The sequence below is a fragment of the Erinaceus europaeus genome, chromosome 13, assembly GCF_950295315.1.
Source record: "Erinaceus europaeus chromosome 13, mEriEur2.1, whole genome shotgun sequence".
In the NCBI taxonomy this organism is placed as follows: domain Eukaryota; kingdom Metazoa; phylum Chordata; class Mammalia; order Eulipotyphla; family Erinaceidae; genus Erinaceus; species Erinaceus europaeus.
Window position 1 is genome coordinate 58,695,760 of NC_080174.1, and position 67,506 is coordinate 58,763,265.

At 40.9% G+C, this 67,506-nt stretch overlaps 1 protein-coding gene across 1 annotated transcript; it reads right to left on the reverse strand.

Moving 5' to 3' along the window:
• Positions 1 to 19,847: 19,847 nt before the first annotated feature.
• CMPK1 (cytidine/uridine monophosphate kinase 1) lies at positions 19,848 to 53,561 on the reverse strand. The gene is made up of 6 exons (XM_007521339.3): positions 53,172 to 53,561; positions 29,902 to 30,048; positions 27,756 to 27,908; positions 23,545 to 23,621; positions 23,196 to 23,292; positions 19,848 to 20,945 (listed from the first exon to the last, which is right to left on the reverse strand). Exons 1-6 carry the CDS (start codon positions 53,340 to 53,342, stop codon positions 20,904 to 20,906), a joined length of 687 nt encoding a protein of 228 aa, XP_007521401.1. The 5' UTR covers positions 53,343 to 53,561; the 3' UTR covers positions 19,848 to 20,903.
• Between the last annotated feature and the right edge of the window lie 13,945 nt (positions 53,562 to 67,506).

Consider the following 67,506-nt stretch of genomic DNA (forward strand, 5'->3'; position numbering starts at 1 on the left):
TGACCTAGCACGTCATGATTGGGCCCTCCTCAATCGCTAGAACAGGCCATGGCCAGTGTGCCCGCTATATTCCATCGCTGGGGAGCCAGAGATGACCCGAACTGCCCCTGCGGCTACAGACAGACTATGACCCACATAGTCAACGACTGCCACCTCTCCAGATTCAAAGGAGGTCTCGAAACTTTACATCAGGCTCAACCTGACGCTGTTGACTGGCTACGGAAGAAGGGCAAACGCTAGAAGAAGAAGAAGTGGCTCTCTGATCAATAAAGTATTGCATTGTCTCCCCACATGCTTGGTTCATGAGTCATCTCTCTCCCTCGAATTGCTGAATGAGTAGCAGCCTAGGCTGTCTCCAGTTGAGTTGAGTTCTCTCCAACCCAGAGAGTACACACCCAGGAAGAGGCACCCCCACGCTAGCCGGCATATTTCTTTATTTTATTTTTTCCCTTTTGTTGTCCTTGTTTATCGTCATCGTTGTTATTATTGGTGTTGTTACTGCTGTCGTTATTGGATAGGACAGAGAGAAATCGAGAGAGGAGGGGAGACAGAGAGGGGAAGAGAAAAATAAACAACTGCAGACCTGCTTTACCCGTAACCTGTGAAGCAGTCCTTCTGCAGGTGGGGAGCCAGGATCTCAAACCAGGATCCTGATGCCGGACCAGTCTGCACATTCCACCACATGCACTTAACCCACTGCGCTACCGCCCTGCTCGAGATGTTTTCTAAAAGCATGCACACACACATACACACGGCCAGTGCTTCCAGGTGAACCATCTCTCTAGCTGACACTGATAGTCAGGTGTTAATCCAGGCATTTATTCATTCATTTAATTATTTTCACAAGTATTGTTAGCTAGGCAGCCCTGTACCAGGAGATGCTAACTTAGACTTTTTTTTATTGTTTAAGAAAGGAGACATTAACAAAACCGTAGGATAGGAGGGATACAACTCCCCACAATTCCCACCACCTGGTTCCCCTCCCCTGATAGCTTTCCCATTCTCTATCCCTCTGGGAGTATGGACCCAGGGTCATTGTGGGCTCTAACATAGACTTTTAAAAATAAGTGGAGTTGGGGCCAGGCAGTGGTGCACCTAGTTGTGCACATATGCTACCAGCTCATATCTTGGTCCTACCTGCAGGGGGGAAGCGTCACAAGCAGTGATGAAGTACTGCAAGTGTCTCCGTGTCTCCCCTCCCCTGTCAATTTCCTTCTGTCCTATCAAATAAAAAATAAATAAATAATATTTTTTAAAAAATAAGTGAAACCATTGCACCAAAGCAAAGGGCTCTAGGGAATTCTGGAGGGCTAGGGGTCCTGATGCATGAAGGTGGAGGGGAACCTAATCTGGGGGCAAGATTGTTTTGCAGACACCTATAATGAGGAGTGGAGAAATTGTACCCATGTGTCAACAGCTGTACTGTAAACTATTACCACCCCCAATAAAATGTAAAAAATGAACTCCATGGGCAGATGGCCTCACCCATGTGTCCTGGAACCTCACCTCTCCAGAGTCCTACCCCACTAGGGAAAGACAAAAACAGGCTGGGGGTATGGCATAGATAGATCTTCCAACATCCATGTTCAATGAAGAAGCAATTATAGAAACCAGACCTCCAACCTTCTGCACCCGAAAAGAATTTTGGTCCATACTCCTAAAGGGGAAAAAATGTTAAGAGAAGATGACCAGAGTGCTCTGAACTCCAATTCTATCAAGACTCAGAGAGAAGAGGGAGAAAGGGAGACATTTGAAAGTAGTAATAGGTGTAGGTATGACTTAAAAAAAAAGAAGACAAAGAAGAAGAAGAGAAGGCAGAACCATAGTAAAAGTGGGAAAAAAAATGTGTAGATATTCTCAACTCTGGCACCATCCTCCCAGACAATGATTTTAGCCCACATGTATGTAAGCTGTCAGGCTCAGGCAAAAATTAGTAAAGTCAAAGGTCTCTTGAAATATACCTCAAATAGACTTCCTAGATCCTTCCAACATGAAAACCCCAATTCTCATTTGCTATAGTCTTTTTTTTTTTCTATTTCTTTATTGGGGAATTAATGTTTTACATTCAACAGTAAATACAATAGTTTGTACATGCATAACATTCCCCAGTTTCCCATATAACAATACAACCCCCACTAGGTCCTCTGAATCCTTCTTGGACCTGTATTCTCCCCACCCACCTACCCCAGAGTCTTTTACTTTGGTGCAATACGTCAATTCCAGTTCAGATTCTACTTGTGTTTGCTCTTCTGATTTTGTTTTTCAGCTTCTGCCTGAGAGTGAGATCATCCCATATTCATCCTTCTGTTTCTGACTTATTTCACTTAACATGAACTTTTCAAGGTCCATCCAAGATCGGTTGAAAACGGTGAAGTCACCATTTTTTATAGCTGAGTAGTATTCCATTGTGTATATATACCACAATTTGCTCAGCCACTCATCTGTTTTTGAACATCTGGGTTGCTTCCAGGTTTTGGCTATTAGAATATATGTGTGCACAGATCATTTTGGATGGGTGTGTTGGGTTCTTTAAGATATGTCCCCAGGAGAGGAATTGCAGGATCATAGGGTAGGTCCATTTCTAGCCTTCTGAGAGTTCTCCAGACTGTTCTCCACAGAGGTTGGATCAATTTACATTCCCACCAGCAGTGCAGGAGGGTTCCTTTGACCCCACAACCTCTCCAGCATTTTCTGCTGTTACCTTTTCTGATGTATGACATTCTCATAGGAGGGAAGTGGTATCTCATTGTTGTCTTTATTTACATTTCTCTGACAATCAGAGACTTGGAGCATTTTTTCATGTGTTTCTCGGCCTTTTGGATCTCTTCTGTGGTGAATATTTGGTCCATGTCCTCCCCCCATTTTTGGATGGTGTTATTTGTTTTCTTGTTGAGTTTGGCAAGCTCTTTATATATTCTGGTTATTAGCCTCTAGTCTGATGTATGGCATGTAAAGATCTTCTCCCATTCTGTGAGGGGTCTCTTGGTTTGGGTAGTGGTTTATTTTGCTGTGCATAAGCCTTTTAATTTGATGTATTCCTCATCTGCTATAGTCTTACTTTTTGGTTCCTAATTACTAAACAATTTGTTCTGCTTTATAGCTTAATGCTTTTCAGCCACCAAGTTGCAAATGCTACCATGACACCAACCTGAATTCCCTGGGCTAATGACCTCACCAATGTGTCCTGGAACCCCACCTCCCCAGAGCTCTATCCCACTGGAAAAGATAGAAACAGGCTGGGAGTAAGATCGACTAGTCAACACCCATGTCCAATGGAGAAGCAATTACAGAAGCCTACCTTCTGTAGCCTATAGAGATCTTTGGTCCACACTCCCAGAGGGATAAAGAATAGGGAAACTTCCAATGAAGGGGATGGGACATAGAACTCTGATGGTGGGAATTGTATGGAATTGTACCCATTTTATCCCACAATCTTGTCAATCATTATTAAATCACTAATAAAAAACGTGTATTGTTATGTGAAAAACTAAGAAATGTTTTGCATGTACAAACTATTGTATTTACCGGCAACTATAAAACATTAATCTCCCCCCACCTTCTCTGACCCATCTTGGACAGAGCTAGAAGGAATTATGTTAAGTGAGCTAAGTCAGAAAGATAAAGATGAGTATGGGATGGTCCCACTCATCAACAGAAGTTGAGTAAGAAGATCTGAAAGGGAAACTAAAAGCAGGACCTGACCAAATTACAGCAGGAACCTCACATCTCTACTATAGAGCCTCTACTTCCCCCAGTCCTGGAACCATTGGATAGGGCCCACTTTCCCATATGCCTCTCCCAATCCATATCAAATAATATTGCATCTGCTGATCACAACCTAACCAACACAACGATTGTCACCTCAACATGCTTCACTTCAGACTGTGTCCAGAGACTTCACATGTGGAATGACAACCCTTCAGCTTCATTACTCGGGTAAGACCTTTCCTTTCATAGTATACTCTAATTCCATCTCAGGTGGTTCACTTTCTAACAAAGTCCCAAAACCTAGATATACACCAGTTTCTGTGAGAGAGAGCATATGTTCACACGTATCCGTAAACTACTGCAAAATATATACCTGAAAGCAAAAGTACACTAGAGTTTGCAGTGAGTAACCCCCTAACACTTCCTCTCCAATATTCCAAGCTTTGGGTCCATGATTGCTCAACAATTTGTTTGGCTTCGTATGTTAACTCTCTTTTCAGTCACCAGATTCCAGATGTCATCAGGATGCCAGCCAGGCTTCCCTAGACTGAAGACCCCACCAATGTGTCCTGGAGCTCCGCTTCCCCAGAGACCCACCCTACTAGGGAAAGAGAGAGGCAGACTGGGAGTATGGACCAACCAGTCAACGCCTATGTTCAGCGGGGAAGCAATTATAGAAGCCAGACCTTCTACCTTCTGCAACCCACAATGACCCTGGGTCCATGCTCCCAGAGGGATAGAGAATGGGAAAGCTATCAGGGGAGGGGGTGGGATATGGAGATTGGGTGGTGGGAATTGTGTGGAATTGTACCCCTCCTACCCTATGGTTTTGTTAATTAATCCTTTCTTAAATAAAAAAAAACATTAATCTTCCAATAAAGGGGAAAAATGCTCAGAAAAAAAGGAAAAGAAAGAAGTTAAGTGACTAGAGGGAGTCGGGCGGTAGCGCAGTGGGTTAAGCGCAGGTGGCACAAAGCACAAGGACCGGCATAAGGTTCCCGGTTCGAACCCCCAGCTCCCCACCTGCAGGGGAGTCACTTCACAGGCGGTGAAGCAGGTCTGCAGATGTCTATCTTTCTCTCCTCTGCTCTGTCTTCCCCTCCTCTCTCCATTTCTCTCTGTCCTAACAACAATGACATTGATAATAACTACAACAATAAAACAAGAAGGGCAACAAAAGGGAATAAATAAAATATTAAATAAATAAATAAAATATATTTTTTAAAGTGACTAGAGAGTTAAGCCAGAATATACAATTCAGGTAGGTACAACATATACATAATAAGTGACCCAAAGGAAGTTATTATAAAAAATAGTAGTACTTTAATAATGAAATTCCCTAGAAATAATGGCAAACCATGATGTCCCTAACAATGAATAAACTACTGCAAAATGAAAAAATATATATGTGTAGATAGGTAGTTATAGAGATAATAGTCAACCCTTATCTGTGACCTTTGGAGAACCATTGCAGTTTCCAATGAAGGGAAAGGGAACACAGAGCTCTTGTGATGGGAACGGTTTGGAATTGTATCCCTATTATTTTGTAAATCACTTAATAAAAAATAGGGGGAAAGGTGAGATTGGGGGGCAGGTGGTATCACACATAGTACGTATGAAGCACAAGGATCCCAGTTGGAGCCCCCAGCTTCCCACCTACAGGAGGATCGCTTCACAAGAAGTGAAACAGGTCTGCAAGTGTCTATCTTTCTTGCCTCTTCTCCAGCTTCTCTTCCTCTCTCAATTTCTCTGTCCTATCCAGTAACAATGACATCAATAACAACAATAATAATAACCACAACAACAATAAACAAGGGCAACAAAAGGAAAAAAATAGACTCCAGGAGCAGTGGATTTGTAATGCCGACACTGAGCCCCAGCAATAACCCTGGAGGCAAAAAAAAAAGGGGGATTTTTGACAGCTGTTCTTAGGGAAGAAGCTTTCCGTAGAGGCCACATTATGATCAGGACCTGACAGATCAAGTTCCCTAAGGAGCACGGGAGCACTCTCAGCACTGAGTGGTGGGCTCTGAAGTGTGTTAGGAGGGAAGAAGGGTGGGGAATTGTGGTTGTTCCAGTGTTTTGGAAGAAAGAAAAGTGAGAATGAGTACAACAGATCCAAGAAGTTTGGGGTTGGGTGCAAAAAGCTTCCCAGCTCTGTGCAAGGACCCAGAACAAGTGCAGGTTTGTGGTTACAGAAACAACTGAAAGCTGACACAACCCATGAAAGGCGACTGTAGAGTGGATCCTGGACGCCTCTTAGTGGCCATTTCGAATAACTACACTGATGGCACTCAGATGCAGTCAAGTGTCCAGCTGATTGTTATTTTATCTAAAGACTGGGAGAATCCATTCATCAGCTCAGGAAGACCACTCATTGCAATAAAAAAAATAATTTGTGCAAATAAATCTGTGTCTGGGTGTGAATGTGTTTCTCAGTTGAATAGGTGTAAACATACATGCCTGTGAGCATAAGCATGTGCATTCATGTATGAGTATTGATGCACGTGTGTGTGTGTGTGTGTGTGTGTGTGTGTGTGTGTGTGTGTGTGTGTGTAAATGCACTGGGCGTTAGTCTTCAGGCACACATAGTGTGCCCTGGTGCCAGAATGCAGGTCTGTATGTTTGTATGTATATGTATCTGTCTGTGATTGCTTGTGTCTGAGTGCACCAGTGTTAATGAAACGTTCGGGATCTTGGCATTCTTTTCTGTTACACATTGAAATAGTTAAGCTCCATAATCATATTGTTTGTTTAAAGTTTGCTCTTGGATGCAGGCCTGTTCCAGAATAACTAGCAGATGCGAAAAACATCCATTATGTATTTTTGCAATTAGCTGAAAACCCAGAAACTTTTCTTAAATAACAAACACAATTCTGTGGGTTGCTTATTGTTGGGAGCCACCCCCTCTCCCCAGCTTGCTTGAGCCAGCCCTGGGTCCAGCCCCAACCCAGACCAAGTCAGGGAAGTTTGCGAACTGTCCCTGGTGAGATGGAAAAACCATTAAGGGTTCAGCATAGAACTCAAGGGACAGTTCATCATGAGGGGAAAGAAAGAAGACAGTTAAGGGGGCTGGGGATGGAAGAGGAGAGCTAGTTCCAAAATCTTGAATGTCATTGTCATACTGGTTCATCCAGTTTAGCAGTTACCTAACATCCTGGTCTGGATGCACATTACTTCACTTGTCTTTAAATGTTTGACTGTTATATATTTTTCTTTACAAGACCCTATTTCCCACTGTCTGGTACATAGACCCCCCCCCATCCACTCTAGTGAGATGCATCTCCCCCATCTCCACTCATCTTCACTGCCATTCTTTTGTTACTGCTGTTCCTTTCCTCCATCACTAGCCCAGAGTCTCCTGGCCAGCTGCAGCATTACCCACCAGCACTTTGTTCAGTAGTTTTCCCGGGACTGGGGAGGGCATCCAGGAGGCAGAGACAGACACTTTGGAAAAGGTCTATATTTGGGTTCTTAGAGCAAAGCACAGACTCTCCAGATGTTGCTTAACTTTCCCTTCTGATTCTATGGACAAGACAGGGAATTTCTTGGACAGGAGAGACCAGGTGAACTTCAGACTTAAATCGCTACAACTTGAACAGAATAGTCCTCACTCCACAAAATATGGGTCTAGAAAACTTATTTTCTTTTTCTTTTCTTTTCTTTTTTTTTTTTAAATCACCAGGGTTATCACTGAGGCTTGGTGCATGCACAAAGAATCCACTGCTCCTGGTGACTTTTTCTCCCCCTTTCTCTCCCTTGCTTTCTTTTAATTTCGTTTCTTTTTAAATTTTTTTTATTATTTTTATTTATTTATTGCATAGAGACAAATTTAGAGGTAAGTGGGAGATAGGAAGAGAGTGGAGCGGGCAGTGACACACTGGGTTAAGTGCACATAGTATGAAGAGCAAGGGCCATGCAAGGATCCTTGTTCAAGCCCCCAGCTTCTGACCTGCAGAGGGGTTGCTTCACAAGTGGTGAAGCAGGTATCTCTTTCTCTCTCTCCCCCCTCTCTCTCAATTTCTTTCTGTCATATCCAACAACAAAAAATGGGAAAAGATGGCTGCCAGGAGCAGTGGATTCGTAGTGCAGGCACCAAGCCCCAGCAATAACCCTGGAGGCAAAATAAAATAAAAAATAAACTAAGGGTGGGGGTAGATAATGGTTATGCAAAGAGACTCTCATGCCTAAAGCTCCAAAATCTCAGGTTCAATCCCCTGCACCACCATAAACCAGAGCTGAGCAGTGTTCTGGTAAAATAATAATAATAAAATAAAACATCCTGCTGGACAAATATCCAGAATCTGCTTTCACACCTCTAGTGAATCAAGACTAGTTCACTGTTGTGTCTGACTTTAAAAGGTTTTCCTTGGGAGTTGGGCGGTAGCGCATTGGGTTAAGCTCACGTGGCACAAAGTACAAGAGCCGGCATAAGGATCCCGGTTTGAGCCCCCGGCTCCCCACCTGCAGGGGAGTCGCTTCACAGGCAATGAAGCAGGTCTGCAGGTGTCTGTCTTTCTCTCCCCCTCTCTCTTCCTCTCCTCTATTTCTCTGTCCTATCCAACAACAATGACAGCAATAATAACTACAACAATAAAACAACAAGGGCAACAAAAGGGAATAAATAAATAAGTAAATATTTTTTTAAAAGACTTCTCAAAAAAAAAAAAGGTTTTCCTTGTGTTGTTTCTTCTTCCCAATCCTGCCCTCAAACCCCCACATTTACTCCACTTCCCATCAGGCAACTAGAGACTGTGGAAGTAACCCCATGGGCTCTTCTCACCTTTTAAGTCAGTGGCAGCTGCTGTGTGAGATGAGAGTAGCTGTTCTATGTCCAGTTGGTATTCATTTGACAATCTCTCTAGTGGGAGAACTCTTGTGACCTTGCAGTTCTTTCAATCCATGAACTTCTGAGATGGCCAACTCTGCAAGTATTTGACTTGAGTTTTCACAAAGCTTGTCATGAATTTGTTAATTAATCAAGCACTAAGTACCTGCTCTTTGCTATGCAATTTGTATGAAAGACCAAGCCTGGGCCTCTTTCCCATGGAGATACAATACTGGGAATTTCCAGTGCCTGCTCTGGTCACTTGTTTAGTACAGTGCTTGTTAGAGTATCTATTAGCACCACCTAAACATTTCATGAGAAATGAAAAATAAAAAAACTAATGCAAAAGTTGGCCTGGGCATGGTGGAATCACTGGTGAGCAAGAGCCCTGTACTGCAAAAATAAAAACCAGAAAAAGAGATGGCTCAGTGGAAAAAGCACTAAACTCTCAAGCATGAGGTCCTGAGTTCAAGCCTCAGCAGCACATGTACCAAGGTGATATCTGGTTCTTTCCCGCTCCTCCTATCTTTCTCATTAATAAACAAAATCTTTTTTAAAAAATAAAATAATAATAAGAAGAAGAAGAGAGAGAAAAAAACAGAAGTGTATAAAGAAAGAAGAGGCAGAGCCTAAGCTGAGTTTTGTTTCTAACTTTCTGGAGGGCATTTAGGAGAAAGTAAGCTTAACTTCCTTCAACATATATTAATGATGTGCTAATAAAAAAATGTGAAGAATCAGTGGAGGGTAGATAGCATAATGGTTATGTAAAACAGACTCTCATGCATGAGGCTCCAAAATCCCAGGTTCAATCCCCTGCACCACCATAAGCCAGAGCTGAACAGTGCTCTGGTTAAAAAATTTTAAAAAAAAATAAAATAAAACATGAAGAATCTACTCTGTGCCAGATTAGTAGTAGAACAGAAATAAAACTGGAAGTAAAACAAATACAACTGGAATTACCTTATGATCCAGCAATATACCACTCAGGAATTTATCCAAAGGACATGAAAAAACTAATTAAAAGGTACATATGCATTCCTATGTTTGTAGATATATTATTCACAATAGCTAAAGAGTGAAGCATCCTAGATGTCCATCAACAGATGTCTGGCTAAAGAAATCGTGAGATATGTACTCCATGAAATACTACTCTGTAATCAAAAAAGATGGTATTATGTCCTTTGAGACAAAAATGGATGAAACTGAAGGTGATTATTCTTAGTGAAATCATTAAAGAGGTAAAAGATGGTTTCACTCATATGTGGAATCTAGAGAACTGATACACATGAACTTGTAAAACAAAAATAAACTATTTCTAAAACTTTTTTAGAACTATGGTGGTTATCTTTGGGAGGTGGGAGGGTAGGAACACAAAACTTCATTGGTGGGTATAATGTGGTACTATACCTTGTAATCTTACACACTTGTAACCCACTATTAATCACAAATAAAAATTTAAAAATGCAAAAATCTCTAAACTCTCTTTCCTACTAAGATACTCCACTGATCAAAATCTATAATGCATAAGCACCATAGTGAAAGCACCTTACTCCACTTTTTCCACAGTTTCAATAACTCTAGTCATCAAAAGCACTGAGGAGGTCCAGTACTTTTTTCAGACTTCAAGTATTAACTTATACCAGTGCATTCAGATTTGTAACATGAATCAAAATTATCAAAGTCATCATAAAGCAGAGATTTTCACATCAGAAGTAACATAATAACAGTAGGTTAACTATTTCTATGAGTTAAGTTTCTTTCTTTCTTTTTTTTTTTTTGGATAGGACAGAGAGAAATTGAGAGAGGAGGGGAAGACTGAGAGGGGGAGACAAAGACACCTGCAGACCTGATTCACCAACTTGCAAAGTGACCTCCTTACTGTTGACTGTAAAACATTAATTCCCCAATTAAAAAAAAAGTATTAAAAAAAGAGTGGCAAAGCAAAAAAAAAAAAGTGACCTCCCTGCAGGAGGGGAGCAGGGGGCTTCATACTTTGTGCACTTAACCCCGTGCACTACCACCTGGCCCCCCATGAGTTAAAAGTTGAGGGAAAATCAAGAGTTTTCAAAATTCATCTTCTATTTCATCCCAATACTTTATGAATATCAGTTTCTGATAGTCAGAGAGGGAATGAAAATGGAATTCAGACAAAAAAAAAATAGAAGAGACAGCATTTATCTAGACCTAAGTAAATACCCTAAACAGAGGAACAGTCTGCTCAGTCATGTTTAGTACTGTATAAAACACATTCTGACACAGCTCTTTTGACACCAGGGGAATTTTGATGCAGCTGTTCTAACTTGCTAATTTAGTATGAGAATACTGTTGTTGAAGAGCCAGGACCCCCCCCACGTGTGATTTCACTGCTCCTAGGCTTCCCCCCCTCCACATTTTGCCTTTTATTAGATTCACAGGTATGAAACTCAGCACCATGCTTTGAAAGGCTTTATTATTTACTATATTTTTGTTAGTGCTTTAATAGTGACTTATAAAATTATAAGATAATTGGGGTATAATTCCACACCACTCTCACCACCAAAGTTCTGTATCCCCCCCCACAATAGTAACTACCATAGTTCTTCCAAGGTCAGAGATATGGATTGGTTATATGTATATATTTTTTCAAGTCCATGTGTTTTAACTATCTATATTTCACAGGTGAAATCATTCTGTAGTCGTCCTTCACTTCCTTACTTCACTAAGCATAATCACTGCCAGTTCCATCCATTTTGTGCCGAAGAATCCAATATAATCTAATCATTTTTAACTGCTGAGTAGTACTCCATTGAGTATATGTCTGAGCTGCTTTTTCACTAAGACACTGAGAAGGAGAGACACCACAGCACCTACCAACTGTTGCCAGTATCATGGCATTCCCATGTCGTGCCAGGACACAACCCTGGGCCACATTCCAGGCAAGGTAGTGCTTACCCAGTGAGTTATTACTTTGGCCCAAGGAGGGGATATATTGATCCAATCTAAAAAAAAAAAGTCAGCATCCCCACCCAAATAATGTGTCTATCTTGACCACTAATGAAATAACAGGGGTGGGGTAGATAGCATAATGATTATGCAAAGAGACTCTCATGCCTGAGGCTCTAAAGTTCCAGGTTCAATCCCCTGCACCACCATAAGCTAGAGCTGAGCAGTGTTCTGGTTAAAAAAAAAAATAGTAGTGCCACATTACACATTACCTGGTAACAAAAAGAACAGTTTTACACTTTGACTAAAGACCATTTTGATGGAGCTCTGTCATGATTATAGATGCTCTGGCCAAGTTCTGGCAGCTTCTTTGCAGCCACTTGTGAAAATGCTAAATATAAAACTATAAACAACCAACAGTGAGCTAAGAACAATAGCTTTGTGCTTTTCAAGTACTGGCTGTGATGACCCAAAATTCAATGTCTTTCCCTTTCTGACCCTGGAAGTATTTTGTGCCACTGTCTTTGAGAGAGTAAGTTCCACCCAAGTCCATCCTTACTGAGCCCCTTTTTCCATTTTCCCCCTTAATTTCACTGAACAAGCATTTTACACTAAAGGAATTGGAAGAACATTCTCAAAGTTCACATACATAACATTATTATAATTGTTATTGTTAATTATTATGTGGGATCTTACGTATATACAATTTCACCATGCCAGCCTTTTTTTTATTGTACATAACTTCTTTATTTTTGTACATAATTTTTTAGTAGTGGGTTACTCCTATTGCACAAGCAAGAATTCATAGAAAAGAACAGAAACATAAATCCCTGTGTCAATTAATTATTTAGAAAGCCAGGATTCACCTTCACCTTGAATTAATCAGTCAGGTTACTTTAGAATATGATGTATAGTATTAATTTTACTATATTATGACAAGTATGCAGAAACCAGCTGATTTGAAAATGGAAACTATTCAAATGTAAAGAAAATGCTAATTTAGAGTAATTTACAGATATTGATGGTAATCAAATAGGCTGTTTTTAAAAATTTCAATACCATTTTATTGAGGAAGCATTGATTTACAAAATTTTGGTTGTCATAAGGATACATTTCCACATTCCCCCAACATTTCCCCCTCAGCCAAACCATTATCTTATTACATCATAGGGCCTTAGGTCTCTAACCTCTCACAAGTAGCCCTCCCTTCCCTCTCCTGAGTCCTCCAATCTGCTACAACAGACTACAGTCATAAAGACACTAGAAACTTAGCTTATCCCATGTGGTGGGCTCAGGGCTCAAACCTGGACCTTGTGCAAGGTTAGCCTCCCTCCCAGGTGAATCCACTTACTAGTTCCTCTGATTTATTGATTTTACTTTTTTGGGAAAAAAAAAATTCAGGGGAATGACTCAACTTAAAGAGCTATAGACTTTTACGCCTGGCATTCCTGGTCAGATCCCAGACACTGCATGTAACAGGTGGTGGATTGTCTCTCTTTCTCTCTGTTTCATGTAGCTCTCTCATATGTAATATATAAACAAAAAAAAAAAACTTTATGTCCCCACCTCCCCCGCCCTACCCCCCAAAAAATCCATGGGAATATCATGCAAGATGAAAGCTTGAGAGCAGTGGTGCACTATGATGTTGTCTCTTCTCTCTCCTGCTCTCTTCCCCTCTATCAAAACCAGTGAAAACCCTGGCAGGGGGAAAAAAATAGACTTGTAAGTTTGAGGATTCGTTTTCATGTAAAGGGAAAAAAAGTAAAGAAAGAAAATTACCAGTCTACAGCATGTAAGCTGTGTGCCCTTTCCTCACCTCTCTCTTTTTAAAAAAATTTATTTATTTTATTATTGGATAGAGAAATTGAGAGAGAAGAGAACAGGGGAAAGACATAGGAGGGAAGAGACAGAGAGACACCTGCAGCACTACTTCACCACTCATGAAGGTTTTCCCCCGCAGGTGGGTACCATGGGCATGAACTCAGTTCCTTGCGCACTGTAATGTGTACACTTAACCAGGTGTGCTACCACCTGGCCCCAGCCTCACCTTTGTCTATACATCTCTTCCATTTGGCTGTTCCTGAATATCCTCTGTAATAAATCAGTGAGCAAACAGGGGGAATAAGTTTAAAAGACTCTATATATTTTAGGGGTACAATTTCACCTAAATTTTTGTTCTGCCACACCACTCCCACCACCAAAGAGCCAATACCCCTCCACCCCACTCTACTGGACTCATCTTTTCAAGTCCTACCCCCTCAGTTAACCTCAATTCTGTGGTCAGAGCCCGAGAGTTTTTTCTCAGAAAAATGCAGGTCCTTTTCTAAAGCAGTGCCAGTAAACTCAGGTGCTCTACCATTTAGCCACTTCCCTGGATAATTTTTTTCTCCTCCTTTTTCTATTTTAAATTTATTAATGAGAAACAGAAGGGGAAAGAGAACCAGAGCATAATTCTAACATATGTGATGCTGGTGATTGAACTAAGGCCTTTTGCTTGAGAGTCCAAAACTTTATCAACTACACCAACTCCTGGACCACAACTTTCTATTTTCAATGTAATCATTTAACCAAAGTGAGAGTGCATCTGCTAAAAAACACAGTATGGGGGGGGGGGGTCAGGAGGTAGCACAGAGGGTTAAGCGCACATTTCGCAAAGTGCAAGGACCAGCATAGGATCCTGGTTCCAGCCCCTGGCTCCCCACCTGCAGGGAAGGTCACTTCACGGGCAGTGAAGCAGGTCTGCAGGTGTCTATCTTTCTCTCTCCCTGTCTCCTCTCCTTTCTCCATTTCTCTCTGTCCTAGCCAACAACAGCAGCAGCAATGACAATAATACTAATGACAACAAGGGCAACAAAATGGGAAAAATGGCCTCCAGGAGCCGTGGATTCGTCGTGCAGGCAACAAGCCCCAGCAATAACCCCGGAGGCAAAAAAAAAAAAGTTGAGTTGTGGGGGCTGGGTGGTAGTGCAGCAGGTTAAGCATACATGGTGCAAAGCACAGGGACCGATGTAGGGTTTGAGTCCCCACTCCCCACCTGCAGGGGGTCACTTCACAATCGGTGAAGCAGGTCTGCAAGTGTCTTTCTCTCTGCCCCATGTCGTCTCCTCTCTCAACTTCTCTCTGTTCTATCTAATAACAACAATAAAAATATTAATAACAATAAGGACAACAAAAATAGGAAAAATGGCCTCCAGGAGCAGTGGATTCATAGTGCAGGCACTGAGCCCCAGTGATAACCCTGGAGGCAAAAAAAAAAAAAAGTTTAGTTGTATTATCTCCCATTATGTTTGAAACCTTGTAACCCTGTCTCTGAAGATGTGTATGTATGCATATACATTTATATTTTTCTAAGAGACAAAAGTTGAGAGGGAAGGAGACAGAGAGGGAGAGACACCTCCAACACTGTTTCACCAGTTGTGTAAGTACCCCGCGCTAACCAATTGCACCACTGGAGCTCTGTTTTCATCAATTGTGACGCTTCCCCCCAGCAGCTGAGGACTGAGGGCTTAATTAAATCCTTGTCCTTAAGCACTGTAATGTGTGCACCCAAACAGATGACCACCACCCAGCTCCCATGCAGATGCTTTTTTCTCTGGTTGGTTAGTTTCCAAGGCCAGTATTCCTAAATTCCATAGTCCCTTCAAAATTCAGCATAAATTAAACAAAAATAATTTTCTGTGGGTGAAAAAGCCTTGTCTAGAAAAAAATGCAAGCCTATTGTCTTGGTCTTCCTTAATAAGACAAAAAGAACAAAATCCTCTCTTTATGTCTGAATTTTAGAAGAACAAAGACATAAATGAAAAACCCTTTTGAAGAGGAAATCAAGAAAAGTAGGCTTTGCTCTAGCAAGCTGGGAAAGAAGGGACTCCACATAAATCTGAACCCTAATGATAGCCTGAGCTGATATGGCACAGGGACTAGGATGATAGTCACAAGATCAACTTAATCCACCAGGGCTGAGGAAACAGCATAGCGGTTATACAAAAGACTTTAGGAGCCAAAGGTGGTGCACCCAATAGAGCACACATTTTACAATGAGCAAGGACAAGTTCAAGCCCCAAGTTGAAATGTACTGGGCAGAAGCTTTGAGTGGTGAAGCAGTGCTGTAGATGTCTATCTCTCTCCTTTATCTCCCCACTCTCTCTGAATTTGTTTCTATCCAATAAATAAATTACTTGTTTAAAACTTTCGTGCCAGTGGCACCAAAAGTCCTAAATTCAATTCCCAGGTCTACCATAAGCCAGAGTTAAGCAGTGCTATGGTGAAAATAAATAAATAACATCTGCTCTCCCCAGGAAAGAGAGTGACCTACAGAACTTAAGAGATTCAGTTAATCACAACCACATACCTAGGTCCATGGGAGTTCTTCAACTAGAGCCACAGATGAGAAAACAAAGGGCTAGGTGAACCAAATTTACCTTCTCGTTCCTACACTTTCATTAAAAAAAAATGGGAGTCGGGCTGTAGCTCAGCGGGTTAAGCGCAGGTGGCGCAAAGCACAAGGTCGGCATAAGGATCCCGGCTCGAGGCCCCGGCTCCCCACCTGCAGGGGAGTCACTTCACAAGCGGTGAAGCAGGTCTGCAGGTGTCTATCTTTCTCTGACCCTCTCTGTCTTCCCCTCCTCTCTCCATTTCTCTCTGTCCTATCTAACAACGACAACATCAATAACAATAATAACTACAACAACAATGAAAAACAAGGACAACAAAAGAGAAAATAAATAAATAAAATATATAGGGAGTCGGGCTGTAGTGCAGCGGGCTAAGCGCAGGTGGCGCAAAGCACAAGGACCGGCATAAGGATCCCGGTTCGAACCCCGGCTCCCCACCTGCAGGGGAGTCGCTTCACAGGCGGTGAAGCAGGTCTGCAGGTGTCTTATCTTTCTCTCCTCCTCTCTGTCTTCCCCTCCCTCTCTCCATTTCTCTCTGTCCTATCCAACAACGACAACAACAATAATAACTACAACAATAAAACAAGGGCAAGAAAAGGAAATAAATAAATAAAATAAATATATAAAAAATAAATAAATAAAATATATATTAAAAAAGTTGGGGGTCTGGCGGTAGCAGAGCGGGTTGAGTGCACATGGTGCAAAGCTCAAGGACCAGGGTAATGATCCCGGTTCGAGCCCCTGGCTCCCCACCTACCTGCAGGGGAGTCTCTTCACAGGCAGTGAAACAGGTCTGCGGGTGTCTGTCTTTCTCTCCTCCTCTCTGTCTTCCCTCTTCTCTTCATTTCTCTCTGTCCTATTCAACAACGAATGAGATCAACAACAACAATAATAACCACAACAGGGCTGCAACAAGGGCAACAAAAGGGAAGAAGAAAAAAAAAAAAGCCTCCAGGAGCGGTGGATTCATGGTGCAGGCACCGAGCCCCAGCAATAACCCTGGGCAAAAAACAAAAGTTTAAATTAAGAAGTAATTAATTTAGCTAAATGACACTCAATTGTCCTGAGGTGGGCTAAGGGTAATTGAAGTAGGTTATATAAGTATGGAGTTAATACACACAGAATATTACCCAACTGTTGCTACAACTTGGATGAAACTTAAAGAACAAGAAAATGGAGGTCAGGTGGTGGCGCACCTGGTTGATTGAGCGCACATGTTGCAATGTACAAGGACCCAGGTTCAAGCCCCCGGTTCCCATCTGCAGGGGAAAGCTTTGCAAGTGAAGCAAGGTTGCAGATGTCCTTCTGTCTCTTTCCCTCTCTGTCTCACCCTTCCTCTCAATTTCTTTTTTTTTAAATATTTTATTTATTCCCTTTTGTTGCCCTTGTTGTTTTTATTGTTTTAGTTATTAATGTCGTCATTGTTGGATAGGACAGAGAGAAATGGAGAGAGGAGGGGAAGACAGAGAGGGGGAGAGAAAGACGGACACCTGCAGACCTGTATCACCGCCTGTGAAGCGACTCCCCTGCAGGTGGGGAGCCGGGGGCTCGAACTGGGATCCTTAGACCAGTCCTTGTGCTTTGCGCCACATGCGCTTAACCCGCTGCGCTACCGCCCGACTCCCTCCTCTCAATTTCTGACTATCTCTATCCAATAAATAAATAAAGGTAATTAAGAAAAAACAGGGAGCCAAGTGGCAGCGTACCTGGCTGAGCGCACGTTTTACAATGCACAAGGACCCAGGTTCGAGCCCCCGGCTCCCACCTGCAGGGGGAAAACTTTACAAGTGGTGAAGTAGGGCTGCAGGTGTCTCTCTGTCTCTCTCCCTATCACCCCCTTCCCTCTTAATTTCTGGCTGTCTCTATCCAATAAATAAAGATAATAAAAAAAAATTAAGAGAGAAAAAAAGAAAAAAGAAAATGAAAAACATGGGGCTTTTGGTCTCAGTCTGGGTGTTGTGTAGGGGAGTGCTCTAGGGGAGACAGAAAGGGAGAAGATGAACAGGGTGTTGGGGACCCAGCACATGACAATGGAGGTCTTAAACTGTGGGTTGAGTGTTTTGCAAACACCTATCACAGGAAGACGAGAAATTGTACCCCATGTGTCAGCAACTGTCCTGTAAATCATATTTCCCCCAATAAAATCATTTAAAAATAATAAGAATAATTGAATTTATCCAAGAGGAGACATCAGAGTGCCTTTCAGTATCAATGTTGGTTTTAGAAAACTCTTCTAAGGCAGATTGTGTTCACAGCAGTATGGCTTATACAACTGGGCTATATCTGTAGAACCAATTCTCCAGGAAAAAACCCTAGTATACTCTGTCTCATACTTACAGCCATTATTATCTACAGGGGCCACTGGTGTGTCAGATGACTACTTAAACTAACTACATGGACAAAGTCACAGGCCCAGAGAAACACTGCATCCTGATTTGCACAGATGGCTGCCATTTTTCCCCCTCAACTAACAAGCGATTGATACTGCAGGTAGGTAAACAGGCTGATTCTGCCTCAGTTCAGATTATTTCTTAAAGGAATTGGATACACTCATGCTTTCTGCTTAATTCAGAATGCGCAAACATAACATGCAAAGCAGAAAATTCTCCTGGATTCTGAACTCTGCTTTTGCTGTATGAGGACCATATGTTAAATATGATGCTTCTTGATCTTGAATTTGCTTGAGAGAATAGAAGTCTGAAGCAGCAAAGGCTATAGTACAAAATTTATTTACTAAACAATGTATATATATCCAACATCACTGAATGGAAATAACATTAGTTATTATTTTTTTTAAATAGTGAGGTTTCCATTGGGATCATTCAAGAACATCAACATCTTCTTAATGACTTTTTTTTGTTTATTTATTTTCCCTTTTGTTGCCCTTGTTTTTCTATGTTGTAGTTTTGTTGATATTGACGTCGTTGTTGGAAATGAAGAGAGGAGGGGAAGACAGAGAGGATCCTTATGCCGGTCCTTGCACTTTGCACCACCTGTGCTTAACCCGCTGTGATACCGCCCGACCCCTAATGACTATCTTTAATGGAATACTCAAACTAGTGAAGACAGATTTAGTTCAATCACCTCCTAAAGCCAATATTACCAACATGTTTTTCTATTTAAAAAGCAAGGATTTATAACTTAGTAATTACTTGGTTTTTTTTCCCCTTTCTTCTATTTATTTATTTATTTATTTATTTATTTTTAACCAGAGCACTGCTTCAACTCTGGCTTATGGTGGTGCAGGGAATTGAACCTGGGACTTTGGAGCCTCAGGCATGAGAGTCTGTTTGCATAACCATTATGCTATTTACCCTCCGCCCCTTTTTTTCTGTTCTTAAGTAACACAAAGGTATTTAATGAAAGGAAGCAAAGCACCTAAACTGAGCAGCTTTAAAAAGCTCAAGGTTGCCTTCACAATATTAATATGAATACTTATAGATAGATCCTCATATAATGAATTGTTCATGTGATAAGAACCATATTCTTTACTCATGCTTCAAATGACTGCTGTTTTATTGAACTGTCAACAAAGTCCTTTTGTATTCATTGGTATGAACCACTAGGTAAAAATGCATTACAACAAAAATTTTTCATGAAACCAAAATAATCTCAAACACAAATCCTGGTAGCTAATATTTACAGTATTTATGGACACTTTGTTTTCTAATTGTGAGCATGTTGAAAATCATTACTGAGTGCATTTTATAACACACCTAGAAGCAAATGGATTTATTACAATATAGCAATACCCATAAATTATACTCATTATTACCAATGAGTCTCAATATAAAATGTTATACAAAGCTTTCTTGCCTGATTTAACCCTGTATACCAAACAGCCTAAGTGCTGCAAATGAGAAGCATTTTAATAAATCGCCCATTAAGAACCTTAAAATCTCCTTTACATTAGTGATGGCAGGAAAAGGAAAAAGAAAAAAAAAATTCAACATGTAACCCCCAAAGAATCTACTAAATCGAAGTAGTCAAGAAGGGAATCAAGCATTTATAAGATATATTTATTTTTTGACCAAAGTGCAATGAGTTTTAAATCTTCTTAAATAACTATGAAAAAGTATTCAAGAAAATAAAATACAAATGGAAAATTTAACTATTAGAAATTTAACCTTTTTTTTTTTTTTTACTAGTTCTTTCTAATAAGAGATATCTAGTATCTTCCTATCTGGTCTAAAAATAAAAAAAAAACCCTTTGTTTTTAAACAAAAACCCTTCGAAATGTCACTAAAGCACTAACTGATTCATTTTTAGCATAAATCTAGCCACATGCACTTCAAGGTTCCACTGATGGGAACTTTCTTAAGATCAGTATAATCACCAATACACTCTACAATTGATCATAAAGAACACATGTTATTAGATGTGATCCTTACCCCCTATGTCAGAATAAAGCTGACAACATGGCCAGGCTTTGAACCCCTAATCCCTGGAAACAAAAAGCATGTTCTGTCATAAAACTTAGTACAAGCTGTGGTTAAAACAAACCTGTATTCTTGGCTTTCTATAGGAAATGGTCAGTTATTTTATAAATACTTCTAAGAATTCATTTTATGGGTCTATTTAACACATTGTGACTACACAGAAAGTTCCTTGGAATTTGGTCCACAAATTCACTTAACAGGTTGGAAATTTAAAACCTGCAAGAATTATAGGAAAGGGAAATTCCTAAGCGTGTTGTGATTACTAATGAGATGTACATACATATTAAAAAGTTTTGCTCACATAAAGCACAAACTATAAAAAAGGGATCTTCTTTTTTGAATAAAAACAAAGAGCTAGCTGATAGCCTTGATTTGTGAGCACCATAGCTAAGATGAAGTTAGAACCAAACTCACCACTGTCTACTTATGGGACCCCCCCCCCAAAAAAAAAAAAAAGGTCTGAAGATAAAAAAAATAATTTTTATTACTATGTACTTTCCCACCATTAATTGAGATGTAATTATGAAAGATTAAAATTGCCTTAAAAAGGGGTTGTAATAGCAGCTATCAAAGCAATATTCAAGCATGATTTCTAGGATATTCTTAGGTTTAGAGTTAGCCTTCTTTGTCAAAAATCTTCACAACTTCATCAAAAACCTGTAAAGGAAAAGATAATAATAATAATAATTTAATGCAGGAAATGTTAAAATACCCCACAGCCAAATTCCTTTATACCAGATGGGGAGGGTATGATAGGGAGGAGGAAGGCAAACTGGTGAGTGATTACATGTTGACAGAAAGCAGACTTTTGGTGGTAAGCATGCTATAGTATACAAGGACATCAAATTATAATGCTGTACAGCTGAAACTCACTTACTGCTATTAGCCAATGTTACCTCAATAAAAAGGGAACACTAAGTTTTCTGATGTGTTACTTCACCTCTATTAAGAAATGGCAAGGGAGTTGGGCGGTAGCGCAGTTGGTTAAATGCAGGTGTCACAAAGTGCAAGAACCATCTTAATAATCCCAGTTCGAGCCCCCGGCTCCCCACCTACAGGGGAGTCGCTTCACAGGAGGGTGAAGCAGGTCTGCAGGTGTCTCTTTCTCTCCTCTCTGTCTTCCCTTCTTCTCTCCATTTTTCTCTGTCCTATCCAACAACTATATCAACAATAATAATAACCACAACAGCAAAAACAAGGGCAACAAAAGGAAATTAAATTAGTATCAAAAATAAATAAACTTTAAAAAAAAAAGAAATCGTTTTTAAAAAATTAAACATAGTCCAAACACAGTTTTGAACATAGTTTTTAAAATGTCAGTTTTACAGTACTTAAGAAAAGAGATTTACAAATTAATAAATCACTCATTATTAGGAAAAACGATTGTGAAATCATAAAATCAATTTTAAAATCTTGGGGCCAGGAGTCGGACAGCAGTGCAGTAGGTTAAGCGCACGTGGCACAAAGCACAAGGACCAGTGTAAGGATCCCGGTTCCAGCCCCCAGCTCCCCACCAGCAGGGGAATCGCTTCACAAGCGGTGAAGCAGATCTGCAGGTGTCTATCTTTCTCTCCCCCTCTCTGTCTTCCCCTCCTCTCTCCATTTCTCTCTGTCCTATCCAATAATAATGACATCAATAACTACAACAATAAAACAACAAGGGCAACAAAAGGGGGTAATTTTTTTTTTTTTTTTTTTACATCCTTTGGCCAGGCAGTGGTGCACCTGGTTGAACACTCACATTACAGTAAGTATGCAAGGACCAAGGGTTCAAGTCCCTGGTCCCCACCTGCAAGGGGAAAGTTTCACAGGTGGTGAAGCAGGGCTACATGTGTCTGTCTGTCTCTCTCTCTCCCCCTCTCTCTCTCCCTCTTTATCCCCTGCTCCCCTCTTTATTTCTGTCTCCAACAAGTAATAATTAAAAAAAAAAATGTTTGGCTTTATATGTTAACTCTTCTTTCAACCACCAAGTTCCAGATGCTACTGTGATGCCAAATGGACTTCCTTGGGCAGATGACCCCACCAATGTGTCCTGGAGCCCTGCTTCCCCAGAGTCTTGCCCCACCAGGGAAAGAGAGAGACAAGGCTAGGAGCATGTATCGACCTGCCAATGCCCATGTTCAGCAGAGAAACAAGACCTTCCACTTTCTGCATCCCACAATGATCTTGGGTCCATACTCCCAGAGGGTTAAAGAATAGGAAAGCCATCAGGGGAGGGGATGGGATACGGAGTTCTGGTGGTGGGAATTGTGTGGAGTTGTACCCCTCTTATACTATAGTTTTGTCAGTGTTCCCTTCTTATAATATATATATGGGGTTGGGCAGTAGCGCAGCAGGTTAAGCGCACGTGGCACAAAGCACAAGGACGGGCTTAAGGATCCCAGTTCGAGCCCCCTGTTTGAGCCCCTGGCTCCCCACCTGCAGGGGAGTCGCTTCACAGGCGGTGAAGCAGGTCTGCAGGTGTCTCTCTTTCTCTCCCCGTCTTCCCCTCCTCTCTCCATTTCTCTCTGTCCATCCTATCCAACAACAAACGATGTCAACACTAACAATAATAACTACAACAAGGCTACAACAACAAGGGCAACAAAAGGGGGAAAAAATGGCCTCCAGGAGCAATGGATTCATGGTGCTGGCACTGAGCCCCAGCAATAACCCTGGAGGCAAAAAATAAAATAAAATATATAAATAAAAAATAAATAAAATATATATAGACTATATATATATAGTCTTTAGAAGAGGGAAGAAGGTCTAATCTTTCATTTGGGCTCCAATGTTTTGAAAAACAAGCGAACTAACTTGCCATGTTTGTGGTTTTTTGCCATACCATTCTTTCTTTCCAACCCATTCCCTATAAAAAGTCACATTTTTCTTTGCTTTTTTTTTTTAAGGCAAACAAGGGATACTTACTTCATCAACAGATTTAGAAGCATCTATTTTCTTGACTTTCCCCATTTCTTCATATAAATCAATAATTGGCTTTGTTGACTGAAGATAGGTCTCAATTCTGCAAAAGAAGCAAGTATTGACTACAAAGTTCCAAGTATTTACTCATTCTCCTTCATGTTACAAGGTAGTTCAGGGAATAACACTAGATTTTACCAAACTAACTGAATGACTCCTAATATTGTGCCAGACAAGCCAAGTTACATATTTAAGCATGACATTTTCTTTATCTGTACCAAAATGAGGCAGGAATTTAATGTTACTCAAGTTCCAAACTAAGACTGAAGTAGATATATATAAAACTGCAAAGTACCTCTTTTCCAAGCTTTCTCTGTTGTCATCACTCCTACCACTACTTTTCCCTCTCTCAAGACACCGTTCAATACAGATCTAAAAAAGAGAAATAAAAGGTTATTATGAATACAAAGTTGTGAACTTAACATTCTTTTCAGCTGAAACAGATTACAAAAAAAAAAAAAATCCCTGTATTAGACGCAATGTGTCTAATTTATTAATCAAAATGCAAAGTCTTTTTCAATTTAAACATGTGGTTCAGTTTATATAAACTAGGTTAAATAAATACAGAGCATAATAAGAATTCATTCATGACTCAGTTTTTCCTGTGTGTGTGTGTATGTTTCAAACCGCAATAAAAAGAAGATCTGTATATGTATGGTTCCATCTAGTATACATATCATTAACTTATTAGGTATGAATTACATGCCTCAAACATTGTTCCATTTTTGCTTCCTCTTCAATTAATTCTATAAATATCCAAATATTTGGGTCAACCCATTTGCATTTGTATAAAGTATTCCTTTTTTATCGTGAATAAACATTCTTTAGCTATAAAGTTGTGGTAACTATTCTAAAGTTAACTCTGAAAAAATAAGTGAAAACATGTTTGGGGGGGGGATTGGAAGAAGGGAGTTACATTTTGAAATAACTCAAAGGCAGCAAGTCTCTCAATCAGAGGCACATTTCTTTCCAGGAAATTTGCTTCAGGATGTTGGCGTTCATTGAATGAAGTCTATATTACCACAGTCAAACAAAGTGAGGTCTTCTAATTAAATGATTCCAAAAATGCATTTAGTTATTCAAAGGTATGTTTGGGGTGTTGTTAGAAGTACCAGAAAGAAAAAGTTTTCCTGCTTTTCTCAAGACTTTTTCACACTTAGAATTCATATATATTTATTTAAAGCAGAGAGTATTCCTAATTTCCCAGAAACATGTTCCTTTTTAGTCTAAAGTGAGATACTTTCTGATAACAATGCGTACCTAATACTATTATAAAAGTCAATTCTTATCTTAAAGGAAAGCTACCTAATTACTTTGAAAAATAAAGCATATTTTAGGTCCACAGGTTGTTGATGCCATCAGCAAAATAGTGCTGTTCTGTCTACTCACTCAACCAACAAATTAATATATATATATATATATATATATATATATATATATATATATATATATTGCTGTCAATATTAAATGTAAACATGAGTTTTTTTTAAAGTGGTCAGGAAAACAACACAACTCTAATGTAGAAAAATTATTAATTTTCATTTTATTTACCTTATTTTATTATTTTTTACACACACACCCCCGCACAAACACACACACACAGCTCAGCTCTTGATTTATGGCGGTGCAGGAGACTGAACCTGGAATCTGAAAGCCTTAGGCATGAGTCTGTCTGCATAACCATTGTGCTCTTTTCTCCACCCTTCATTTCTTTTCTTTACCAGAACATTCCTAGATTCTGGTTTGGGGCAGGGAAGAGGGACCTCAGAGTTTCAGGGATGAAAGCCTTTTCACACAACTATTATGCTACCTCCCCTACCCCAGGAATGGATTATTCAAAATATAGTGTGTGTGTGTGTGTGTGTGTGTGTGTTTCATTAAAAATATAAGTGGCTGGGAAAACAGCTCAACTGGCAGAGCATCAGACTTGCATGTCTGCGGCTCCTATTTCAATCCCTATTATCACATACACCAGAGTACTGCACTGGATTCCTTCTTTATCTCTTTATCTCATATAAAATTCCCTCTCATGCATAATAAATAAAATCTTAAAAAAAAAAAAAAGGCAGAGGGTAGATAACATAATAGTTACACAAAGAGACTCGTACCTGAGGCTCCAAAGTCCCAGGTTCAATCCCCCGCACCACCATAAGCCAGAGCTGAGCAGTGCTCTGGTAAAAAATAATGGGGGGGGTGAGGGGGGGCAATAGCGCACCAGGTTAAATGCACATGGTGTGAAGCGCAAGGATCAGCGTAAGGATCCCGGTTCAAGCCCCAGGCTCCCCACTTGCAGGGGAGTCCACTTCACAAGCAGTAAAGCCAGTTTGTTGGTATCTTATCTTTCTGTTATCCCTTTCTCTCTTTATTTCTCTCTGTTCTACTGGACAATAATAACAACAATGATAAACAACCAGGGGGAAAAAAGTGGCCAGGAGCAGTGGATTCATAGTGCAGCAATAACCCTGGAGGTTAAAAAAAAAAAGGTAGGTGTTGGTCTGCTTCTAAATTCTAAGACCCCTTCTGTTTCATTGGTTTAATCCCCTCTTCTTAACAGTGTATTCTATTTACATAACCACTGTTAACTAAGCACCACCCTGCCTCCAGGGCATTGGTTTAATCCTCACTTTTTTGCATGCTTTTTCCTTCTCCCCACCCCCTATCCTACGTACATCCTCTTCTTCGTACATCCTCTTCTTCGGACCTGACACTTCCGCCTCAGGATACATAAGGACAGTATTATGATTAGAGATAGCTTATATTGCGCTGCGTTCCACATGAATAAAGACTGAACTGCTTCCCAGCTCAGCCATGAGTTCCTGGTCGTCTCTCTACCGTCCATGAAGCCAGCCAGGCAAATGGTGCTCTGAATAGGGACTGACAGGTAGGAGTTGGGCGGTAGCACAGTAGGTTAAGCGCACTTGGCGCAAAGCACAAGGACAGGCACAAGGATCCCGGTTCAAGCCCCCGGCTCCCCACCTGCAGGGGAGTCGCTTCACAAGTGGTGAAGCAAGTCTGCAGGTATCTATCTTTCTCTCCCCCTCTCTGCCTTCCCCTACTCTCTCCATTTCTCTCTGTTCTATCCAACAATGACGACATCAATAACTACAACAATAAAAACAAGGGCAACAAAAAGGGAAAATGAATAAATAAATATTAAAAAAAGAAAAGCAAGGGGCTAGTGGTAATACACTCAGTTGAGGGCACGTGTTACCACCATGCACAAGGACCTAGGTTTAAGCCCCAAGTCGCCACCTACAGAAGGAAGGTCTCATGAGCAGTGAAGTGGTGCTCCAGGTGTCTCTTTTCCTCCCTTTCTATCCTCTACTTCTCAGCTTCTGTCTCTATTCAATAAATGAATAAATAAAATATATTCAAAAACAAAACACTTTGTTTTCTCTACAGTCGTCCCTTGCCACTTCACGCTTTGACTTTGTGGCTTCACTCTATCGTGGTTTTTTTCAAATACATTCATTAAAAAGTTGATGGAGACAGTGAAAATGATACAGCAGGCACTCGGTTGTCTGAGTCAACTACAGACCCCTGTATTATGATTACAATTACTGTATGTATGAACTGCAGGCTTTTGTAATGAGCATCCCCACAAATAATCCTTCACCACTCCTTGTGTGTGTTAGAAATCAGGTGTGGTGAAACCAAGCCATTCAGAGCGTATTTCTCTCATAGGTACTTCTATATCCCTTCACCTTGGAAGCATCTTTGCTCTTGTGTTTGCAATTTCTGAGGGGAAAAAAAAATATATATATATATATTACTAGGCACCTGCAGCCCTGCAGGTGGGGGCCAGGGACTTGAACCTGGGACCTTGCACACTGTAATGTGTACACTCAACTAAGTGCACCACTGTCTGGCCCCAATTTCTGAGAACCTTTATCTATGCCCCACAAAGGCTCCTAAACATGCTGCTTCTTTAAGCCTTCTGACGATGAAACTAAGTACCAGAAAAAGATGCTTACCATCCAGGAGAAGGTGAAACTCTTGGATATGATCAAAGATGGCAAGAAAATCGTGGAGGGTGCCCACCATTATGACTTCAATAAGTCTACCGTTCACTCCATCCATAAAGATGAAAAGAACATCTTTGCAACGGCTACTGTATTTTTCAATAAGGAAGCAAAGCTAAAGGAGTGTTATTTCGTATCTAGATGCTCTAAAATGTTAAAAACCGTATTTAGAAGATCATGCTCTAACTACGAAAATATCTGATTTATAAATAAATAATCCTACTTCTCGGAAATTCACCTCTTGTGGTAGGTCTAGAAGTGATTAACCAAGATAAATGAGGTAGGACTGTATTACCTATCATTTCCTTCAAAACAATTAGGCAGGTGAAGAACTTTATTACCAGGCAGGGTAGATACCATAATGATTGCAAACAGACTCTCATGCTTGAGGCTCCAACATCCTAGGTTCAATCCCCACACCACCATAAACCAGAGCTGAGGAGTGCTCTGGTGGTAAAAAAAAAAAAAAAAAGAATTTTATTACCTCATTATTACAGTCAAAAAACAGAACGAAAGATACATCCGCCTTCCCATCCATGGTCTTGTTCCAACCTTGAAGGTTGTCTTCATTTCTTGGAAATCCATCAATTAAGAATTTATTCTTCTGAGCATTGGCAGCCATTGTCTGATCCATTTCCTGAACACAAAGTAAAATATAACTTTAGTACATTAAAAAAATATAATTTTTAAGTAGTGGTAGACATATGGGTGTTTTACCATTATTCTTAATAAAGGGAGAGACAAAAGAAATGACTCAACATAGTAACACAGTAACTGGTAGAATTAAGGGTATGATCCCTGAAATTCCTGAACTTTCAACAGTAAGTATATATTACTTTCATGTATAAATTTATTATGTGCATGTTCACATTCTTATCAGCACTAAGAAAAAGAAATTAGTATTGACTCTGTTCCAGTCACAAGAGACTCTTTGACTTTGATCCCTTCAAAAGTCACATTGCTTCAAAAGAAATTTTACTGCCAAAAAAAAAAAAAAATTATACTCCCTTCTTTTTTAAAATCTTTTAATTTTCCCCCCATTTTTGTTGCCCTTGTTATTATTGTTATTGTTGTTATTTATACTCTCTTCTTACAGGAACTCAGATCCTCTGCTATAAAACATGTCCCACAGAGAAACAAAAGCAAAACCAAAAACAAAACAAAAAGGCTTCGAATAAAGAGAAGTTAATAGCATTATTATTATGTTTGTTTATGTGTTTGTTTTGAGTAGAGACAGAAAAGGCAGAAAGGTAAAGAACAAGAGTGAAAACAAACATAGCACCAGAACTTCTTCTGTGCAGTTGGGGCCAGGCTCAAACCTGGATCAAGCATATGACAAAGGATCACACTGTTCAAGTCAAGTGAGCTATTTCACTGGCCCTAGTATTAATTATTAGTGAGGGAGCCAATACTTTTTTTTTTTTTAAAGAACTAAGATTGGATCCAGAGATTACCCACAAGGTACGGTAATAGGCTTTGCCAAGCTCAAGGCAAGGTTCCAGCTGGAGTGTGACTGCCCAGGGTGCAGTGTCCATCTCTCTCTTCTTTTCTCTATATATCTGAATGAAAAGATAAGTCTGGGGGTAGGGGAGGAGCCAGGAGATAGTATAGTAATGCAAAATACTTACATGCCTAAAGTTCCAGGGCTCCAGGTTCAACCTCTGGCAGCACCATAAACTAGAGCTGAGCAATGCTCCAGTAAAATGAAAATAAATAAATAAATAATAAAAATAAAAAAAGGATGGAGAGGGAGGGAGGAGAAGGAAGGCGAGAAAAGAAAAAGTCTGGAGGAGCCAGACAGTGACACACCTGGTTAAGAACACATACTACAGTGTGCAAGGACCCAGGTTCAAGCCCCTGGTGCCCACCTGCAGGGGGAAAACTTTGTAAGTGGTGAAGCAGGGGTGTAAGTGTCTTTCTGTCTCTTTCCTTCTCTATCTCCCCTTCCCTCTCAATTTCTCTTTCTGTCTCTATCCAATAATAAATAAAATTTTTTAAAAATTAAAAAAAAAAAAAAAGAAAGGTAAGTCTGGGAGTGATGAAATCACCCAGGCACAAGGTAGTGACTCCAACAGACACACAGACAGCTATAGATACATATACACACATCCATATACAGACAGAGAGAAAAAGAGAATAGTAGAGAAGCAGAAAAGGGAAAATGCCAGTACATTGCCAGAGGCCAAGTCCATACATGTAGGTGTTAGCTGAACCATATGTGATCTTACACCAAAGTCAAAAATTTTGATGGTGGTGGTGGTCGGTCACTCAGGGCTTCACCACTCTGGAACAACTTTTTCAGAGAGAAAGAGAGAGAAACACTATAGCACCGGAGTTTTTCTCCTAGTGCCTCAGAGGCCAGGGCTTGAACCAGAGTGTCATGCTTAGCAAAGCAAGCTTCCTATCTACATAAGCTATTTCACTGGCCCCCAAACAGAGAACTCTTATTGTTGCTCAATTTCATCCCAGATGGAAGTGCAACTTCTGTCAATGTCATTCTTAAATAACCTGACCACTTCTACCAGTAAGAAATTCAAACTTTTCAATTTTTTTTAACTACTCAAAAGAAAAGTGGACTTAATTTCCTGTTTCCTTGCTGGTTGAAATTGGTTGGCATTCACACTCCTTACCCTCTTTAACAAACTGATGGTGATCTCAACTGGCACAATTTTTCCATCTTTAATGTATTTTTCAATCAGTTCACCATATTGTGAATCTGGGTTCTTCCTTTCATCACGAAGAAGTTCTCCTGCAGAGAGGTGTACATAACCATATTTCTGAAAGAAAATGTACAAAGGAGGAAAAGTCATAATATATTCACCCTATAACTAAGACCACAGTCTTTCCCTTCATATTAACTTCTTTTTTTAATCATTGTTGTCATTATTATTATTGTTGTTGTTGTTGGATAGGACAAAGAGAGAAGTGGAGAGAGGAGAGAAGACAGAGAGGGAGAGAAAGATAAGACACCTTCAGACCTGCTTCACCGCTAGTGAAGTGACCCCCCTGCAGGTGGGGTGCCAGGTGCTGGATCTAGGATACTTATGCCAGTCCTTGCACTTCACGCCATGTGCGCTCAACCTGCTGTGCTACCACCCGACCCCCCCTTCATATTAACTTCTATATTCTAATTTTTCTAAAAGCAGACACTACTCTTGATGTTAAATAAGGATGAAAGAAAATATTTGAGAGATTTTTATAGAAAGCCAGTTTGTTTAATAAATTTATTTATAGGACATGGTAGTTATAACATTCACAGATCATGAAATCAACCCCATCACATTAGAATCCTTCACAAGGGGAGTCGGGCAGCGGGTTAAGCACAGGTGGCACAAAGCACAAGGACCGGCGTAAGGATCCCAATTTGAGCCTGATGATAACAATAACAATAACTATAATGATAACAATAACTATCCATTGTCTTCTTGAACCCTAAGACAGCAGGAATCTCACATTTCCACTATAGAGCCTATATTTCCCCCAGTCCTGGAACTCTAGGGTGGGGCCCACTTTCCTGCATGCTTCTCTCAATTCATATCAAATAATATTGCAACCGACAATCACAACCTAATCAACACAATGAGTGCCACCCCAGCATGCTTCAATTCAGACTGTGTCCAGAGACTTCAGGTGTGGAATGACAACCCTTCAGTTTCATTACTCGGGTGACACCGTTCCTTTCACAGTATTCTCTAATTCCATTCCAGGTGGTGCACTTCCTAACAAAGTCCCAAAACCTAGATATAGGCCAGGTCCCCTGAGATAGAGCATATGTTCACATGTATCCATAAACTAGGGCAAAATATATACCTGAAAGCAAAAGTACACAATAGTCTGCAGTGAGTACCCCCCAACACTTCATCTGCACTATTCCAGTCTTTAGGTCCATAATTGTTCAACAATTTGTTTGGCTTCGTATGTTAATTCTCTTTTCAGCCACCAGGTTCCAGATGCCAGCATGATTCTGACCAGACTTCCCTGGACAGAGGACCCCACCAATATGTCCTGGAGCCCCGATTCCCCAGAACCCTGCACCACTAGGGAAAGAAAGAGGCAGGCTGGGAGTATGGATCAACCAGTCAACGCCAATGTTCAGCGGGGAAGCAATTACAGAAGCCAGACTTTCCACCTTCTGCAACCTGCAATGACCTTGGGTCCATACTCCCAGAGGGATAAAGAATAGGAAAGTTATCAGGGGAGCAGATGGGATATAGAGATCTGGTGGTGGGAATTGTGTGGAGTTGTACCCCTCCTATCCTATGGTTCTGTTAATGTCTCCTTTTTAAAATAAAATAAAAAATTAATGTTTTTTATTATTTATTTATAGAAAGGAAACACTGACAAAACCATAGGATAAGAGGGATACAACTCCACAAAATTCTCAACACCAGAACTCTGGATCCCATTCCCTCTCTTGATAGTTGTCCTAGTCTTTAACCCTCTGGGAGTATGGACCCAAGGTCATCGTGGGATGCAGAAGGTGGAAGGTCTGGCTTCTGTAATTGCTTCCCCGCTCAACATGGGTGTTGACAGGTCGATCCATACTCCCAGCCTTCCTCTCTCTTTTCCTAGTGTGGTGGGGTTCTGGGGAATGGGAGCTCCAGGTCACATTGGTGGGGTTGTCTGTCCAAGGAAGTCTGGTTGGCGTCATGCTAGCATCTGGAAACTGGTGGCTGAAAAGAGAGTTAACATATAAAGCCAAACAAATTGTTGACTAATCATGAACCTAAAGGCTGGAGTAGTACAGATGAAGAATTGGTGGTGTGGGGGGTGGGGGGTCTCTGTTCTGTAGATAGCTAGTAGGCATATTTTAGTTATATTCCAAAGGGCCTGTGGCTATACTATTTTTTTTTTTTACCCTAAGCCTGAAATCTGATATGCAAGTGGATCCTAATTATTGTCTGGGGAGATGATGTCATGGCTGGAAAAAGGACCAGCAAGCTGGATCTCGGAAAAGAGTAGCTACCAAATATGGGAAAGGTGTATAAATATTGTTGACTATAAACTCCATCGATTTGATCTGAGCTGGGGCCCATATTCAGCTTAGGAGCCCATATGACCTCTGCATCCCTATAGATCTGATCTCACAGTCTGTGGTCATAAGTAGGAACATTCCAAGTTGCCCCAATATCAGGACCCATCTTCCTCAGGTGCAGCTTAGAGTATGTTGTCCAGCCTCCCTTCAGAGGATGGAACATTCTCTACCATTGTTGATCCATGTTGAGGGAATAAAAATGTTTTATAGGGAGTTGGGCAATAGTGCAGTGGGTTAAGCGCATGTGGTGCAAAGCGCAAGGACTGGCGTGAGGATCCCGATTCAAGCCCCCCGGCTCCCCACCTGTAGGGGAGTCGCTTCACAAGCGGTGAAGCAGGTCTGCAGGTGTCTGTCTTTCTCTCCCCTCTCTGTCTCCCTCTCCTCTCTCCATTTCTCTCTGTTCTATCCAACAACGATGACATAAATAACAAAATAATAACTACAACAAAAGGGCAGCAAAGGGGAATAAATAAATATTTTTTAAAAAGAAAAAGTATGTTTATGAAGTCTGGGAGGTGAACTCTTAAGCCTGGGATCCCAAGTTTAAGTTCCACCATTACATATGCTAGAATAATGCTCTGGTTCTGTCTCACTCTCATAAATAATTAAATAATTTTAACTTATCAATAAATAAATAATTTTATTTATTATTTTTTAATTGCCACCAGGGTTAGGTGGGATTCAGTGTGGCATGACATTTTAACATTCAGAACCACAGCAGGTTATACATACTATAAAATGCCAGCACAAACTACTATTTAACTGAAAATAGTAATCTTCTAGTGACAAAAGTGTAAACTAAATGCATTGGAGCTAATTGTCTAAGTTTTTCTACTTTCATTTTCATTTTATCTTTTCAATGGCTTCTGGTTATTCTCAGAATTTTATATATTTTATTTATTTAGTATAGAAACAGAAAGATTGAGGGGGAAGGGGGAATGGAGCACTGTTTCACCATTTTTGAAGTTTCCCCCCTGCAGGTGGGGACCAGGGACTTGAACCCAGGTCTTTGTACACTATAATATGTGTGCTTTACCAAGTATGCAACCACCCAGTCCCTTCTTTTCTTTTTCTCCTTTAAGAAACTGAAAGACAGGGGGACCAGGTGGTGGTGCACTTGGTTAAACTCTCACATTACAATGTGCAAGGACCCAGATTCAACCCCCTGGTGCCCACCAGTAGGGGGAAAGGTTCATGACCAGTGAAGCAGGGCTGCAGGTGTCTGTCTCTTTCCCTCTCTAACTCCCCCTCCCCTTCTCAATTTCTCTCTGTCTCTATCCCATAATAAATAAATTAATTAAAAGAAGAAGAAGAAATTGAAAGACAGGTACTGGGTGAGTTGAGCACACATATTACCAAAACTCAGGTTTGTGCCCTCACCCACCTCTGCAGTAGGTATCTATCTCTCTCCCTCTCTATCTCTTCCTCCCTTCTCAATTTCTTTTTGTCCTATCAAATAAAATAAGAAGGGAGGGAGGGTGCGGAGGATACTTGTATGTTACCAACTCTCAAACCAGCTTGATCAGTCTCTCTCACCTCTTCGTCTTTCCTCCAAATTTATGCAATGCATTTCTATATGAACAAAATTCAAAGCAAGACAACAAAGATATAAGATGCTAAGATAGCAGCTAGGGAGAGGGTGGAGCTGATAGGGCAGCCAGTTTTCATGCCTGAGGTTTGCCAGTTCAATCTCTCATCCTCTCTTCTCATGTGAAATCCTCTCATATGCAATAAATAAATAAATCTTTTTAAAAAGATGCATGAAATACAAATAATGCATAGATAGCAAGTCACTGTAAACAGGAAGAAAACCAGATGCCAGGCACCTACCTCCTCCCGTTAGTGTGACAATGAGAAAGTGCCATTGACCTGACCCTTGAATTACAGGGGTGGAAAATAGCAGAGATATTAGATACAAATATATACTTAAAGCTACTGTGAAAGTTAGAACTACTGGGATCCTTTAAATAGCCAACACATCTATGAAGCATTTAAGACTAAATTTGCTTTACATTTCCCGTTTAATTAGTAAACCTTACAATCTAAATCCTACTGATATATTGTTAGCAATGCACATTCAGCACAACACCCAGCAGTATTACAGAGACCATGCAAAATCATACAGATTCACCACTCATTGCAAATAGCTTTAGAGTCTAAGTAACCCTGCAACAGTTTGTGTAAAGCTATCATGTATTTCAACAAAGGCATTTCCAAAAGTACTTTCTAATTGCTAAATGAAATGGCTAGCAAAGATTTCCCAGGAACAGTGCTTATTTGTCTGTCTCAGGAAACATACTTTTTGATTACAAGTGGTCACACAGTGCCCAGACACTAAAACCTAATCAATTTTTAGGGTCCATTCCAGTTTCACTTACAGAGTAGAAAAGGGACTTTCCCTATAATCACCAAAAAGCTAGGTTATCTTTAAAAATGAAAAACAGCAGTGGCCTGTGAGATGGCCCAGTAAATTAAGCATTGGACTTTCAAGCATGACATCCTAAGTTCAATCTCCAGCATCATATGTACCAGAGTGATGCTCTGGTTCTCTCTTTATATTCCATAAATAAATAACTAAATAAATAACTAAATAAAATATTTATTTGATCAGAGATATATAGGAGGAGCAGGGCAGAGAACAGAACACTAGTTTCTGGTGGTTCTGGGGACTAAACCTGGTACCTCAGACACTCAGGCATGAAAGTCTTCTTCATAACCATTATGTTATCTCCCCAGCCCAATAAATAAAATCTTAAAAAAAAAAAAAAATCAGGTTAAGAGCTGTGTGCAATAATTAACTTTCTAGTTTGTTTGGAGCAGGGAAAATAGCATGGCAGTTAATGCAAGAGTTTGCTCTTTTTTAATTTTTTTTTTTATATTATCTTTATCTATTGGATAGAGACAGCCAGAAATTGAGAGGGTAGGGAGAGAGAGAAAGAAACAAACCTGCAGCCCTGCTTCACCACTTGTGAAGCTTTCCCCCCTACAGGTGGGGACCAGGGACTCAAACCTGGGTCCTTGAGCATTGAAACATGTGTGCTCAACCAGGTGTGCCACAACCCAGACTTTGCTGTTTCGGAGAGCTCTGAGGCTCCAAAGTACCAGGTTCCCTCAGAGAGAGAGAGAGAGAGAGAGAGAGAGAGAAAGAGAGAGAGAGGGAGAGAGAGAGAGAATGTGTGTAAGTATGTGTGTGTGTGTGTGTGTGTGTGTAAAATAAAGTATTTTTGTAAAAACATTTCTAGTGCATTTTCAATCTCAGCTTTAGTCTGACTTCATTGTATTTCCAAATGTGTGCACTGTTTGGCCAATCCTATTTAATCACAGATCAACAAACTATACACTGTGAAAGTTATATACCAAGTAAAAGCTTTAGCAGACAGACTCTAATCTTTTTTTTTTTTTGCTGGTGCTTGGTGCCTGTACTACGATGCTCCTGGTGGCCATTTTTTCTATTGTACTGCCTATAACAGAGAGAAGTTGAGAGAGGAGGGGAAGTCAGAGAGAGAGAGAGACACCTGCAGATCTGCTTCACCGCTTGTGAAGTGACGCCTCTGCAGGTGGAAATCTGGGAGCTCAAACCAGGGATCTTTGTGCTTGGCACTATGTGCACTTAGCCCGGTTTACCACCCAGCTCCCTAATTAGTGATCTCTTTAAAAGCTTAAATAAAGCAAAGGAGAAAAATGAAAGAATATAATCCATTCAGTTGCAAATGATGACTGCACTACTTCATTTTTCATCAACATTTTGCTGTTCATGTAAAGAACCTTCAGGCAATACACATGACTTATTATAAATCCATGTAGGCTTACTGAATACCTACAAAGTGCCAGGGGAAGTACAGATTCATGGGCATTAAACAGGTTATATTCACAAAGGCTGCAAATATAAAATGATCTGAGTCTTATTAATTAGTGGGGGCAACTTTTCATATTTGTATAACTTTTCCTAAAGAATTCAATTTTTACCATCACTAGTTTGTTTGGAGTGGAAATAAGACAGCATAAATAAAACAGAAAAGGGAAGTTAGAAGTCACCAAATATACACTTGTTTGTGTATACCTGGGTATCTCTAATATTTTGCTAATCTAATATTCAGATAATTTAGCATTCTGGTATCTGATTTACAGACCATACAACTGTGAACTGGAATTTTCATACTCTAATATCATTACAGTTGGTCATTTTCAATATGTCTTACTTTTAATTCCTCTCAGTTGTTCTGAGTCATTCTGCCGTCCCTGTTTTAGTAAGGATGGGAAATGGTCAAAAATGAAGAACAGGTCCAGAACATACCAATTCAGAGGCAATTAATTTGAAATTCCCCAGCATTAATGGACTGGCACAGTGGCAACTCTAATCTTAGAAAAACACTTACTTGGTTTTACTAATTAAGTGACTAATTAATCTTAAAGTCACTGTAAGGACTACAGGCTACATATTCACATCATTACACTCAATATATTGTTGCAGGTGGTTTAACTTCTGGTGAGAGAACTTGGGAAACATAAATCAAACCACTTAAATGAAACCCTAGTCTCTATTTCACCTAATGAAAGAAGTTTCCTAAACACTAAGCAGGCCCAGTTATATTTGTCTCTTATTTTCAACAGGTAATAGCAATAAAATCAGAATATAATTTCCAGGGAATACCAAAAGTTAATTAGAAAAATCTCCATAAGAAAACACCTGCGGGAGTCGGGCTGTAGTGCAGCGGGTTAAGCGCAGGTGGCGCAAAGCACAAGGACCGGCATAAGGATCCCGGTTGGAACCCCGGCTCCCCACCTGCAGGGGAGTCGCTTCACAGGCGGTGAAGCAGGTCTGCAGGTGTCTATCTTTCTCTCCCCCTCTCTGTCTTCCCCTCCTCTCTCCATTTCTCTCTGTCCTTCCCAACAACAACAACAATAATAACTACAACAATAAGACAACAAGGGCAACAAAGGGGAATAAATAAAATATTTTTTAAAAAATTAAAAGGAAAAAAAATTAAAAAAAAAAAACACCTGCATGCAATTTGAGGGCTTGGGACGTGGTGCACCTGGCTAAGTGCTCGCATTACAGTGCATAAGGACCCAGGTTCAAGCCCCTGGTCTCCCACCTGCAGGGGGGAAGCTTCACGGGCAGTGAAGTAGAGATGAAATTATGATAATGCAAATTAAATTAAAAGAATGTAGTTCAATTATCTGTCTATCAATTATGCCTATCTATCCAAATGATGCCCCAAGAGGCTAGATCGTAGTGCACCAATTTGGGGCACATGTTACCATGGGCACAAGGACCCAGGTTCAAACCCCCCCCCCCCACCTGCCGGGGGGAAGTTTCACAAGTGATGAAGCAGGTCGGCAGGTGTCTTTATTCCTCTCTATCTCCCTATTCTCTTTCAGTTTCTCTGTCATATCATATCGGAAGGGAGGAAGGAAGGGAGGGAGAAAAGGAGGGGGGGGAAGTGGTGTCCAGGAGCAACCTGGGCGGTGGCTCAGTGGCTAAGGCACTGGACTAGAGATGAGGTCCCATGTTTAACTGTCAGCAACACATGTGCCCGAGTGATGTTTTGGTTTTCTGTCTCACTAATAAATCATTTTTTAATTCCCATATAAAATGTCGTATGATTTCAAGAAATAGGAAACAGTACCTTGTACAATCAAAAGTTTATTTTAAATTTAAAACTGAACCATTGTGAGTGGAGGTAGAGAGCTCTTCATCTAAAGCCTACGCGGGGGTGCGACGCTGGTCTAGGCTACAGTGTGGGAGAAGGAGGCGGGGGCTTCAGTGGGCGGGTCCTTGGAGCTCGGCACCCACATCTAGCCCCAGGCCGGCTGCAGGCTGGGCAGCGGTGGGTGGTGTAGCCCCAGGCCGGCTGCAGGCTGGGCAGCGGTGGGTGGTGTCGCGGTCAGTTTGAATGGGGGACGTGGACGTAGACACCTTCGGATAGGAGCAGTTAGTTCTGGTGGAACTGTCTGGAATCATTGATTCATACTTCCTCTCAAAATGTGAAAAGAAATGAAAGATTTCGGGGATTATACTTAAAGGCCCATCCTGCAATTGAACAGCTATGTCTTTGCTGGGGAATATGAAGATGCTGTTGGAACCTGTGTTATCTTTGAAGAAGATGTTGACCATGATGAGAGAGAGGGAGATATAATACATCCTTACTCCAGCATCCAAGGAACTCCCCCTGATGCCGTGGTGCTCCCAAGTGATGCCACGATTCCAAATCAGAGCTTCATGCATATGGATCTGGACGGCAATAATAAAACAATGCTGAAATATAAATGTCATACAGTAAAGCAGCTCAGCATGACAAAGACTCTTTTTTTTTTTGACAAGGACTCTTCTGATGGAAATGAAGGAAGGGAAAGACAACATAGGCAATGTGGAATGGCTGCAAATCAAGGACAATGATTTCTCCTGCAGACCCAATATGATCTGTAGCTTTGTGTATGAAAATGAAAACGAAGATGAAGAAGTTGTACCTCCAACCTCGGAGAAACGTTTGGAGTTGGAAGAGCCAGAGAGTTAAGGCAAAGAGAATTCCAGCCTGATTTATGAGCAGGAGGAAGGACCTGACTTGGAAATGGAGGATTCCGAGCCTGTCATTGTTCTCCCTTCTTCTGAGACAGATACTTCTTTTTTATGGAAGCTCAAGACTCTGACTTAGAAATCACTCCTAGATGAAAGATTTCTCACAGTGATTTGGTCGTGAACTTTTAGGGGTTTTATGTAGAAGAATTGAATGTGTAGCTCCTAATTTCCTATTTTTTTCCCTTTATTGGGGGATTAATGTTTTGCATTTGACAGTGAACACAACAGTTTGTACATGCAAAAAAAAAAAAAAACTAAACCACTGTAATGAATAGCAGCAAAAATCAATTCAAATGTTTAGATAAAATTTTCTTTTAAAAAAATTTTTTTTTATTTATTAATGAGAAAGATAGGAGGAAAGAGAGAAAGAACCAGACATCACTCTGGTACACGTGCTACCGGGGATTGAACTCAGGACTTCATGCTTGAGAGTCCGATGCTTTATCCATTGCACCACCTCCCAGACCACTAGATAAAATTTTCTATAGAAAGTGATCCATTATTTAAACAAAGGAAAAGCAAAATATAATATAGCAACACAGAAACACACTTCACAGGCATGAAGTCAAAAGAGTTATAGGAGAAAGAAAACAGTTTTCTTTTATAGTCTAGAAACAGATGAAAATTTAGAAATACTCAGTTCAGAGGATCTAAAAGGCACAGCAGCAAAAATTTAAGAGAAAACATATTTGGGGGGAATCAGCGGGTTAAGCGCAAGTAGAGCAAAGCACAAGAACCTGCGTAAGGATCCTGGTTGGAGGCTCCCGGCTCCTCACCTGCAGGGGAGTCGCTTCACAGGTGGTGAAGCAGTTCTGCAGGTATCTATCCTTATCGCCCCCTCTGTCTTCCCCTCCTCTCTCCATTTCTCTCTGTCCTATCCAACAACAACGACATCAATAATAACTACAATAAAACAACCAGGACAACAAAAGGGAATAAGGAAATATAAAAAAAAATTAAATTAAATTAAAAATAAATAAATAAAAGAGAACATATTTTTATGATCCCTACTCTAGACACTAGAGTTCAAAATTAAAAGCAAAATATCCTGGAAATGGTACTTTCATGACAAAGACAATATGCTCACAATACTTCTCTTCAGAATAAGCCCTTGGAGCACTTGCAGAACTTTACTGTGCCAAGAAAGCAATCTCAGATGCTTTTTTTTTTTCAGAGAAAATTTATCTTACTTAGACAATAGAGAATTACCTTCATTTCTGCTTCAAGAAGAAAAAAATGTGAGTAAAATTATCTTTTGGCTTTATAAGTAGCACATGTTTTTAATGTTTTGGTATAAAATTTATGATAATGATTACACTTCATTCTACCTAGAAATAAAAGGCATCAGCTTGAAAATAACATAGCAATAGAGTGAGAGACTTGCAGGCATGATGTCCTAAGCTTCACTTATAGCACCAAACATGACAGAGATGTACTTTGGCTTTCTTCCTCACTCTCATAAATAAATAAATAAATAAATAAATAAATAAATAAATAAATCTTTTAAATTAATGTCAGGTGAAGAAAATATACAGTCTGGGATTTAACAATGACCATGACCATATCCAGTACCTATTAAGTGCAGAGCAAAACATATCATAATGGTTATATAAAGAGACTCTCATAACTGAGGCTCCAAGGTCTCAGGTTCAATCCCTCACACCACCATAAACTAGAGTTGAGCAGTGCTCTGGTAAAATAATAATAATAATAAATAGATATCTTAATTAAAGAAAGTTTAACTTCTTCATGTAACAAAATGTCCTAAGAAATGGTAAGATTGGGCCATAAAAATATCTTGGATAGTGTGCTGCTTTGCCATGTGCACGGCCCAGATCCAAGCCCAGCCCCGACCACATCGACGGAAAGTCAGTGCAGTGATCTCCTTCCCTCTCCCTCTCCATTTCTTCCCTCCCTTTCTGCTTGTCTCTATCTTCATCTGAAAAAGTCATCCCAAAGCAGATGAAGCTCATGATTACAAAAAATAAATAAATAAAATAAGATTATGAGAAAATTGTCTTTCCTGCTATGACTACACAACTGGAGCAAAGTTGAAAACCAGGGGGCCAGGTGGTGATGCACTTTGTTGAGTACAAGAACCCAAGTTTAAGCCCCCGTCCCCACCTGCAGGGAGAAAGCTTCACTAGTGGTGAAGCAGGTCTGCAGGTGTCTTATCTTTCTCTCTCCCTATTTCTCTCTGTCTCTATCCAAAATAAATAAATATTTTTTAATTAAAAATGAAAATAGGGGAGTCGGGCGGTAGTGCAGCGGGTTAAATGCAGGTGGCGCAAAGCGCAAGGACCAACATATGGATCCCAGTTCGAGCCCCCCGGCTCCCCACCTGCAGGGGAGTCGCTTCACAGGCAGTGAAGCAGGTCTGCAGGTGCCTATCTCTCCCCCTCTGTCTTCCCCTCCTCTCTCCATTTCTCTCTGTCCTATCCAACAACAATGACATTAATAACAACAAGGGCAACAAAAAGGAATAAATAAATAAATAAATATTAACAAAAAAAAAAAGAAAATAGTTGGAAACTCACTGCACAATGGGCAACTTGTCCTACCCCACCTATCTGACTTAATTAACTTGGACTCAGTTATGTCCTAGAATAAGCCAAGGAAGTAGTAAAAAGAATCAGTTACTCCCACATTTCCTTCCCATCTGCTACTCTTTTCTCTGCCAACCTCAAACCTCAGGCTCAGACACGACACAAGTATAAAAACTTGTTTTGTAGTATTTTTTGATTCACTTATTCTTTTCTTTGTATCACAATCAAAAACATACTTTATGTTTTAATGTATGAGATGTTATAACCTCAAAAAAACCTCTGTACTTCACAGAAATTATGAAGAAAATGAAAGATAACCCACAGAGTAGAAGGAAATACTTGCAAATTATCTATTTGGATTAAGGTACTTGTATCTAGAGTATATAAACAATTTTACAACTCAATTTCAAAAAAGGCAAATGGTGCAGTTAAAATATGAGCACTTTTTTTTTTAAATAATCTAGAGGATAAAGGATAAACGCTTCTTCAGATAAGATATACATGTGACCGGTAAACATGGGAAAGCTGCTCAACATCATTAGTCATCAGGGAAATGCATATCAAAGTCAAGGTGAAATACACACTCACTACAATGCTATTTAAAAAAAAAAACATACTGTTGAATGTAAAACATTAATTCCCCAATAAAGAAATTTTAAAAAAAGCAGACAGGAAGTACTGGTTAGCACCTAGAATACTGGACCACTCATTTCCTGCAGATGGGAACTTGAAATGGTACAGCTGCTGTGGGAAAATGGTTTGGCAGTTCCTCAACAAGTTAAATGCAATTACTATATGATCCACCAATTCCAATCCTAGCTGTATACTTAAAGTAACTAAAAATAGGGACTCAAACAGATGTTTCTATTCATTACAGTATTATTCACAATAGCTAAAAGGTGGAAACTGCACAAGTACCAACAAATGATGAATGGATAAATCAAGTGGCATATACATATAATGAAACATCATTGGGTCATGAAAAGGGAATAAGGCTCTGATCCATGCTAACACAGAGGAACTTTAAAAAAAACATGCTGGACCGGCATAAGGATCCCAGTTCAAACCCCGGCTCCCCACCTGCAAGGGAGTCACTTCACAGGCGGTGAAGCAGGTCTGCAGGTATCTATCTTTATCTCCTCCTCTCTGTCTTCCCCTCCCTCTCTCCATTTCTCTCTGTCCTATCCAACAACAACAATAACAATAATAACTACAACAATAAAACAACAAGGGCAACAAAAGGGAAAAAAATAAATAAAATAAATATAAAAAAATAAAAATAAAAAAAACATGCTGGTGGTCTGAGAGATGGCGCAGTGGATAAAGTATTGGACTATCAAGTGCGAAGTCCCAAGTTCAAACCCCAGCAGCACATGTACCAGAGTGATGTCTGATTCCTTCTCTCTCCTCCTATCTTTCTCATTAATAAATAAATCTTAAAAATATATATTATGTTGGGGCTGGGTGGTGACGCACCTGAGTTTGAGCCCCTGGGGGTTCCCACCTGCAGGGGGAAAGCTTTACAAGTGGTGAAGTAGTGCTGCAGGTGTCTCTCAGTCTCTCTCCCTCTCACCTCTAGATTTCTGGCTATCTCTATCCAATACATAAATAATAACAATAAAAAAACAGTATGCTAAGGCCAGCAAGATGGCTCAGCTGGATACTGCACCTGCTCTGTCAGGCATGCAACCCAGGCTATAGCCTGGTACCCACCACACTGGATGAAGCTTCAGTGCTGTGATATCTTCCCCTCTCTCCTTCTGTCTCTCAGTCTCTGGCCCTATCTATCTGAAAAAGTCAACCTAAAAGAGTAAAAACACTAGCAATGGCAAAAAAAAAGTATGTATATGTACATATATGTGTGTGCATATATTATATACATGCTAAGTAAACTGGCAAATACAAAAGGACAAATACTATACAATTCCACTTATAGAAAGTATCTAAAATAGGCATATTGAAAACGGCAGAAAGTAGATGGGAGACAACTATGCACTTGAGGAAAGGAAGAATAATGAAGTACTGCTAATGGCAAAGTTTCCATTTGCACCATTAGTTGCTGTTCCGGTGATGAAGTTTTAGAAAATGGATAGTGACTAAAATATATCTCAGTAGTAGACCACAAGACTTGAATGCATCAAGTCCCAGGTTTGATCACTGGTACCACAGAGCTAAAGCTAAGCAGTGCTCTGGTCACTCTCTCTCTTCCTAATGGTAGCCCATCCAGTAGAATGCACACTTTACCCTGATTCAAGTACCTGGTCCCAACCTGCAGGGAAGAAGCTTCATGAACAGTGAAGCAATGTACAGGAATTACTACTCTCTCCCTATCTCTCTCTGTCTCTCACCTTCAGAAAGTAAAAAGGGAGGAATGAAAAAGGAAGGGAGGGAGGGAGGGAATAAGGAAGGGAGGGTAGGAAGAGAGAGAGGGAAAGGAAGAGAGAAATGGAAAAAATGGCCACCTGTAGAGTCCTGCAGGCTCCCAACCCCCAAGATAACATGGGTGGTAAAAGATAAAAAGTAAAAATACTAGGTTTATGATTAGTCAACAATTTGTTTGGTTTTATATGTTAACTCTCTTTTCAGCCACCAACTTCCAGATGCTAGCATGATGCCAACCAGACTTCCCTGGACAGACAACCCCACCAATATGTCCTGGAGCTTCCATTCCCCAGAACCCCACCCCACTAGAGAAAGTGAAAGACAGGCTGGGAGTATGGATCAACCTGTCAACGCCCATGTTCAGCGGGAAAGTTACAGAAGCCAGACCTTCCACCTTCTGCATCCCACAATGACCCTGGGTCCATACTCCTAGAGGGTTAAAGACTAGGACAACTATCAAGGGAGGGAATGGGATACAGAGTTCTGGTGGTTGGAATTGTGTGGCGTTGTACCCCTCTTATCCTATGGTTTTGTCAGTGTTTCCTTTTTATAAATAAAATTTAAAAAAAAAGTAAAAGCACACAGAACATGAACTTGTAGAAAATCAAAACAATTCCAAAATAAGAAATTAAATAGTGTATCCAGTCTAATGAACATGATATAGGTACACAGATTAATGGTAAAAATACCTATATTAGCATGTTAATAAATATCTGCTATTTTATTGGGCTGTTGGAAAAGTCATGACATAATTTTTCTATGTTTTTGTATGCAAAAATGTATCATGACTTTTCCAACAACCCAATAAGTGAAAATTAAGATTTACTGATAGTACATGCCTACTCTTAAAAACACCTGGAAGAATGTGTCCAAAAATACTGATTAATGATTTTTTAGGGATGATTAAGATTAATGGTAATTTCTAATCTTTTGTTTTATTGATCTATATTTTCTACAAATGTATGTGTACTACTTAGACATTAAAATTTAACCAAGTAAATAGGCACATCTTAAAAACAGAACAGTTACAATCCATATGCAGCAGCGGTTTATGATACTTATCCAATCATGAAGTCATGAGCTCCATCTGGCATCTGGTGACCTATACTGAAAATAAACAGCACTTATGCTATAAATTTCTCCTTAAATTCACTTAGCCGTCTAAAATTTCTAAACCTATGCTAATACCACTTTCTCTAAATAGAAAACCCTTTCATATTCAATAGACTCTAAAACATCATACCAAATTCTGAAAAATCTATAAACTGACTAGCACAGGTAATCATTTCCTTATGCTACAGTAAGCAATGGGAATACAATGAACTCAAAACTACTTCTATCCACGGTTGGGAAGACAACATAATGGTTATGTAAAAAGCTTTCATGTCTGAAGCACCAAGGGTCCCAGGTTCAATTCCCAGTACCACTCACTATAATATACCAGGGTTGAGCAGTGCTCTGGTAAAAATTACTAATTAATTAATTAATAGCCCTACTTCTACCCAAATTACTCTTTTAGGTTGTATTGTTATATGGGAAACTGGGGAATGTTATGTATGTACAAACTATTGTATTTACTGTTGAATGTAAAACATTAATTCCCCAATAAAGAAATAAAAAAAAAAAAGAAAAAAAATTCAAAAATGAGCAGCTGGGGAGGTGGATCATTGAGTAGAAGACAGGATTTCATGTGTAAGGTCCTGTTTTCAATCCTGGGTGTAACATATGCAGGAATGGTGCTTTGATCTCTTTCATAAAATAAATAAATCTTTATTTAATGACTGAGTATCCTTATGATAATCTTTTGGTAAAAAGCAATTTATTCTACAGTAATTCTTGAGTACTTTAATAAAAATGAATACACTGATTTAAAGAATAATCAATTTTCAGAAGACAGATTTAGAATAATTAAGAAGCAAAAAAAAAAAAAAAACTTAATGAGTACAAATAACAAAGTCAATCTCCAAATCTCCCACAAACCCTTTATTTCCAGTCCAGAACACTTTCAAAAGATACTCTAAGAGATTTACCTTTTCTTCATTAAGGTCTGAATGTTTCAGAGAACAAGCATCAAAGGTACAATTACAGCCAGAGCTGAGCAGTAATCTGGTTTTTAAAAAAGTACAATGGGGGAGTGGAGGAAGAGAAGGAAAGATGGAAAGGGGGAAGGGAAAGAAAGAGAGAGAGGTCCACTTTTCCAAGCTTTGGGTCCAGGATTGCTCAACAATTTGTTTGGCTTTGTATGTTAACTCTCTTTTCAGTCACCAGGTTCCAGATGCCATCAGGATGCCGGCCAGACTTCCCTGGATTGAAGACCCCACCAATATGTCCTGGAGCTCAACTTCCCCAGAGCCCCACCCTACTAGGGAAAGAGAGAGGCAGACTGGGAGTATGGACCGACCAGTCAACGCCCATGTTCAGCGGGGAAGCAATTACAGAAGCCAGACCTTCCACCTTCTGCAACCCTCAATGACCCTGGGTCCATGCTCCCAGAGGGATAGAGAATAGGAAAGCTATCAGGGGAGGGGGTGGGATATGGAGATTGGGCGGTGGGAATTGTGTGGAGTTGTACCCCTCCTACCCTATGGTTTTGTTAATTAATCCTTTCTTAAATAAAAAAATAAAAAAATATAAAAATAATAATAAAATTAAATTAAAAAAAGAAACCTTTTGGGCATAAGCCTAAATGACATAACAAAATAGGAAGGGACACGAAGGGGAGAAGTAAAAGTCAGTGTGGAAAAAAAAAAAATTTACTTATTTAAAAAAAAAAAAAAAGAAAGAAAGAGAGAGAGGAAAAAAAGAAAACTATGTACAAGCTTCCCTCCTATCACACCCTCCTGACCAATTAACTATGTGGTCGATCTTAGATGGCCAAATGCCCTCATTCAATAGCCGGTAGCCCAATGATACACCTCTGGCAGTCAAAGTCAGAAGTCAATTTCCCCATAGAAACAATTCTATTTCAGCTATGCTCAGGTACACTGTGAGTTAGTGCTGGCATGATAGTTGATGAATTTCACCTTGATCATTTAACTTTTTCCCTGCAGGAAGAAAAGTAAATAAATAGTTCTAAGAATTACAATCTTCTGACATTCGGTTTATGTTTTCAGTTTTATGTTTTCGGTTTATGTTTTCTTCTGACATTCGGTTTATGGGCTATATAATATTGTACTGAACTAAAAGATATTAAAAAAAAAAAGTGGTCTGGGAGGTGGTGCAGTGGTAAAGCTTTGGACTCTCAAGTATGAGGTCCCGAGTTCAATCCGCGGCCGCACATGTGCCAGAGTGATGTCTGGCTCTTTCTCTCTCCTCCTATCTTTCTCATAAATAAATAAAATCTTTTTTAAAAAAAAGTTGGGGGCGGGGCGGGACGGAGGGGCGGGCAAAAAAAAAAAAAAAAAAAAAAGTTGGGGCCGGATGGTGGTGCATCTGGTTGAGTGCACATATTACAGTGCACAAGGACCCAGGTTCAAGCCCCTGGTGACCACCTGCAGGTGAAAAGCTTCACGAGTGGTGAAGCAGGGCTGCAAGTGTTCCTGTCTCTCTCCTCTATCTTTCCCTTCCCTCTCAATTTCTGACTGTCTCTATGCAATAAATAAATGAAGATTAAAAAAATCAAAAACAAAACTTAACTGATGGAGGCCAGGCCGTAACACAGCGAGTTAAGCACACATGGCGCTAAGCGAAAGGATCCCGGTTTGAGCCCCCGGCTCCCTACCTGCAGGGGGGTCGCTTCACAAGCGGTGAAGCAGGTCTGCAGGTATATTTCTCTCCCCCTCTCAGCATCCCCTCCTCTCTCGACTTCTCTCTGTCCTATCCAATAACAACAACAGCAATAACAATAATAATAACAGCAATAAGCAACAAAGGCAACAAAAGGAAAAAAAATAGCCTCCAGGAGCAGTGCATTTGTAGTGCAGGCACCAAGTCCCAGCAATAACCCTGGAGACAAAAAAAAAAAAAAAAAGAAAGAAAAAAAAACTTAACTGACCATAGATACTTCATACCTTAGTCATCTAGGTGCTAACAACTGCTTAATTATAAACAATTGCATTGGAGAAAAAGTCATGATGCATTTTTGCATAGAAAAATACACCATAACTTTTCTGACATCCAATATTTGGAATTTATAAATATATCGTTACCTGGAGGAAGTATTTCTCTTTTTTTAACTTTATTTGTTGGATAGAGACAGTCAGAAGTCGAGAGGGGAGGGGGAGAGAGACCCCTGCAGCACTGCCTCACCACTCACAAGGTTTTCCCCCTGCAGGTGGGGACCAGGAGCTCAAATTTGGTTTCTTGTGCACTTTAACATGTATACTCAACCAGGTGCACCACCACCTGGCCCCACCCTGAAGTAAATGTTTCCATGAAAGAAAATGTTAGTTTAAACTCATATAATTGCTGAATCCTAAATTATAAAATATAATCTGTCAATAATGAACAGAGCAAATAAATGATAATTGTAAAATACAGGTTTTTTAAAAAAATATGTACTTATTCCCTTTTGTTGCCCTTGTCGTCGTTGTTGGATAGGACAGAATGGAGAGAGGAGGGGAAGACAGAGAGGGGAGGAAAGATAAACACCTGCAGACCTGCTTCACCGCCTGTGAATTGACTCCCCTGTAGGTGGGGAGCCCGGGGCTTGAACCGAGATCCTTACACAGGTCCTTGCGCTTTTTGCCAAGTGCACTTGACCCGCTGTGCTACTTACTGACTCACCCCAGAGGGGTTTTTTTTTTTTGTATTTTTTTTTTAATGCAGTGGAGTAATGTGTGAGGTGAACTTGATAACCACTACACTACAGAGACTGGCAGTAGTAGAGTAATGTAGGTATTATTACTAGCTTGGGTACAGACATTGAAAGTTACATTATATCTCACCAAAGTAAAAGACTCTGGGGTGGGTGGGTGGGGAGAATACAGGTCCATGAAGGATGATAGAAGACCTAGTGGGGGTTGTATTGTTATATGGGAAACTGGGGAATGTTATGCATGTACAAACTATTGTATTTACTGTTGAATGTAAAACATTAATTCCCAAATAAAGAAATAAAAAAAGAAACTAAAACCTCAAATAAATAAATACTTTTAAAAAATTAAAAAAGAAAGCAATTAAAAAGAAAGAAAGAAAATTACATTATAATTCAAAGCCAAAATATTTAAATGTTCTCAAATATAAACCATCATGGGCAAGAGATAACGCATTCAGTAGTGCATATGCCTTACCAAGTAAGAGGTCCTGGGTTCAAGCCCCTGCACCACATGGAAGAATCAGGAGGAATGGAACAGTGCTGAGGAGTCTCCTCCTCTAAATAAAAGTAGGAAGGAAGAAAAGAAGGAAGGAAGGAAGGAAGGAAGGAAGGGAGGGAGGGAGGAAGAAGGAAGACAGAAGGACCCAGAAGACCTTTTGTGCACACTATAAGGCCCTGAGCTCACTGCCAGATGCTGCACTAGGGGGTAAACAGTGCTAATTTCTGAGCAGATATACTAAAATTGGAAGGTCAGAAAAGATTAGCATTATCCTGTGCAGTCAATATGCAAATCATGGAGGGTTCCATATTTTAAATGTGTAACAGTCATTAAGTTATTTGTATCTTGTTATTTTTTGCCGAACCAGGGTCTCACATATGCACAATTTCACTTCTCTAGGTGGTTTTTGCATTCAGAGAGGGACAACAGCACCTCTCACGTGGTGTCAAGGCTAGAACCTGATGAACAGCATACTACTCCTACATCAGTGGGCCAGGTGGTGGCACATGTGGTAGAGTACATCTGTCACCATGTTCAAGAAGCCAGGTTCGGGAGTCAGGAGGTAGCACAGCGGGTTAAGTGCGTGTGGTGCAGAGTGCAAGGACCGACATAAGGATCCCGGTTCGAGCCACCAGCTCCCCACTCGCAGAGGCGTCGCTTCACAGGCGGTGAAGCAGGTCTGTAGGTGTCTTATCTTTCTCTACCCCCTCTGCCCTCCCCTCCTCTCTCCAGTTCTCTCTGTCCTATCCAACAACGACAACAATAATAACTACAACAATAAAACAACGAGGGCAACAAAAGGGAATAAATAAATAAATTTTTTAAAAGCCAGGTTCAAGTTCACAGGCCTCATCTGCAGGGGGGGAGCTTCACAAGTGATGAAGCAGTGTTGCAAGTGTCCTTCCTTCTATCTCTCCCTTCTTCCTCAATTTCTTAATCGCTACAAAAAATATATAATAATAAGGGAGTCGGGCGGTAGCGCAGCGGGTTAAGCGCAGGTGGCGCAAAGCACATGGGCCGCGGTAAGGATCCCAGCTCGAGCCCCCGGCTCCCCACATGCAGGTGAGTAGCTTCACAGGTGGTGATGAAGCAGGTCTGCAGGTATCTAAAGTCTTTCTCTCCCCCGTCTTCCCCTCCTCTCTACATTTCTCTCTGTCCTATCCAACAATGAAGACATTAATAACAACAATAATAACTACAACAATAAAACAACAAGGGCAACAAAAAAGGGAATAAATTTTTTTTGATAATTTTTTAATTATAATAAAAAAAAGACTGGGAGTCAGGCGGTAGCGCAAGGACCCGTGGAAGGATCTCGGTTTGAACCCCCGGCTCCTCACCTACAGGCGGTGAAGCAGGTCTGCAGGTGTCTCTCTTTCTGTCCCTATGTCTTCCCCTCCTCTCTCCATTTCTCTCTGTCCTATCCAACAATGGCGACAACAATAACTACAACAATAAAACAACAAGGGCAACAAAAGGGAACATATAAATAAATATTTTTTTTTAAAAAGACCTCCAGGAGGTCACTCACACACTGAGTCCCCCCCCCAAAAAATAAAATAATTTATGGCAATAAAATAAAATAATTTTAAAAATAAGGGGAGACAGCATGATGGAGATGCAAAAAGGTTTTCCATACCTAAGTGACCAAAGGTCCCAGGTTTAATCTCCAGTACCACCATAAACCAAAGCTAAGCAGGGCTCTGATAAAATATAACAATAATAAAAATCAATGAATAAAAAGCAGTTATACTACATCAAAGTAAAAATAACCAGCCTTTTAAGTTAACAGGAAGTCTAAAATGGTGGGGGCTGAGTGTAGTACTTGTATTTATGTGTGCCAGATAGCCTACCTCATTTAATAGTTATAAACACCAAGTCAGTGAAATATCAATAGCTCACTTGTATACTACACTGCTTTGCCATCCATGGGTGCAACCCAGGTTTGAGCCTGGACCCTACTGCACTGAAGGAAGTGTCAGTGCTGTGTGGTCTCTTTTACTCCCTCTGCCTTTCTGCCTCTCTTTCAAAAAAAGACAATTATGGGAGTCCAGCGGTAGCGCAGCGGGTTAAGCGCACGTGACGTAAAGCGCAAGGACCGGCTAAGGAATCCGGTTCGAGCCCCCGGCTCCCCACCTACAGGAGCATCGCTTCACAGGCGGTGAAGCAGGTCTACAGGTGTCTTTCTCTCCCCTCTCTGACTTCCCCTCCTCTCTCCATTTCTCTCTGTCCTATCCAACAACGATGACAACAATAATAACTACAACAATAAAACAACTAGGACATCAAAAGGGAGTAAATAAATATTTTTAAAAAGAATATTACAAATACCATACTAAATCAGTAATACTTCTTCCTTGTTACAGAGGAACTCAAGCTGAAAATAACTTCTTTAGGACTAAAGAAACAGTAAATAATAAGAGTCAGAGTTCAAACCAGCAGAATAGACTTTGCTCCTTCCCTTTTGATGCTAGTTACATTTAAGAGTCATTTCATATGTAAAACTAAAACTTGTAATCAATCAAATGTCACTTATCTTTTTTATTTCTTTATTGGGGAATTAAATCACTTGTCTCTTAATAGGAGTCAACAGGGGCCAGGTGGCAACACACCTGGTTGAGCGCACATGTTACAGTGTGCAGGGATCCAGGCTCAAGTCCCCAATCCCCACCTGCAGGGGGAAAGCTTTGCGAGTGGTGAAGCACGGCTGCAGGTGTCTCTGTCTCTCTCTCTCCCCCTCTACCACCCCCTTCCCTCTCAATTTCTGGCTGTCTCTATCCAATAAATAAATAAATGTAATATATATAATTTTAATTTTACACCATAACACTGCTCAGTTCCGGCTTATGGTGGGGCTGGGGATTGAACCTGGGACTTCAGAGCCTCAGGCTTGAAAGGCTTTTGCAGAACCATTATGCTGTCTCCCCAGCCCTGTAATAAATCTTTTTAAAAAATAGGAGCCTACAAAAATAAAGAGAAAATGTATATATGTATGTATTTGGGGGTTTAATTCGACTTTTATGCCTAAATATATAAGTGTAAATATAGCTGAAGAACAATAATGAAATAGACATCACCACCCAACTTTTTAAGGATGCTCTTTAGAGGATTATAGACAAGATTGAACTGTATGAACACAGGAGAGGAGCCATTATCCTGGAGCAAGGAAGGAAAAAAAAATTAAGTTGTAGGTCAGTACCGATTCTTTCCATGCTCCTTCTCTTTAGAGATGCCTTTATTTTCCTCCTCTCTATAACATTCCCCCAGATTCTCCAATGTGCCTTTTTTTTTCCTAATTGTCCCTTCCACCGGTCACGAATCCGTTTGAGAACTGTTTCCAGAACCCACAAGGTAACTTTGCCATGCCTTGAAGCAAAAATTAAAGATAAATGAATAAATCATAGAAACCAACACAATGTAGGGCTGGGAGATATTCTGCATTCTGAGTTTAAATCTGGACGCAATGCATCTGAGACTCAGAGAGAGGAAGTGACTCGGCCACACGCACAGGGTGAGTTGGCAGCAGGATCTCCAATCAGAGACACCCAGGGCCGAGCCTCAGAGCCCGCACACAGACTGGCCGGGCAGAGAGCACCCGGGGGGTCACGGAACATCCAGGGAGGAGGCTTTTAGACTTTGGAAGGACTGCGACAAGGGTGGAGTGGAGGAAAGCCCATCTCCCCTGCGGGCGGCGGCGCACACCCTGGGCCTCGCACCTAATCCCGCGCCCCCTGCTCGGCCCACCACACCCCCAACCACGCGCTGACCTCTGCGGTCTGGGTGCCCAGAGGGTGACCCCCACAGACGCCTCCTACCACCCCGCTCTCCAGGAGAACTTAGTCCCCGAACTGTACAGAAAGAGGGGCTCGGGAACAAAGCGACCCCGGAGCGCGCCGGAGCGCTCTGGGCTGCTCCCCCACCCCGAGGAGGGAGGACAGGGACTACCAGTCCCGAAATGCCGCGCGCCAGCGGACCCCCGACCTGAGCCACGCGGGCGTCGCAACGGCAGCTGGGACTCGTAGTCCTCCGCCCGGAGGCTCCGGGAGCAGGCCGGCCGTGTCCGCTCCAGGGCAGGCAGGGCGTCAGCTTCTCAGGCCCTTACCTGGACGATGCGGGCGCACTGAGTCCCCTTGCCGGCGCCGGGACCCCCGAGGACGAACACGACAAGCGGCTTCATGGGGTGATGAGGACAGAGGTAAAGCGGCCGGCTACTCAACAGCGGAAAGCGAAGGTCCACGATGTGCAGCAGCTGGCGACCGCAGCGACTCAGCATACAATAAGTCTGGGCGGGACGTTGAGGGAGATGACAGCGCTGCACCGGTGGAGTCGCGGGGCGGGGCGCGGAAAAGGGGGCGGGCCCAGCCGGCGCCCGCCGCGCCCGGCTGCTGTGGCCGCGTCCTCGCCGCGACCGGAAGGGGCGGGGTTTCGCAGCTCTCGTGGCTGCTCAGCACCGCCCCCTCCCCCCCCCCCCCCCACACACACAAACACCTTTGCAAGCACTTGCGGCAAAGGTTCTTCTTTGGAGCCCTGAGGTCCTGCCCTTCAGTGTCAGGCCTGTGCTAGATTCCTACTACTAGCAAAACAAAACCTATTCTCGGGGCTAGGTGGTGGCGCACCTGGTTGAGCGCACATATTACAGTGCGTAAGGACCTGGGTTCAAGCCTCGGGTCCCCACCTGCAGGGGAAAAGCTTTGCGAGTGGTGAAGCAGGTCTGCAGGTGTGTCTCTGTCTCTTTCCCTCTCTATCTCCCCTCCTACTCTAAATTCCTGGCTGTCTCTATCCAATAAATAAATAAAGATGATGAAAAAAAAATTTAAAAACCATTCTCTGCTTGCTAGAAATTGAAATTCTAGTGGGGAAATGGCACACCTGAATAAAATACACGAGCAAATATGTATAGAGAGTAATACGTGGAAAGCCGTAGATAACATAATGGTTACACAAACAGACTCTCATGCCCAAGGCTCTTAAGTCACAGGTTCAATCTCTTGCACCATTATAAGCCCGAGCTGATCAGTGCTCTGGTTAAAAAAAAATAATTAAAAAAAATTAGGGATGACAGAGGATTGTTATATGTATTGTTATATGGGAAACTGGGGAGTGTTATGCATGTACAAACTATTGTATTTACTGTTGAATGTAAAACATTAATTCCCCAATAAAGAAATTTAAAAAAATTGGAAGGAAGAAGTAATACATCATGTGGCTGGGGAATTGCTAACCTGGTAGAGTACTGGACTAGCATATCTGAAGTTCCAGCTTCAGTCCCCAGCATCACATGTACCAGAGTGATGCTCTGCCTTCTCTTTCCTCTCTGCCTCCTGTGGAATGTTTCCTATGATATACATAATTTATATATATATGTATTATTAATAGACATAAATTTTTTTTGCCTTTGAAGGGGAAAAATGGAGGAATGACAGGGATGGGTATGATTCTGGTAATGTCATTGAAGATACGTCTCTGACAATATGCCACTTAGGCCAAGACTTATGGATGGGACTGAGTGTTCCACTGAAAGAAATTTAAATCATTTTGTTGCACTACAGTTACTGAAAGGAGGTCAGTGAGAACAGGTGTATGGTTAAGGGAGAGAATGGAAAACCAAGCGTAGAAGGTAGAGAAATCCCTCTGGTGGGAAGTCATTCAGACCCTTGATTATAGAAAGGAATTCGATTATATTACAATTACAGTGAAAAGCTTTATAACTATAACATTTCCCTGTCCCTCTGCTTTAGGGAATTCTTAAGGAGAGATTAAAAAACAAATTTCAAGGAACAAGCCTTATCAACAGACCTTTAAAATTAAAATGGAATGAGTCTGGTGGTAGTGCAGCAGGTTAAGGACCAGCATAAGGATCCCAGTTCGAGCCGCCAGCTCCCCACCTGCAGTGGAGTCGCTTCACAATTGGTTCCCTTCTCTGTCTCCCCCTCTTCTCTCCATTTCTCTCTGTCCTATCCAACAACAATGACATCAATAACAACAACAATAATAACTACAACAATAAAACAACAAGGGCAACAAAAGGGAGTGAATATTTTTAAATTTTTTAATTAAATTAAGATGGAGAGAAGTCCGGGAAGTGGCACAGTGGATAAAGCATTGGACTCTCAAGCATGAGGTGTTGAGTTCAATCCCTGGCAGTACATGTACCAGAGCTATGTCTGGTTCTTACTCTCTTATCTTTCTCATTAATAAATAAATAAAATCTAAAAAGAAAAAGAAAAGTTGGAGAGAGGAGAAGAGTTCTGAGAACGAAGAGTCATAAACAGGAAAACCAAGAGAATATGGTGTTCCTGCAAAAGAGGTATTTGGTGGGTTTGTGGTGGTGTAGAGGTTAAAAATGTGTTAAAAGCAGATGTCAGAGCAGGGTGGTGGCATACCCAGTTGAGTGCATATGTTACAGTGAGCAAGGACTCAAATTCAAGCCCTCAGTCCCTACCTGCACTGGCTTTGAGACAGTGCAGCAGGTGTTTCTCTTTCTCTTTCTTCCCCTTTCCTCTTGCTTTCTGTCTCTATCGTGGTGTGTGTGTGTGTGTGTGTGTGTGTGTGTGTGTGTGTGTTTTAAGCAGATGACAACAAATAAATTGGATTTTGCAACAGCAAGTCTTCAGATTTAAGAGCTCTATAGTTCATCCCAAATCAGATAAAATACTGCTTAATGGGGACTGGGCAGTAGCTCAGTGGGTTAAATGCACATGATGGAAAGCACAAGGACCGGCTTTGGGATCCCAGTTGCATTCCCCGGCTCCCCACCTGCAGGGAGGTCACTTCACAAGCCGTGAAGCAGGTCTGCAGGTGTCTATCCTTCTTTCCCCTCTCTGTCTTCCCCTCCTCTGTCAATTTCTCTCTGTCCTATGCAACAACAGCAATAACAACAACAAGGGCAACAAAAATGGCCTCCAGGAGTAGTGCATTTGTAGTGCAGGCACCGAGCCCCAGCAGTGAGCCTGAAAGCAAAATAAATAAATAAATAAATAAAAATACTGTTTAATTTGAAAGTAGATCAAAGGAGGAGTTAACAAGTGAATATATGAAATCAATGGAATAAAGGTTAAAGGCAAAGTTAATTCAGGATGGGAACTAGGAGCCAGGTTGTCAAGTATGATAGTCAGTAGCCATATATAACTATTGAAAACAGTTGTATTAAATACAATTAACAAATCAGTTTCAGGGCCAGTGAAATAGCTCACTTAGACAGTGTGCTGCTTTGCCATGTATGCAAAGCTAAATTCAAGCCCCGCCCCCATCTACTGAACGAAGTTTCAGTGCTGTGGTCACTTTCTGTCTCTATCTTTAGATAAATAAATAAATAAATCTTTAAAAAAGAAAAGGAAAAAATGGCCTTGTAAGAAAAGTTCATTTCTGATATTGACCTGGCCTTGCTAAGGACATGTATGTTTCTCTCTCTCCATCTCTCTCTCTCTCTCTCCCTCTCTCTCTCTTTTTCAAATAAAGCTTAAAATTTACAGGAAAAAAAATAATAAGTTCTTCATACTACCTAGATTTCAAGTGCTCAGCAATCACATAAGATTAGTTGTAGCTGTACGGAACAGTGTACATACAAAATATGTTCCTTGTTGGGGAGTCCAGCAGTAGTGCAGCGGGTTAAGTGTGCATGGCACTAAGCTGCAAGGACCGGCATAAGGATCCCTGTTTGATCTCCCAGCTCCCCACCTGCAGGGGAGTCACTTCACAGGCAGTGAAGCAGGTCTGTGGGTGTCTATCTTTCTCTCCTCCTCTCTGTCTTCCCCTCCTCTCTCCATTTCTCTCTGTCCTATCCAACAACAACAACATCAATAACTACAAAAACAACAAAAAATATGTTCATTGTCACAGAATTTTCTATTGAGCAATGCTGTCCTAGAGCATGTATTAAATGGCTAAGAAAGATTTCATAGAAAGGGACAGAGCGGGAGTCGGGCTGTAGTGCAGCGGGTTAAGCGCAGGTGGCGCAAAGCACAAGGACCGGCAGAAGGATCCCGGTTCGAACCCCGGCTCCCCACTACAGGGGAGTCGCTTCACAGGCGGTGAAGCAGGTCTGCAGGTGTCTATCTTTCTCTCCTCCTCTCTGTCTTCCCCTCCTCTCTCCATTTCTCTCTGTCCTATCCAACAACGACAACAACAATAATAACTACAACAATAAAAAAAAAAAAGAGCAACAAAAGGGAATAAATAAATAAAATAAATATTAAAAAAAAAAAAGAAAGGGACAGAGCAAGCTAAGAAGATAGCATAAAGGTTATGCAAAAAAATTATTTGGTAACTCTGGGAGTTAGCTCTCTTGATAGGACATGCACCCAAAAAAAGCCTCAGATTCAAACCACTACACCACATGGGAGAACCACTGACACCTAAGGAAGCTCCATGTATAGTGGAACAGTGCTATAGTACCTCTTTGTCTGCCTGTCTTTCTCCCTTCCTGTCTCTTTAAAATGAAAATGAAAAATTGTCCTACAAGTGGTGGAACTGCACATGAGCAAGGCTTCAGGCACACACACACATACACACACACCATTTAGTGTTTAAGGTCATGTATCTAAAATAATTCAGGATGCTTCTTAATTCAGATCAGGCAGAGAGAAGGCAGAGTTCATTCAAGGTAGGGTTTTTTCCAGATAAGTACAATCGAGGGAGAAAGAACCAACAGAATGTTTATAATCAAGTATGTAAAATAAAGCCATACAGAAAAGCAAAGAAGGAGGGCCAGGAGGCAGCTCACTCAGTAGAGCAGAGTTTATCAATGTCTGAGAGTTGTCAGTGTATATACAATCCTCTCACTTCATTTGTTTACTCACAGATAGGTTATCCTTTTTGACAAAATTGCAAATGGAACTAGGTTCTTTCCTCTTTTCTTTTAATTATTGTGTATAGAAATACAACAGAGGGAGTGGGTGGTAGAACACCTGGTAGAGCTCAGATATTACAATGCTCCAGGACTCAGATTCAAGCCTCTGGTCCCAATCTATAGAAGAGCAACTTCAACAAGAGAAACAAAAGGAATAAATAAATAAATAAATAAAATATTTTTAAAAAGAAAAAAAAAAAAGGGCAACTTCATGAGCTGTAAGGCAGTACAACAGGTCTCTCTCTTTCTCTCTCCCTCTCTTCCTCTCTCTGTATTTATCCTTTTTTCACCACTCCAGTCACCAAAGGTCTGCATCAGGGCAGGAGTAGATAACATAACAGTTATGCAAATAGACACTCATGCCTGAGGCTCCAAAGCCCCAGGTTCAATCCCCCACACCACCATAAGCCAAAGCTGAGCAGTGCTCTGGTAGGAAAAAAAAAAAAGTTTGTGTCCCCATTCCCATCCCACCCCCATAGATAAGCACTAAGGTTTGTTTTTTTTCCACATTCACATACTCGATGGTCCATATTCCTCATCTGAGTGAAACCATTCTGTAGTTGTCCTTCACTTCCTTACTTGCTTCACTAAGCATAATCTTCTCCAACTTTATCCCAAAGGATCTCTTTATCTCTATCTCTCCTTTCCCTCTCATTTTCTCTCTCTGTGTCCAAGCATAAAATAAAATTAATTTAAAAAAAGAAATGGGCGAGTCGGGCTGTAGCGCAGCGGGTTATGCGCAGGTGGCACAAAGCACAAGGACCGGAGTAAGGATCCCGGTTCAAACCCCCGGCTCCCCACCTACAGGGGAGTCGCTTCACAGGCGGTGAAGCAGGTCTGTAGGTGTCTATCTTTCTCTCCTCCTCTCTGTCTTCCCCTCCTCTCTCCATTTCTCTCTGTCCTATCCAACAACGACAACAACAATAATAACTACAACAATAAAACAACAAGGGCAACAAAAGGGAATAAATAAATAAAATAAATATTAAAAAAAAAAAAAAAAGAAAAAAGAAATGGGGGAAGCAGGTAGTAGCACAGCAGATAGCAAAGCTCAAGGACCCGGCATAAGGATCCCAGTTCAATGATCCGGGTTCGACTCCCCAGTCCCCAAACTGCAGGAGGGTCGCTTCACAGGCAGTGAAAACAGGTCTGCAAACGTCTTTCTCTTCCCCTTTCTGTCTTCCCTCCTCTCTCGATTTCTCTCTATCATACCCAACAGTAATAATAGTAACAACAAGGGCAACAAAAATGGGGAAAATGGCCTCTAGGAGAAGTGGATTTGTAGTACAGGCACCAAACCCCAGTGATAACACGGGAGGGGAAAAGAAAAGAGAAAAAACATATTTTCCCATTTTTATTTGTGATTACTAGTGGGTTACAAGATTGTAGTGTATAGGTCCACACAACACCTTCCACTAAAGTTGTGTCTCCACCTTCCCAAAAATAACCGCCATAGTTCTCACAAGTCTTAGAAACAATTTTCTTGCTTCTGTTTTATTTTTTGTCTCAAGTTCATGTGTATCTGTTCTCTAGATTCCACATGAGTGAAACCAGCCAGTAGTTGTCTTTCATCTCTTTACTTATTTTGCTAATTAGAGTCACCTCCAATTTCATCCATTTTGTCCCAAAGGACAAAGTATCATCTTTTTTTGATAGCAGAATAGTATTTCATGGAATGTATATCCCCTAACCTCTTTAGCTAGTCACCTGTTGATGGGCATTCAGGTTATTTCCAGTTGGTTACTGTGAATACAGCTATGGACATAGTAGTGCATATGTGCCTTCAAATTAGACAAAATTTTCTTTTCTTTTTTTTTCTTTCTTTTTTTTTTTTTTACAAGAGCATTGTTCAGCTCTGGCTTATGGTGGTGTAAGGGATTGAACCTGGAACTCTGGAGCCTCTGGCATGAGAGTCTGCATAACTATTTTTTTTTAATTTTTTTAAAATTCTTTATTGAGGAATTAATGTTTTACATTTAACAGTAAATACAATAGTTTGTACATGCATAACATTCCCCAGTTTCCCATTTAACAATACAACCCCCACTATGTCATTTATCATCCTTCATGGATCTGTATTCTCTCCACCCACCCACCCCAGAGTCTTTTACTTTGGTGCAATACGCCAATTCCATTTCAGGTTCTACTTGTGTTTTCTTTTCTGATCTTGTTTTTCAACTTCTGCCTGAGAGTGAGATCATCCCATATTCAGCCTTCTGTTTCTGACTTATTTCACTCAACATGATTTTTTCAAGGTCCATCCAAGATCGGCTGAAAACGGTGAAGTCACCATTTTTTACAGCTGAGTAGTATTCCATTGTGTATATATACCACAACTTGCTCAGCCACTCATCTGTTGTTGGACACCAGGGTTGCTTCCAGGTTTTGGCTATTACAAATTGTACTGCCAAGAACATATGTGTACACAGATCTTTTTGGATGGATGTGTTGGGTTCCTTAGGATATATCCCCAGGAGAGGAATTGCAGGGTCATAGGGTAGGTCCATTTCTAGCCTTCTGAGAGAAGCATAACTATTATGCTATCTACCCTCCACCCAACAACAGAAATTTCTTTTTCTTTTTTCTTTCTTTTCCTTTTTTTTTTTTTTTTTTTACCAGAGCACTGCTCAGCTTGGACTTATGGTGGTGCTGGGGATTGAATCTGAGCCTTTTGGTACCTCAGGCATGGAAGTCTTTTTCATAATTATTACACTATCTCCTCAGCCTTACAACAGATTTTTGTATATTGATTTTGCATCTTGCCACTTTACTGTTTTTTTTTTATTACTTCTAATATTTTTTGGTGTTGTCTTTTGGAATTTCCCATGTATCTTATCAAATCTTCTGCAAATAGTGATATTTGAGCGGCTTTTCCAGTTTGAATTATTTTATATCCTTTTTATGTCAAACATTGTAAACTAAGCTAGGTAGGACTTCCAAAGTTATATCGGGCAGCAGTGGTAAGAATGTAAGTCTTAAAACAACAAGGCTAATAAAAGGGAAAATAAATAAAATATTAAACTTAAAATTAAGGGAGTCGGGCGGTGGCGCAGTGGGTTAAGCGCATGTGGCACAAAGTGCAGGGACCGGCGTAAGAATCCCGGTTCGAGCCCCCGGCTCCCCACCTACAGGGGAGTCGCTTCACAGGCGGTGAAGCAGGTCTGCAGGTGTTTATCTTTCTCTCCCCCTCTCTGTCTTCTTCTCTCCATTTCTCTCTGTCCTATCCAACAACGAACAACATCAACAATGGCAATAATAATAAGCTACAACAACAAGGGCAACAAAAAGGGGGGGGGGGGGAATGGCCTCCAGGAGCGGTGGATTCATGGTGCAGGCACAGAGCCCAGCAATAACCCTGGAGGGAAAAAAAAAAAAAAAAGAAAATTAAAATTAAAAAAAGAATGTGCATCATGGGTGGGGTAAATAGCACAATGGTTGTACAAAGAGAATATCATGCCTGAGGCTATAAAGTCTCAGGTTCAATCCCCCACACCACCAAAAGCCAGAGCTGAATAATGCTCTAGTAAAAAAAAAAAAAATGTACATCCTGATCTAGAGAGATATAGTAATGATTATGCAAAGACACTTTCATGCTAGTGTCTCAGATTTACTCTCCAGCACCACTATAAACCAGAGCTGAGCAGCATTGGGGGGGGGGGGGAGAGAAAGGAAGAAAGGGAGGGAGGGAGAAAGAAGGAAAGAAAGAAAGAAAGAAAGGTAGGTAGGTAGGTAGGTAGAGGGAGGGATGGAGGAAGGAAAGAAGGAAGGAAGGAAGAAAGAAAGGAAGGGAGGGAGGGAAGGAGGGAGGACGGAAGAACTAGCCTTGTTTCTCATCTTTGGGAAAAACTTTCATCTCTCTGGCACATAAAATGCCAGAGATTGAACTCAGAACCTCATGCAGGTCTAATACCTTCTCCACTATACTTAAGAAGCTCTAGGACTGGCATAAGGATCCCATTTCAAGCCCCCGGCTCCCACCTGCAGGGGGGGTCACTGAAGCAGATCTGCAGGCACCTCTATTTCTTTTTTTTTTTTAATATTTATTTTATATATTTATTCCCTTTTGTTGCCCTTGTTGTTTTATTGTTGTAGTTATTATTGTTGTTGTTGTTGGATAGGACAGAGAGAAATGGAGAGAGGAGGGGAAGACAGAGAGGAGGAGAGAAAGATAGACACCTGCAGACCTGCTTCACCGCCTGTGAAGCGACTCCCCTGCAGGTGGGGAGCCGGGGTTCGAACCGGGATCCTTATGCCAGTCTTTGTGCTTTGCGCCACCTGCGCTTAACCCGCTGCGCTACAGCCCGACTCCCAGGCACCTCTATTTCTCTCCCCCTCTCTGTCTTCCCCTCTTCTCTCCATTTCTCTCTGTCCTATCTAACAACGACGACATCAATAATAACAATAATAACTGCAACAACAATAAAAAATAACAAGGGCAACAAAAGGGAAAATAATAAATAAAAAGAATTTAAAAAAGAGTAGGGGTCCGACTCAGATGTGAAAAACGGTGACTTCACCGTTTTCAGCCGATCTTGGATGGACCTTGAAAAATTCATGTTAAGTGAAATAAGTCAGAAACAGAAGGATGAATATGGGATTATCACACTCTCAGGCAGAAGTTGAAAAACAAGATCAGAAAGAAAAAAAAAATACAAGTAGAACCTGAAATGGATCTGACATATCGCACCAAAGTAAAAGACTCTGGGGTGGGTGGGTGGGGAGAATACAGGTCCATGAAGGATGATAGAGGACCTAGTGGGGGTTGTATTGTTATATGGGAAACTGGGGAATGTTATGCATATGCAAACTATTGTATTTACTGTTGAATGTAAAACATTAATTCCCCAATAAAGAAATAATAAAACAAACAAACAAACAAACAAAAAGAGTAGTGGTCTGGGAGGTGGCGTAGTGGTAAAACTTTGGACTCTGAAGCATGAGGTCCTGAGTTCGATCCCCAGCAGCACATGTGCCACAGTGATGTCTGGTTCTTTCTCTCTCCTCCTATCTTTCTCATAAATAAATAAAATCTTTAAAAAAAACATAAAAAAGAGTATTTAAAAAGATATCATGTACAAACTATTGTATTTACTGTTGAATGTAAAAAAAAACAAAGATAATAGTAAAAGGGGGCTGGGCACCAGGTTGAGCGCACATAGTATGAAGCGCAACCTGCAGGGGGCGACGCTTCACAAGCAGTGAAGAAGGTCTACAGGTGTCTTATCTTTTTCTCCCCCTCATTTTTTTTTAAGATTTTATTTATTTATTAATGAGAAACACAGAAGGAGAGAGAAAGAGCCAGACATCACTCTGGTATATGTGCTGTCGGGGATTGAACTCAAGACCTCATGCTTGAGAGTCCTATGCTTTATCCACTGCGCCACCTCCTGGACCACTCTCCCCCTTTTTCTACTTCTCCTCTAAATTTCTCTCCATCCAAAAAATCAAAAATAGGGGCCAGGTGGTGGCGAACCTAGTTGAGCACACATTACAGTGCGCAAGGACTTGAGTTCAAGCCCCTGGTCCCCACCTGCAGGGAGGAAGCTTCATGAGTGATGAAGCAGTGTTGCAGGTATCTATCTCTCCCTCTCTATCACCCCTTCTCTCTCAATTTCTGGCTATCTATCCAATAAATAAATAAATAAAATAATAATAAATAAAATATATGGCCACAGGAGCAGTGGATTTGTAGTGCAGGCCCCGAGCTCCAGTGATAACCCTGGAGGCAAATAATAATAAAATAAAATAATATATATTATCCTTTTTACCAAAGTATTGCTCAGCTGTGGCTTATGGTAATGCCAGGACTGAACCTGGAGCCTTTGGAGCTTCAGACATGAAACTCTTTTACATAGTGATTATGCTATCCCTCCAGCCCCCAAATAATAATAATAAATTATTAACATTAAAAATGTGCTGGGGAACATTCCCCCCCAATACTTTGAAACAGTTTGAGAAGGATAGGTAGTATATCTTTATTTTGTTTTGTTTCTTAGGAGAAATTTAGTGATAAGGTAACAGGACTGATAGTTGATTCCAACTTCCTTATTCCTGCTAATAACAATAGCTCTTTAAATTCCCATATCTTGCAAATTAGCACAGAACATCTACCCAGTATAATAATAAAGTCTATCTGACCCAAAGAGAATAAGAAAAAATGAGAACAATTTATGTGATAGGAAGTAGAATTTGTGATTGGCTTTTCTTTCACACTTTTATTTTGTTATAACATTGTTTGCAAAACAAATTCACGAACATATATCTTGAAGCATTAAATACTAAAAATGGTTATCTGCAAAGCAAATTAAAGCACTTGAAAATCTGAAAAATAAGACTGGTAGGTTGTTTTATTTTTCCTTTTCCTGTGGGGGCCAAGCTCTCTCTCAGTTTCTCTTTGTCTCTATCCAAAAATAAGTAAATAGATTTTAAAAAATTAAAAGAGGAAGATAGAGAGGGAGAGAGAGAAACACCAGTAGAATTAGTTCACTACTTGTGAAACCTCTCCCTTGCAGGTGAGGACTGGAGGCTTGAAACTGGGTCCTTGTGCACTGTAACATGTGTGCTCTATTGGGTGTGCCACTGACTGATGCCTGTGGGTAAACTTTTAACTAACTTTCACACTTAGTGCACACAATTATTTTATGATAATGTATACAATGCAAATGAGTCACCTGCAGCACTGCTTCACTGCTTGTCAAACTTGCCCCCTGCAGGTGGGGACTAGGGACTTAAACCTGGGCGTTTGTGCATTGTTACAAGTGCCATCTACTTGGTGTGCCACTGTCTACCCTCCCAGTTGTGATATATTTTATAATAATTTAGTTCATACTATATAGAGGAGAGAGAGAGAGATACCAGAATATCACTCTGGCACATACTTTGCCAAGACTTGAACTGGAAGCCTCAGGCATGTGAGCCCTGCACTTTGCCAGTTGAATTATTTCCCCAGCAACTAGTTATGATATCTTCTCCCCGCCCCCCATGTGCATGTTACCACTCTGGGGCACTTGTTCATTCTGATAGAGAGGGAGTGACACGGGGCTGGGCGATGGCACACCAGGCCAAGTACACATAGTATCAAGCACAAGGACCCATGCAAAGATCCCAATACAGACACCACCCCCCCCACTACCCCCTTCTCCATCTGCAGGGGAGAGGCTTCACAAGTGGTGAAGCAGGGCTACAGGCATCTGTTTCCCCCATCCCCCCCTTTTTTTTGCCTCCAGGATTATCCTTGGGGCTTGGTGCCTGCACTAGGAATCCACTGCTCCTGGATGCCATTTTCCCTATTTTGTTGGCCTTGTTTTTACCCTTGTTGTTGGTTGTTGTTATTATTGTCATTGCTGCTGTTGTTTTTGAATAGGACAGAGAGAAATGGAGAGAGGAGGGGAAGACAGAGAGGGGGTGAGAAAGACAGATACCTGCAAACATGCTTCACCACCTCTGAAGCGACCCCTCTGCAGGTGGGAAGCCAGACGCTCAAAAGATCCTTGCTCTTTGCGCAGGTCCTTGCGCATTGTGCCCTGTGCGCTTAACCCCCTGCATTATCACCCGCCCGCCCCCTCCCCCCGTCTCTCCCTTTTTTTTTAATATTGATTTATTTCCTTTTTGTTGGCCTTGCTGTTTTTATTGTTGTAGTTATTATTGTTGATGTCGTTGTTGTTGGATAGGACAGAGAGAAATGGAGAGAGGAGGGGAAGACAGAGAGGGGGAGAGAAAGATAGAAATGTTTCACCGCCTGTGAATTGACTCCCCTGCAGGTGGGGAGCAGGGCTGGAACCCGGATCCGTATGCAGTCCTTACGCTTTGCGCCATATGCACATAACCTGCTGCGCTACCGCCTGACTCCCTCGTCTCTCCCTTTCTACCTCCCCCTCCTCTGTCAATTTCTTTCTGACCTATCCAATAAAAATGGAGAAAAAAAAAAAGCCACCAGGAGCAGTGGATTTGTAGTGCTAGCACAAGCCCCAGCGATAACCATGGAGGCAATAAATAAATAAATAAATCTCTGGTACCATAGCACCTCCTATGTGATATTAGAGCATGAACCTGGGCCTGGTTCCCAGTGAGTTACCGCTCGAGTCTCTCTCTACTTGTGTTATCTTTTTTAGGTTACTCTTGACTAGTTTCTAGCCTTTCCTCTTTTTTTTTTTTTTAATAGACTTGACAGTTTTTTTAAAAGCATTATCTTTATTAATAACACAGAGAGAGGGCGGGAGCATAATGGTTATGCAAACAGACTCTCATGCCTGAGGCTCCTAAGTCCCAGATTCAATCCCCCACACCACCATAAGCCAGAGCTGAGCAGTGCTCTGGTGTTTCTCTCTGTGTGTGTCTCTCTCTCAAAATAATAATAATAATAATAATAATAATAATAAACAACACAGAGAGAACACCAGAGCATTACTTTGGCACATGTAATGTTGGGATCAAATACACCTCATGTTTTTTATTCTAGTGCTTCATTCACTGTACCATCACCTGAACCACTAATATTTTAATTATTTAAAAAATATTTTATTTATTGGGGTGGGTGGGTGGGGAGAATACAGGTCCATGAAAAATGATGAATGAAATAGTGGGGGTTGTATTGTTAAATGGGAATCTGGGGAATGTTATGCATGTACCAACTATTGTATTTACTGTTGAATGTAAAGCATTAATTCCCCAATAAAGAAATTTTAAAAAAAAAGAAAATACAGTGTCAGTGTTTAATATATCAAAAACCTTGCGGGGGTCGGGCGGTGGCGCAGTGGGTTAAGCGCACGTGGCGCAGGCGTAAGGATCCCAGTTCAAGCCCCCGGCTCCCCACCTGCAGGGGAGTCGCTTCACAGGCAGTGAAGCAGGTCTTCAGGTGTCTGTCTTTCTCTCCCCCTCTCTCTGTCTTCCCCTCCTCTCTCCATTTCTCTCTGTCCTATCCAACAATGAACAATATCAACAATGGTAATAATAATAACCACAACGAGGCTACCACAACAAGGGCAAAAAAAAATATTTTATTTAAATGAGAGAGGTACAAAGAGATACTAGAGTACTGGCTTGTGGTGGTGCAAAGGATTGAACCTAGGAGCTTGGAGCCTCAGGCATGAAAGTCTTTTGCATAACCACTATGCTGTCTCCTCAGCGCTGTTATTGTTTTTTTATTTGATAGAACAGAGAGAAATTGAAAGGGCAAGGGGATAAAGAGTGACACAACTCTGCTTCAGTAGTCATGAAGTTTTCCCCCTGCAAGTTGGGACTGGGTGCTTGAACTTGGGTCCTTGCAGTCATAACATGTTTGTTCAGACAGGTGCACTACTGCCTGCTTTATTTATTTATGAGAAAGACAGGGAGAGTAAGATAGAGATAGAGAGAACTGGAGTATCATTCTGACATATGTGGTGCCTAGGATGGAATTCAGGACCTCATATTTGAGAGTTCAATGCTTTATCCATTGTGCCACCTCCTGGGGCTGCCCTGGACATTAATTATTGGGTTGAGACATAGAAATTGAGAGAAGAGGGGGAGATAGAAAGGGAGAGAGACAAACTGCAGCCCTGCTTCACCACTTGTGAAGCTTTCCCCCGGCAGGTGGGGGTCAGGGGCTTGA

Bases quoted from the DNA above. Each gene is read 5' to 3' on its own strand.
- CMPK1 (XM_007521339.3), bottom strand. From the start codon at position 53,342: ATGCTGAGTCGCTGCGGTCGCCAGCTGCTGCACATCGTGGACCTTCGC. The intron at 27,909-29,901 runs GTAAGGAGTGTG...CTTTGTGTTCAG, and splicing joins CCATCAGTTTGTTAAAGAGG to GAAATGGATCAGACAATGGC. The intron at 23,622-27,755 runs GTAATAAAATTC...TCTCTTTTTTAG, and splicing joins TTTTTGACTGTAATAATGAG to ATCTGTATTGAACGGTGTCT.